Source organism: Grampus griseus (assembly GCF_964374135.1).
Source record: "Grampus griseus genome assembly, chromosome: 5".
NCBI lineage: Eukaryota > Metazoa > Chordata > Mammalia > Artiodactyla > Delphinidae > Grampus > Grampus griseus.
In genome coordinates this window covers 18,234,197-18,305,465 of record NC_138998.1, presented here as the reverse complement: position 1 = coordinate 18,305,465, position 71,269 = coordinate 18,234,197, and the positions used below count along the sequence as shown (strand labels likewise).

General features: G+C 41.1%; 2 protein-coding genes across 4 annotated transcripts; both read right to left on the bottom strand.

Moving 5' to 3' along the window:
* Positions 1-11,915: 11,915 nt before the first annotated feature.
* COMMD2 (COMM domain containing 2) lies at positions 11,916-22,002 on the bottom strand. 3 transcript variants are annotated; one of them, XM_082655653.1, is made up of 6 exons: positions 21,889-22,002; positions 21,716-21,793; positions 20,967-21,049; positions 17,671-17,844; positions 15,120-15,274; positions 13,117-13,223 (listed from the first exon to the last, which is right to left on the bottom strand). In XM_082655653.1, exons 1-5 carry the CDS (start codon positions 21,953-21,955, stop codon positions 15,155-15,157), a joined length of 522 nt encoding a protein of 173 aa, XP_082511779.1. In that variant the 5' UTR covers positions 21,956-22,002; the 3' UTR covers positions 13,117-13,223; positions 15,120-15,154. The 3 variants fall into 3 exon arrangements, with proteins under 3 accessions (XP_082511777.1, XP_082511779.1, XP_082511778.1); XM_082655652.1 differs by having other exon boundaries at positions 13,133-13,223; positions 15,114-15,274; XM_082655651.1 differs by lacking the exon at positions 15,120-15,274 and having other exon boundaries at positions 11,916-13,223.
* A 6,652-nt stretch (positions 22,003-28,654) lies between these two features.
* Positions 28,655-69,750, bottom strand: ANKUB1 (ankyrin repeat and ubiquitin domain containing 1; the record flags this gene model as incomplete). Its single annotated transcript, XM_082655604.1, is given in 7 exon segments — positions 28,655-28,784; positions 37,928-38,860; positions 42,052-42,166; positions 52,246-52,402; positions 52,404-52,463; positions 68,213-68,356; positions 69,661-69,750. Coding segments are annotated over 7 exon segments (1,629 nt in total).
* Between the last annotated feature and the right edge of the window lie 1,519 nt (positions 69,751-71,269).

The following is a 71,269-nucleotide window of genomic DNA, read 5'->3' as shown; positions in this document are numbered from 1 at the left end:
TGATAGAGATGTAGGAGGCAAAACAGGAGAGTGTTTGAAAAAAAACAGGGTGAAAAAGGGTATATTTTCTGTGTTTTTATTTTGGTTGTGCTGGGTCTTAGCTGCGGCAGGTGGGCTCCTTAGTTGTGGCATGTGAACTCTTAGTTGCAGCATGCACGTGGGCTTTATGTAGTTGTGGTGAGCAGGGGACTACCCTTCGTTGCGGTGCACGGGCTTCTCATTGTAGTGGCTTCTCTTACTGCGGAGCATGGACCCTAGAGCTCGTGGGCTTCAGTAGTTGTGGTGCACAGGCTCAGTAGTTGTGGCTATGGGCTTAGTTGCTCCACGGCATGTGGGATCTTCCTGGACCAGGGCTCGAACCCGTGTCCCCTGTCTTGGCAGGTGGATTCTTAACCACTGCACCACCAGGGAAGTCCTGGGTATATATATATATATTTTTTTTTTTTCCGGTACGCGGGTCTCTCACTGTTGTGGCCTCTCCCGTTGCGGAGCACAGGCTCCGGACGCGCAGGCCCAGCGGCCATGGCTCACGGGCCTAGCCGCTCCGCGGCAGGTGGGATCTTCCCGGACCGGGGCACGAACCCGTGTCCCCTGCATCGGCAGGTGGACCTTCAACCACTGTGCCACCACGGAAGCCCCCTGGGTATATTTTTTAGAAAGAGGGAGTCCAATGCTGTCAACCATGTCAAATGCTGATGTAAGATCTAGTAAGATGAGGATTGAAAAACGCACGTACATTGGATTTAGCAACATGGAAGTTCCTGGAAATGTTACCATGAGTGGCTTAAGAAGGGAAGGTAAAATTTTTCAGAAGTTGCTGAAATGGAGAAGAGACAGAGTGTATGGTAACTGGAGAGGGATGTGAGTCAAGGGATATTAAGATGAGATAGACTTGGACTCCCCTCGTGGCACAGGGGTTAAGAATCTGCCTGCCAATGTGGGGGATACAGGTTTGATCCCTGGTCCGGGAAGATCCCACATGCTACGGAGCAACTGAGTCCGCATGCCACAACTACTAAAGCCCACGCGCCTAGAGCCCGCACCCTGCAACAAGAGAAGCCACCGCAATAAGCCCGCACACCGCAACGAAGAGTAGCCCCCGCTCTCCGCAACTAGAGAAAAGCCCCCGCGCAGCAACGACAACCCAACGCAGCCAAAAATAAGACAAATTAAATAAATTAAAAAAAAGATGAGCTAGACTGGAAAATGCTTTTTTTTCTTTTTTTAATGGAAGGAAATCAGGAAAATGGATAAAGTGGAAAATACGAAAGTGTCAGGATACTGGAAGGAATGGGATCCAGACACGTGAGGGATGCCTTTTGGACTGGAATAGGAGAAACAGTATTGGTGTAGAGAGCAGCGAGGATTGTAGGCTTGTTGGCCAGAAGTGGAGAGAAATCCTGTCCGATCACTTCTATTTGTTCTCTGGAGGAGGAGGCAGTCATCAGCAGAGAATGAGAGGGGGCGGTGGGTGGGTGAGGGGTTTAAGGGGAGTGGAGACGTTTTGAAATCGTTGTTGAAAATGGGAGACGGCTAAGTAGGGAAACAGTAGGCTAGTCGGTCGGTGGCAAGGGCTTCACTGAGACTGATGACCATTAATGTACAACCGGGATAGCCTGTGTGCTTCAGCATGTTTCTTCCGTGGGTCTCAGCGGCCACGAACTAGCAGGAAGAAAGACGGACATCTGCATTCATATATGGCGGGCAAGATAGGTGCAATGGAAGGTGCAAAAGAAAGGATTTAGAATATTGGCAGTGATAGGTTGCTTGAAGTGATGGGTTGTGAATCAAGCTGGTGAGGGAGGGAAATACCAACAGGCAGAGGCTGTTAAGTGGAGAGGGTTAGGGTAAGAAAACTGAAGGTCTCTTTGAAGCTGAAGAACTGGGGTGCTGGAGGTAACTGACCAATGAGCGGGATCAGTTTCAGAGCTTGGGATGTTTGAGATTGTGATTTCAGAAATAGAACTGTTCCGGTGGAGACAAGGGCCAGGGTGTAGCAGTGGAAGCAAGTGGCTGAAAGAAACATGGAAGGCCTTAGGAAATGAGATCAAGGAAACAAGAAGCCAAGGTGTTGGATGGATCATCCACATACCCCAGTTTGATGGGAGGACTTCAGAACACTTGGAAGCTAAAGGCCCCGCATAATCTTGCCACTGCCCACTCCTCTGATCACTCCTATCCTTACTTAACTCCAGCCACACCACCCTCCTTGCACACTCTCAGATGTGTCAAGCTCATTCTCACCTCAGGGCATTTGCATATACTTTTCCTTCTGTCTTGAATACTCTTCTTCCAAATAGTCCACATTTTTTTTTCCCAATGTAGTTCACTTCTAAAACCGTAATCAAGCAATTTAATACTGTAAAATTATTTTCTATCACAGATGAGTGGTTTCTAAGAACTTGTTCTTGATAGCTGTTGTAAATCACGATGACTTATTTCACTAGGATTCACCGAAACATCCCTAAATCCAATCTGTAAATCTATAGAATACATTTTTCCTATTCAAAACTGTAGAGGTTCTTTACTGTTACTAAACACAGACAAACCTAAGTCACTTCCACAAAATGTGATTCATGCCAGAAAGCTCTGTGTGACGCCTTCCAGACCACAGTTCCCGTAGGTCAGTGAAGAGGGCAAGTCATTTCACCTTCTAATAAACAAACACTCTGGTGATTCCAGTTTCTGATACCTAGTGATCCTCACCCCTCATTTCATTCGGGTTTCTGCTCCAACATCACCTCTTCAGAACTTTCTCTAACCAGTCTACCTAAAATAGCAGCTCTCAGCCCCTCGTTCTTTTCTTTTCTTTTCTTTTTTTTGATTGAAAAGTAATTTTACTTTTTTTCAACTTTCTGGCCTGAGGAATATGGATCAGGACATTGTAATCCTTTTGATATCACCTTAGAGGGTTAAGATGCTCTTTGACATTTTTTTTTAAAACTTTTATTGGAGTATAGTTGATTTACAATGTTGTATTAGTTTCAGGTGTACAGCAAAGTGAATCAGCCATACATATACATATACCCACTCCTTTTTTAGAATTTTTTCTCACATAGGCCATTACAGAGTATTGAGTAGAGTTCCCTGTGCTATACAGTAGGTTCTTATTAGTTGTCTATTTTATATATAGTAGTGTGTGTAGGTCAATCCTAATCTCTCAATTTATCCCTCTGACCCCTCACTCTTTTTTTTTAAATAGATCTTTAAAATAGAATTTAAAAAAAAATTATTTATTTTATTTTTGGCTGCGTTGGGTCTTTGTTACTGCATGCGGGCTTTTTCTCTAGTTGCGGCGAGCGGGGGCTACTCTTCATTGCGGTGCATGGGTTTCTCATTGTGGTGGCTTCTCTTGTTGTGGAGTATGGGCTCTAGGTGTACCGGCTTCAGTAGTTGTGGCTCGCAGGCTCTAGAGCGCAGGCTCAGCCGTTGTGGCGCACGGGCTTAGTTGCTCCGCGGCATGTGAGATTTTCCCAGACCAGGGTTTGAACCCATGTCCCCTGCATTGACAGGTGGATTCTTAACCACTGCACCACCAGGGAAGCCCTGACCCCTCACTCTTAACCTCTAATCTTTTTTTAGTTTTCTTCAGAGCATTTAGCACCTGAAGTTATAGTACACATGTATTTTCTTAATTATCCATCGCCCCACCAGACTGAAAGTTCAATGAGGGCAGTGATTTTCTCTTGTCCCCACTGTATTCTCAGTATCTAAACAGATTCTGGAATACACTAGGTACGCAGTAAGTACTCGTTGCATGGAGAGATGAACAGAGAAGAGGAAGGATCAAGGAAGCACATGAAAGGCAGCTATAAATGATAAAGACGGCATGGCTGAACAGCATAAATTCTAATGAAGTAAGGCTTTTTCTTTTTCTTTTTTTTTCTTTTTTCCACACCACGCAGCCTGTGGGATTTTAGTTCCCTAACCAGGGATTGAACCCAGGCCCTGGGCAGTGAGAGCGTAGAGTCCTAACCGCTGGACCACCAGGGAATTCCCAGAAGTAGGGCTATGAAACAAGGGTGAAAGGAGAAAGTTTGAAAGACACATTCGGTAAATGACACTGGCAAACCCCTGCCCTGTCCCATTCCTGAAGATACCCAAGGCAACCCCACTCGAAAAGGCAAAAGGAAAATGAGGTCCTAAGGGGAGAAGGAGATCTAAGGTTGCAGTGACAGGGGCTCATCTTGCACAGGGGCCCACGAAAGCAGCAGCCACGGTCCACTCCATAGCTCCAGCTTATAAAAGTGCAGCTTCTGATTTTCTGCTTTTGTGCCTTTGTTCATCCTCATCTCCTGCTCAGAATGCCCACCTTGCTTGTCTATCTGCTCAAATCCTGTCCTTCTCTCAACAACTCAGAGTCAGTCTTCTTCTGACCACTCCAGGCTGAAATGCTTTTTCCCTACCCTCAAGTTCCACAGAGAATATAATATATACCATTCACTCATCACTCTTATTTACTCATTCATTTGTTCATTAATTTGTTTAACTACGATGTACCAGGTACTGCTTCATTTGACAATTACTGTTTTGTTATTATCTTTTTTTTTTTTTTTTTTTTTCCTGTATGCGGGCCTCTCACTGTTGCGGCCTCTCCTGTTGCAGAGCACAGCCTCCGGACACGCAGGCTCAGCGGCCATGGCTCACGAGCCTAGCCGCTCCACAGCCTGTGGGATCTTCCCAGACCGGGGCACGAACCCGTGTCCCCTGCATCGGCAGGCGGACTCTCAACCACTGTGGCACCAGGGAAGCCCTGTTATTATCTTTTTCGGGTTTTTTTTGACGGTGTCACCATGTGGCACATGGGATCTTAGTTCCCCAACCAGGGATTGAACCTGAGCCCCCTGCTTTGGGAGCACAGAGTCTTAACAACTGGACCACCAGGGAAGTCCCTGTTTTCATCTTATTTTCTACAAGCAAACTGTAATATACTAATAACTAAAATGATTACAGTGAAACCACAAGATTATTGCAAGTTCTAAGGAAATAGTTTATAGACACGACAGAGGAGATAGGGAAAGCAGATAAAAGGAAAACTACAGTGTTAGAAGGAAAATGGTTTTATGTTTTGAATCTTGTCTCTCTAATTAGACTGTGAGATCCTATATTGCAGTCAATCTATATCCTAAAATAATGCCTACGTTTTAGATGCATGACAATTTGAAGAGCTATTTTACAAAGATCCATTTTATGAAATAAAGTATGCAATTTTACAAAATGAATCTAATTTGTATCCTCTGTAGCATTTAGAATTATTAAGATGCCAACTGAAGCAGAGAATCAATTTATTGGAATTGTATTAGGCAGGCACCCTGCAGAATCAAGGGGCAGCTCTGACGCCAGGTCCTTAAAGAACAAGAACAGGAGCATCGGGCTTCCTGGTGGCGCAGTGGTTGAGAGTCCGCCTGCCGATGCAGGAGACACAAGTTCGTGCCCCGGTCCGGGAAGATCCCACATGCCGTGGAGCGGCTGGGTCCGTGAGCCATGGCTGCTGAGCCTGCGCGTCCGGAGCCTGTGCTCCGCAACGGGAGAGGCCCGCGTACCGCAAAAGAAGAAAAAAAAAAAAGAACAGGAGCATCTTTGTGAGGCCATGTAACAAGTCATCGAGCAACTGGCGGGGCTGCCACTAAAATGAACTTGCGCCAACCATTCTGAGTCCTCAGGTTGCAAAGTCCCAGGAGAGAGACTTACGGGCTCAGCATGAAGAGCGGAGGGCACATGGTCTCTTGTCTGACCGTCCCATCGAACTGTATTCAATTGGAAAGAAATTGTTCTCCAAATGTAAATTGGGGCACAATTGCCAAGACAGCAAAAAACGATCAAGGGGAGAAAAGTGCCTTCCTGATGCCCCTAGTAAGAATTACCGCCTCCCTCATTTATGTACGCACAGTTCCTCAATTGTTGTATCTTCTCCTATGCCTAATCACACTCTGATTGAATCGATGGTGTTTACATACCTTTTCCTTTCCTCCACTAGCTTACAAGCCCAGAAGGCAGTGGCTGCAGCAGCTGCATCACCCAGAAAATGCTGTCCTAGAGGCCCCCAGTGCTCTATTTCAAAATTAGTAAAAAAATATTCTGAGTGAACTTAAGTGAAAGTAAATGCCTTTTTCTCTATTCCATTATAGACAATTTTTATAAATTTTTAATAGTTTTACCTTTCTAATGTGAAAAAAATACAAAATGAATATGGAAAGACATAAATCCTCCTTAGTTGCTTTCCTATCTTCTCTAAATCTGTAAAATGCCCACAGAACATCCCTCATTTTAGTAGGAAATCTTCTAAATTACAATTAAGAAGGATATAATATGAATCTCATTTTCTTTGGAGCTGACTCGGCTGAGTCCCTTCAAGTTTGGCCAACTAGCTCCCTACCTGGTATAACTTTTTTTTTTTAAATCCACTGTCTTTTAAAAAAATATTTATTTATTTATTTATGGCCGCATTGGGTCTTCGTTGCTGTGTACAGGCTTTCTCTATTTCTCTAGCTGAGGTAAGCGGGGGCTACTCTTGGTTGCGGTGCATGGGCTTCTCATTGCGTTGGCTTCTCTTGTTGCGGAGCTCAGGTTCCAGGCACGTGGGTTCAGTAGTTGTGGCACACGGGCTCAATAGTTGTGGCTTGCAGTCTCTAGAGCGCAGGCTCAGTAGTTGTGGCACACGGGCTGAGTTCCTCCGCAGCATGTGGGATCTTCCCGGACCAGGGTTCAAACCCGTGTCCCTAGCACTGGCAGGCAGATTCATAACCACTGTGCCACCAGGGAAGCCCCCTGGTATAACTTTTGAATTAGGCTAGAAATAAAATGCTCAGTTCACTGGAGAATAACTCTACTAATAACTGGCTAGGAAGAAATTGCTCTCAAACTTTTCTAACTTGTACCTGGGAAGGTAATTTTAAAAAGCCATCATTGTAGAAAATACATTATTGAATCTGTCAGAGGTTCTTTTACAAACATTATAAAATAAAATGCAACAGATTAATTCCATAGGGAGACCAGGAATAGGACTCAATCAAATACCGGAAAAAGCAAGGGCGTATCCATACAATGAAATATTATTCAGTCATAAAAAATGCATCAAGTACTGATACATGCTACATACAACATGAACCTTGAAAACACTATGCTAAGTGAAAGAAGCCAGACACAAAAAGCCATATATTGTATAATTCGACTTATATGAAGTGTTCAGAAGAGGCAAATGCACAGAAAGGAGATGAGTGGTTGCCAGGGGCTGGAGGGAGGAGGAAAGGGAGAGGGACTGCTAATGGATATGGGTTTCTTTCTGAAGTGATGAAAACGTTCTGTCATCAGATACTGGTGACAGTTGCACAACTTTGTGAATATTCTAAAACCCACTGAATTGCATTTTGCAAGGGTGAATTTTATGTTATGTGAATTATTTCTCAAAAAAATTTTTTTTAAATGGGAGGGAGGAGGCTGAAGAGATTTGTTATGAAAAGAAATTGTTCTAAGGGCCTAAGAAAGGCACGGAATTTGGTTTTCATGTCTAAGCAAAGAGTGGAACAAAAAAGCATAGGAAAGAATACCCCATAATTACACCCTTAAGGGTCTAAACATTAAAAAAAAAACCTTTTAATTACATTGCTTATATTGTGAGACAAATCTTCTTCACCTTTTTGGGGAAGTATATGGTGACTCACTAATTTATTTTTTTTAGGTACTCAAAACATCGTCTACAAGCTTTTTTAGTTTAGTCTATGCATTGTCACAACAGCCTAGCTGCAAATCAAGTAATTTTATTATGTTGCAGCACTTACACTCACTTGAGCTTTGTAAGAACTTTTTATTTGGAATAAAAGCTTATGGTTTGCAGACCATGCCAGGAAACCACATCCTAACCATCTATACTTGTTCCAATGAAACTCAAAGACTTCCCTGGATTTTCTTTTCCTCATTCTCTGAATTTTAATCTGTGTTTTTAGCCTTTGAGTTAACTGAGAAGCCTTTTCGTTCTGTGAACTAAGCACATTCCTTCAAAACCACAGGCATCCACTTCTCATTGGATTTATGACAATCACAACATTGGCATGCAGGTATTAAAAAAACTCAATTTGCTTTTCCCATCACACCTCTGGTTACCTCAGGGAACCCCTCTTCAGTGGAAAAGGGGTAAAGATAATTTCTGTCATCTAAACCATGTCCAAGTACTCCACAGTATTCTGTAGCGATCTGTCCTTTCCTCTGTACATTTCTACAGCTCTAGCCATTGAATCATATTAAAAGTTTTGCTCTCCAGAAGAAGGTGGAGTTTCAAAGAAAAGTGGTTCCAACAGACAGCTTCCCTTCCCTTCTTCAGAATAGCCCCCTTAGGATACTCCTTTCTGCAGCCTGATGAGTTTATGAATTAAACTATTTTCAAGGATGGAATGGCCTGAGAGCATTCTAAACTTTAGGACTTCACCCTTTGTTCGACACACAACATGGGTTATTCTGAGTATTTAATAAATATTTAATGCAGTGGAGTCCGTACCTTTGTAAAAAAAAAAAAAAGAGCTAGAAAAGGTTTTAAAATTTGCTTTGTTTTCCTATCAGCACAATGTCATACATAAATGGGTGGATTATACCTCAAAGTAAAAGAGTAAAGAGTAAGAAAAATTAAGAAGAAAAGAGGTAGAAGCTCTCACGTGGTTTGTGAGAAAGGGCAAAAATCCTTTTCTTGGCGTTGCCTCTTTTTAGCTGATGGTTGCGCAGACTGTTCTGCAGAAGATATGGTAACTGCAGGACAGGAAAATGAAAATTGTAGTCTTTGCAACTAAAACATATCAATTTAGGTGCAAGTATAATAAAAGTGCATGGCCTCCCACTCTGATAGCCACATAATTAGCAATATTTCTAATGATAACATAATTTACACTATAATTATTAAAACATTTATCTTATAGAAAGTTAATTGGGTTTAAAATGGCAACAACCTGATAGAAGCCAAGTTTCAGAATACATTAATGCAGATATTTGTATTCCCGATGCTCCTTTTTACTTTAGGTCCATTAAGGAAATAAAATTACTTTTCCTATATTTCCCCATTATGGTAAGTAGGATCTTACGGACTCGTGGCTACCAAACATAATTAAGTCATTTTAGTTCCTGAGCAGAGAGGACTGGAGCTATACAAACATAAAACAAAGAGCCATTAGTATTCAGTGATTGAATCACTAAATATATATACTTTATTGCCATAAAGTACATCGTTTTCTCATCTCGAAGTAGTACATACTATTTTGCAAAGCTGAGAAATAATGGGTTTCTTCTGCTTTTATAATTAAAACATTGCTCTCGAAGTTTGTAAAGCTCACTGAAGTAACCACATTAATGGTGAAGCTGGGCTTCCTTGTTTTAAGGAAAGTATTTAGGTTTGAACATAACGGTCATGGTGGTTTTAAAATGAATATATTTAAACTAGAGGCAATGTAGTATGATACCATTTTTACCAAAATATTTTCTACCATTAATGAAAGAAAGGAAAAGGGATGACAGTAACCTATTACTATGGAAACTGTGGAAGGATAAGCTAAAGAGAGACTTAAATATATATATAAAAAAAAAAGTACAGAGAAGAGTGCATACATTATAGCAGGAAGATTTTATACAGCAGCTGACAGATCTTCCTGACCATGAAGGCTATGAGAAACTACAAAGAAGTATTATGTGTTTTCTCCTGGAGATTAAAAACAACTCCACTTAGATATAATATTACCTAGAAAAAGAGACCTGGCTTAGCTAGTATCTTGAGATTCCCATGCTTCTTTCACTGGTGTGGAGAAAAAAAGACGGAAAAAAGAGACTCTAGACCAAGCCTATAGGTAAAACCCTCAGCGTGTCTACCTGAGCCCTATGGGGACTAGGCAGTTTTGAATAGCTGAGTTTTCTGGAGAGTTATATGTATATCATTCTAAGAATTAAAATTTTCCATAAAGGTACTACTAAAAATGTACTTAAATTCCCTGATCTTTTTTCTTCTTCCTTTAGACTTCAAAAAAAATTTTTTGTTATTCAAACTCAGTATAGAAATCAGGTAACATTTTCTGTTTCTTAAATAGAGTATATGAGACAGAATTCAAGGCTACAAAATAGTGAGATCCTCAGTCTACACAAGTATTTTCTAAAGCCCAATACTATGCTAAACATTCTATATATGTGGTCTCACTTGGTCTCTACAAGCCAGTGAGATAGGTGTTATTACTCCTATTTTAAAGATGAAGAAAACAAGGCTTTGGGAATTTATCAAGGACCCCAAAGAAGCCACAGAGCCTAAAATTCAAACCCTTTTGTCCAGTTCCAAAGACTGACCTCTTAACCTTCTCATAGGGTTATATACTAAAGGGCCACACGCTGCTATAAATGTTAAGGGCTCCCACACGTGCATCCCTTACACACACTTAATGATTTTTCAAACCTTCCTTGGTATCCGGTTCTCACTTTTCAGTTTTCAAAGAAGTATATTTTCTTCTTATGGTATCCCCACCACTTTTCTAGTTTGCTGCTTTATATTTACCTAAGCCTGGAAATATCAATAACAAAACAAGCTCATGGAATTTTGTGAAACACAAAGGAGACTTCCAATGGGTGAAGTATCTGTAGAACTTTGTGATTATACATATTGATTATTTCCTACTCACCGCTCTGTTCTGAGAGATGAGATGTTACTATTCTGGCTTTGAGACATAAAAGCTATTACACTTGTCTAAACATGCATCAGCAAATCCTAAAAAATTAGCATACTCATAACCCAAAATGTTTTAACAAACATTTAGACAGTTACAGATGGAAAGGAACATCCCAGAGTCAAGAAACCTGGTCATATATAAGAGTAGAATAGTGACTGCATCTGCAGAAAATACGTTCATGTACAAGTTACAAAAAAAATCAAATGTGCCATAAAACAAACAAGGCAGAGGAATGCATAAGGGTGTGGAGTGTCCAAACAAGAAAAGGAAGAGGCTCATTAGATGGTCTGTAAAAAAAACGTGAGTCCCACATTCAAAAGGAAGTTAGGAGACTGCTCCCAACTCACTCTGGCCCAAAAAGGCAAAAAAGGCAGAACATCAGAAAGAATAACAAAGTACAGCCAAAGGAGACCGGGGGAGTTTGATACAAATAAAAAAAGACTAACATGTGCTTTGTTGTTTTGCTTGGGGTAGGAACAGTGGATACGAAGGAAGAAGAAAGGTTGCCCTAAGGAGACACAGGGATATTATTTCAGTCTTGGCTGGAGTCAGCCCTGCTTATCTCCCACCAAATGTGGACAAATAAGAAGCCTCACAGAGGCTATTTTCATCATATAAGCTGGGCAGGCATGTTGCTTTTAAACCTGATGACATATGCTACTATTTCATGTAATATATAAAGTTTCCTTTTGTTTGTGAGGTTGTTAATATGAAAGCTTGATTAATCAAGTTATCACTATAATTAAAAATTATCTGATTATAGTCTGCTAATATCTGATATTATAGTTATTTTACAACTGCAGAACATATATGTATGGGGTGACCCAGATGCCTGCAGGGGGATGATGGGTGGCAATGTCAATTGTGCTTTTCTTCCACTGGCCTCTGTTTCCAGCTGGGCTCTACTTTAACAGAAAGAAGAAACATGATGTCACTTTGACCTGAAAATCTCTAACTCTTAGAAGGCAAAGTATTGATAGAGCTTAGAGTACAGTTTAGAGTCTGACGTTTCTAAAGACCTTCCTGAGTTGCTGCATGGGATGAGATTCTCAGAATAAGGTCTTGGCTAGATATTTAAGACTGAACCCCAGTTTCTACCCTTCCATACGACTTTCTCCTTAAGTCTGTTACTCCTTAAGCCTCCTTGTGTCTCCTTAAGTTTCCCTGTGTCCCTGTACTCTATGAGGCTGACCTGACACATCAGCATCTGAATTTTTCAGGCTCACAGCTTACAGTTACCCACTAAAAAGCAAAACAAAACAAAAATCAAGTTTGTAAGGAAGAAGGGATATTTGCTTGGAATGTAGTAAACATGGCCTCTCTTTGCCCTCTATATACTTTATTCGAACAGAATTATAAAAAGTGACTATAATTTACATCCAGATAATTAAGAATTGATTACATTATGTCTGCATCCATTGTTTATAAATGTAAATGACGGTGTATCTCTTAGATGCTTTGGATAATAGGGAAAAAAAGCAGTCCTTAATAAAATGCAATATATTCACACAAATTTGAGTACTATTTAAGCTTATTATCCATGGCAACTTAAACTTAAGCAACATGGTAAATACTTACTATATTCACAGGCAAAGAAAAATGCAAGAACTGCCTAAATATAGCATTAAAAAAATTTATATTCACTTCCACCTATTCTGTGGCTGTTAACATCATGGGGTGCTTTTAAAGGTCACAAACATTAAACTGTCTAGGAATATTCTGAATAGTAATAGCATTACATTGTGAACCTTTCTGTCAAATTTAGGCCAATAAGGAGGAAAATAATAAAGTTAAGTAGTCAGAAAAGTATCAAAAAAAGTACAGTCATTTATATATACAGAGGATTTGAACAGTATAGATTCACTTCCAGTTGATTCAATCCTATTTACACATTTAAAATACAAAATACATCTCTTTTTTTTTTGCGGTACGCGGGCCTCTCACTGTCGTGGCCGTGGCCCCTCCCGCCGCGGAGCACAGGCTCCGGACTCGCTGGCTCAGCGGCCATGGCTCACGGGCCCAGCCGCTCCGCGGCATGTGGGATCTTCCCGGACCGGGGCATGAACCCATGTCCCCTGCGTCAGCAGGCGGACTCCCAACCACTGCGCCACCAGGGAAGCCCCAAAATACATCTTAATTGTCAAGAAGCTGACCACATTTAGCACCAGGAAAGGAAATTTACTTAGCCTTTGATCATGACCTCAGTATCTTCACACAGGAAAAGAAATGTTATGAAATCTCTATGTATTTATCACTATCAATTAAAAAATTTATTTTGAAAAGTAACTGCTGCATATCATCAATTCACAAGTGATTCTAAGGGAAGGAAACAAGTTGGGACTACTTGATATTGCGCACAACTCTCCTACAGTGGTTTGTTTTCATTTCTTCCAAGGCTTGTTCCAATTGCTGAACCAAATGAAGCAGGGTGGCTGGGTCTGTCTGCAGAACTTGGGTGTTGTGATCTCCGTTCTGATTAAGGTGCAGCTTTAGAGTCACTGATGGTTTCATCTGTTGCCTGAGGCTTCTGCTTGCAAGCTTGATTTCAAATGAAATAAGAGCATAAGGACTATTTAATAATCATGCTAAACATATAATAATTACATTATACCATACATAAAAATCTAATTTCAGATGAATCACAGACTTCAAAAAGAAGAGTAAACTTTAAAACCTTTGGAAAGAGGGACTTCCCTGGTGGCGTAGTGGTTAAGAATCCGCCTGCTGATACAGGGAACATGGGTTCGAGCCCTGGTCCAGGAAGATCCCACATGCCGCGGAGCAACTAAGCCCGTGCACCACAACTACTGAAGTCTGTGCGCCTAGAGCCCATGCTCTGCAACAAGAGAAGCCACCACATTGAGAAGCCCGTGCACCGCAATGAAGAGTAGCCCCCGCTCGCCACAACTAGAGAAAGCCCGTGCGCAGCAACAAAGACCCAAGGCAGCCAAAGATAAATAAATAAAATAAGTTTATATTAAAAAAAAAAAAAACCTTTGGGAAAAAAAAAAAAGAAAAAAAGAAACCAGAATGTATAGTCAATCAGGATGTATAGTCAGCATGGAAAGGTTTCTTAAACATGATATAAAAAAAAAACCCATAAAGAAAAAAACTGATACATTGAACAATCATTAAAATTTCTTCGAAGGATACCTAAAAATGGTAGAAAAACAAGCCACAAACTGAGAAAAGATATTTTGTAACACATACAACCAAAAAAACAAAAAAAACAAAAAAAAAACTTAGTATCAAGAATGTATGAAGGGGCTTTCCTGGTGGCGCAGTGGTTGAGAGTCCGCCTGCCAATGCAGGGGACACGGGTTTGTGCCCCGGTCCGGGAGGATCCCACATGCTGCGGAGCGGCTGGGCCCGTGGGCCATGGCCACTGGGCCTGCGCGTCCAGAGCCTGTGCTCTGCAACGGGAGAGGCCACAACAGTGAGAGGCCCACGTACTGCAAAAAAAAAAAAAGAATGTACGAAGAACTGCTCTGATTTAATACAAACCCCACAAAACCAAGAAAAAATTGTACAGAGACCTATCTAAGCACTCTGCAGAAGTAACACAAATAGATAAACATAGGAAATATGTTCAACTTTATTACAAATCAGTAAAATGGCCAATAAAATCGTAAGATACTGTTTATCTGACTTGCAAGAATTAGAAACCTGTCCATACAGAGCACTGTACGGTGATGGTAATGAAAACTCTCATCCACTGCTGGTGAGAGTGATGACAGAATCACTTTGGAAAACGTATACATGACCAGCAATTCCACTCCTAGGTATTTACCTTAAACTCTTACACATATACACATATTCATAATAGTATTTGCTTCCAAGAGTCCAAAACTAGACAAATCTCAAATATTCTTTAACAACAGAATGGATAAATTGAGAATATTCATACAGTGAAATGCTTACTAAATGACAGCAAAAGAAGTGAACTACAGCAACATGAATTGTCATGAATAAATCTAAAAAGAAAACGTTCAATCAAAAAAGCAAGTTGCAGGGCTTCCCTGGTGGCACAGTGGTTAAGAATCCACCTGCCAATGCAGGGGACACGGATTCAAGCCCTGGTCCGGGAAGATCCCACATGCCGCGGAGCAACTAAGCCCATGAGCCACATCTGGTGAGCCCGCATGCCGCAACTACTGAAGCCCGCGTGCCTGGAGCCCATGCTCCACAACAAGAGAAGCCGCCTGAGCACCGCAAGGAAGAGTAGACCCCACTCGCCGCAACTAGAGAAAGCCCGTGTGCAGCAACGAAGACCCCAACACAGCCAACAATAAAAAAAGACCAAAAAAAAAAAAAAAGCAAGTTGCAGAAGAATACATGAAAATCTAAAAACTATACAGTCTAGTGAAAATATATATATTAAAAAAACTATAAAGAAAAGATTAACAGAAAATTCAGGATAATAGTTACCCTTACGGGGCTCGGAGGGGGTTGTAATTTGGGGAGGTGATTCAAAGGTACTGAATGACAGTACTACAGGATAAAGAACAGTAGCCCACAAAGTTTTTCTTTCCACAAAGTTCTTGATATGGACTGATTTTTTTAATGGGGATGAAATTCTGTCCTTCTCCCTGTAAAAATAACAGCAGCAACTTTAAAAGGATCAGCCCTAAAGGTAACATGCTCCTGCACTGGTCTCAGATGCATTCAATTCACTGATGCTATTTAACAAGTGCTGGCAACTTATGAAGTATGGGAAATGCTTCTATTAGAAACTAACCTATGATGATTCATTTATTTCCCATCAGCAACTGCACAATAATTAGCTGGTAACTATCCATTTGCTACCAGTCTCCATGAGATGAGTCAGCTACTCAAAAATGAAAGGTTCTATATCCTGTTACTAGTTTCCTAGCAATTTATCTGGTCTTCATCTGACAAGACTTCTCTTCCTTCCTTCCTTGAGCTCAGTAAATCCATTAGTTCTCTGAGTAGCTTTTTCAGCCCTTAAATACACCTCACCACATGGCAATATTCATTCAATATACCCTCAACATTAAACTGTATTAGTCCTTGCAGTAACACAGCAATTCAAACTCATTTTACTGGGCAAATGAACTCTCTTGAGTCTAATTTTAGAAATTTCAATTGCCTAAGTTTCTAACTTCTAAAAATGTCTTAATAATGGAAAAACTCAAAGCAAATCAATAAAGCTGAAAAAAGAACCTCTAAGGGCTACTGGAACCCAAAAGTCAGAAGCTATCTCCACATAAGAGAGGGATACAAGATAAACTAGTGCTGAAGTTTATGAACATGACCATCCCCAAATCTCCTCCACCTGGTTATTATGAGAGGACATAAACATAAAGGCATAACCACAGTGATCTCTTCCTCCCCGTGAGCCCCACAGGAGCTGCTGCTTCTAAGGTCTCCAAGAGCATAAACTGTGTCAAGTTCTTTGCTGTAGCCACACCACTTGGCACATGATAGGTGTACAAGAAATATTTAATAAATAACACGGTTAAGAAGCTGCTGACCACCTCTCCGTATTTATATTCAGTACTGAATGCCTATTATGTGTCAGGCATTGTGTCGGAGACACAGTAGTGAACAAGACACAGCACTTACCGTCAAGGAGTCTATAATCTATTTATACTTTCTCCTGTGTTAATATATATTCAAGCACTCAACACACTGGGATATAACTGCTAAACTCTAATGGAATTTCTATAACCTATCTGGGCCATTCAAATGAGGAAGAATCCACTATTACAGCAGTTTACAAACTTTATTGCACATTAGAATTACCTGGGTGACAGGGGAGCTTTAAAAAATCCTGATACCCAGGCCAAACTCCACACCAATAAATCAGAACCTCTAGGGTAGAACGCAGACATCAGAATTTTTACAGTTCCCTGGGTTATTCCAGTGTGCAATCAGGTTTGGGAACTAGGGAGCTATCCCACATATTCATTTGTTCATTCCCATATCCACGTGGGCCTTTACAACTTATGCTGTCTCCTCTGTCAAGAATATTACGCTGGTTTTCTCTATCCATTCATTTTTCTGAAATTTCACCTCCTTTTCTTGAAGCTTTTCTGGATCATGCCAGTGTACACTGAACTACCTGAGCTATATAGCTTTTTTGAAATACTCAGCTGTACCTTCATTTATACAATTCTATTCTTTTTTTCCCCTCCAGAACCTTATTTCACAACTATCTTTAATTACTAGTTATTTTGAGAACACTAATATCCCTAACCAGATAACATCTTTTCCAGCTGAGAAAGTGTCTTACACTTCTTTTGTGTCCCAAAGCATTCAGAACAGCTCTGATTACAGCTGATTAGTGAGTGGATGGCATTCAGCAAACATCTATTAACTAACTTATCTGTCACTGCTTGAGAAAGGGCTTCACGTGATAGTCTGAAATATCCCTTTTGGTTATTTATGTGGCTTTAAAAACAACTCAATCTCACAAAAAGGCGGCAGACACAGAAGAATATTTATTGAATCATTCCATGTATAGAAAGTTAAAGAGCAGGAAAAAGTAATCTGTGCATCAGAAGTCCGGACGCTAGTTACCTTTGAAAAGAAGGATAGGGGAAGTAATTGGTAGGAGGCAAGGAGGATGCTTCTGAGGTGCTGGTCATGGGTAAGTGTTGGTTTCATGAGTGTTTTCACCACATAATCCATTGGGCTGTATATTGACCTGTGTACTTTTTTACATATGTGTTTTATTTAGACAGAAAGGTCTTAAAAAGCTAAGCACCACTTTAAAAATATGGATAGCCATCTGCTTTTGCAAATAACCTATTTCTTATAAACTTCACAAATTAAGCCAATGTGAACACATTAAAAATATAAGAAAATGAACTATTTGGGAAATGGTCTAAAAATGAACATTAAAAAACTAAAGTTTCAAACCAGAGTTTGGTTAAGATGGTAAAGAACACAAGAAGCCTCAGGACATAAACCTAAAATAAATCTTATATTCTATGTCAGGTTTAAAAAAAAATAGTCATACCTGTACATCTAGTCGCCACTCAAGGCTGTGGTAACTGGGAAGGTCTGGTGCCAGTTCACTCAAGATAGTTCTGATCTCTTTTCTGTTGTCCAGATAAAGCTGAAGCAACAATTTGTTCAGTTCCTCAGAGAATCCAAGAACAAAAACCGAGTCTTGGAAATCCAGTTCGGAAATCTAAAAGTGAATCGAGTTTAACAGAACATCAAAATTTATTTTTGTCTAGGAAATGCTGAAATACTGGATACATGCAAAAGAATATGAAATCCCTTAATTCTTTCTGTCTAATAAAAGAAATAACACTCCTTAGTAAAAGGCAACCCTTGCCCACTATTCCAAATTCCGAGTTTCTGATACATAAAAATAAGCAACAAAAACAAAAATAAACTAGTGGGACTATTTCAAATTAAAAAGCTTCTGGGGGCTTCCCTGGTGGCACAGTGAATAAGAATCTGCCTGCCAATGCAGGGGACACAGGTTCGATCCCTGGTCCGGGAAGACCCCACATGCTGCAGAGCAACCAAGCCCGTGCGCCACAACTACTGAGCCTGCCCTCTAGAGCCCACAAGCCACAACTACTGAAGCCTGCGTGCCTAGAGCCCGTGCTCCGCAACAAGAGAAGCCACCGCAATGAGAAGCCCGCACACCGCAATGAAGAGTAGCCCCCACTCACCACAACTAGAGAAAGCCCGCATGCAGCAATGAAGGCCCAACGCAGCCAAAAATAAATAAATAAATTTATAATAAAAAATTTAAAAAATAAAAAGCTTCTGCAGGGCAAAGGAAAGCATCAACAAAATAAAAAGGCAACCTACTGAATAAGAGAAAATATTTGCAAATTATATATCTGATAAAGGGTTCATATCCAAAAAATATGAAGAACTCATATAATTCAATAGCCAAAAAACCAAACAATTTGATTAAAAAATGGGCAGAAGATCTGAATACACATTTTCCAAAGAACACATACAGATGGCCAACAGGTACATGAAAAGATGCTCAACATCATTAATCATCAGGGAAATGCAAGTCAAAATCACAATGAGATGTCACCTCACACCTGTTGGAATGGCTCTTATCAGAAAGACAAGAGGTAAGTGTTGGCGAGGATGTGGAGAAAAGGGAACCCTCGTGCACTGCTGGTGGGAATGTAAATTGGTGCAGCCACCATGGAGAACAGTATGGAGGGTCCTCAAAAAATTAAAAATCGAACTGCCACATGATCCAGCAATTCTACTTCTGGGTATTTATCCAAGAAAACAAAAACACTAACTTGAACAGATACATGTGCCACCATGTTCACTGCATCACTATTTACAATAGCTAAGATAAGGAAACAAACTCATTGTCCATCAATGGAAGAATGGATAAAGAAATTGTAGCATATATACACAATGGAATATTATCCACCATAAGAAAAAATGAAAGAATAAAATCTTGCCGTTTGCAACAACATGGATGGAACTCAAGGGCATTATGCTAAGTGAATTAAGTCAGACAAAGGAATACTGTATGAGCTCTCTTACATGTCAAATCTTAAAAAACAAAACCAAAAAACCCACCAAGGTCATAGATACTGAGAACAGATTGGTGGTTGCCAGAGGCAGGGAGTAGGAGGTGGGATGGGAGAAATAGGTGGAATGGTGTCAAAAGGCTTTTTTAAAAAAAAAGGCTTAGTGAGAGAATGAGGGCTCCTGGTTTGGGTAAGTCCTAGTGGGATACTCAGATGCTGACTGGACACAAAGAAATCATATATTTGACCAGGAAAGGGAGCTGGGAGAGAAGGGCATGGAGACACAGTTTTGCTGTCCAATGGTTCAGCATTACTGGGGACCAATCCTAATACTGGCACTGACCCTCAACAGGATATAAGGAAGCTGCCAACAGCAGCCTTACTTTTACTCCCTTATTGGATGATTGAAGTGAGGAGGGGATAGAAAGGTAGAGAAAAGGTAGAGAAAGCACAGTCTTTCTCTTTGCTCCTCTTCCTTTCGTTGTATTCACCTCAGTCACTTTAACTCTACTTTCCTTGCTCTTTTCCAATTTCTGCATGCCACCCTTTCTTTTTCAGGTTTGTTAATGTCATTAGACTTGTTTCTGTTTATAATAGCATAGGCTTGTGTATTTTATCCCTTCAACAAATATTTTCTGAGATCCTACTGTGGGATAGGTCTTGTGCTACGAAGACAGAGCTTAACAAAACAAACAGGCTCATTGCCTTTGTGGAGGAGATTATAGTCCTTGGGGCCGGGCAGGTTGGGTTAGCTGACCAATCACACCAGGTGGTCTGTCAGAAGATTCAGTTTGACTACACAGAAGAGCAAGAAGCTAGAGATCTATTCTCAGGAGGAGAGCAGCCAGGAAAGCTCTGGATAGGGCCAGAAAGGATTGCTTAGGGCAGCAAAAATGAGTTCCCCATATCAATTAATGGAACATGGATTTATGGGACAGGGCATTTGCTGTGGACCACCTGTAAGTGTAATATTTTAGAAAGTCTGACAAAAGGGATCTATGAAATAAATTTTTTATGTAGTTGCTCATAACCACTCAAATAATCTAACTGTTAGGGTGAAAACAACTCAAGTAAGCCACACTGCATCTTTTATCACTTCCAGCATTAGGATTCACTATCAAAATGTTGAGCCCCTACTGTAGTTTCCCAAATTCGCCTGATCTTAAGAATCACTTGAAGCACCTTGGGAAAAGATTAATTCTCAAGTTGCTCCTCTGGAAAGCCTGATTCAATAGGTTTGAGGTAGGAACCGGGAATCTGCTTAACAAGGGTCACGCGTGATTCTTACAGAAAGGTAAATCTGAGACAGAGTAGAATGGATAATATGTAAATTAAGCCCCATGCAGCCACTTGTAATTTTTCAAATATTTTTCTCTATTATGAGCATGAAGAAACAAATACTGGTACAAGATCCCTCAGCTAGTATTAAGGAAGGGGAAACTAACACTTAAAAAAAAATGGAAAAATGTTCTCAATTCTCCAATAAGCTATATACTGCTAATATGCAAAAAATTATATCATTTCATTCTCCCTCCTCTTGGGATACATACTATAGTATATGGTTTAAAAACATGCAGAATTAGAGGCAATTCTAATTTATACTGACAAGAGGTGTTCATGCCAGCGGATCACATTATAGTCAGATTGCTTAGGCATGGCTTCACTAAATCCATTATAAACCAGTAACAACATTACTGAAATGAGCAGATCCTGCCAGGACTGATGTAGAGTATACTGAACCTCCTTAAGGTCCTGCTAATACAAAACAGTCCACAAAAGCCCTTACCATGAGCTTTGAACTTTCAGTGAGGAGGTGTATTAATCCTTCCACACCATGTTGGACAGTGTCACTACTCACGCTGAGTTTTCCTGAAAAAAGAGGAAAAATGAGCAAATAAATTATGTGGTATTTATTCTTTTATTCAAACTCTAAAGGGTAAATGTTATCTATTATTCCATGTTTTCAAACACTGCAATTATTATAAAAAATAATTACTTGGTAATAGCCTCCGGTTCATTCTCCACTCCCAGCCAAATGCCTTCAGTATTTCCCACCATGTAACCTTTACAAAAACAGACCCGTGGAGACAATACCAGGCGCACAGTCCTTCTCTTGAGTGCGCCGCTACTTCACGCCTGGCAGAAGGGACAATAATAGATACCGTCCCTTCTCCATCGGGGTAAAAATCCTTCAGCAAAAGTAGATGTCTGAACAACTAATAATAACCAAACACTTGTATATTTATGGTTCACCCAGCTATTCCACACACTTGGATGCAGGTAAGCATCACAGCATTCTGGCAGATGGTATTATGTCCATTAACACGTCAGGAAATCGACTTAATACAGGCTTTTAAAAACTCACAATACTTAGGGGACGGGCAGGATTTGCACCCTGACTGAAGAGCCCTTCTGCTTTTATTCTGCCACAATGGGAATAAGACCTTTAGAGTCCCAATAACCCCTTCCCCTCCAGGGGGACAGAGAACGCACTTCTCCGCGCAGTTTTCAGTGCTGTGCCTCCCCCCTGCTTACTCGCAGCGCCTTCGTAGATCTTGGGGTTAGAGCCACGCCTCAGGAACTCCACCGCAATTCGCCCAAACTCAGCGACCACTGCAACGGAAGCCAGGAGACCCTTAGCACCGGGCGCTCCCACCGATCCCCTCCCAGACCGCAGAGCACCACCCTCCGCCGCCGGGCCCCCTGACCCGCGCTGTCCACTTGCGGCAGGAAGGCCAGGTGCTCCTTGTGCTCCTCCGACAGGTCCAGCAGCATCTTCTCTGGCTAGCCGATTTCACCCCGCAGCGCTAACCCCGCCCTCGCCACTTCCGGGCCCTGAGTCCAAGCGTAAAAAGACTCCGGCGTCTCAGCGTCTCGAGCTTTCGGGTCCGACTTACCGCCGTCCTACACTCAAATGCCTTCCGCGGCGCAGACTGGGATGAGAAGATTCTTCCGTTCGCCAGTCAGTTGTAGCCTGCCGGGTGTAGAATGCTATACTCTGAGGAAGATGAAAAGAAGTTTAAAATTCGACACGCCCCCCCCCCCCCCGTGGAGCTTACATTAATAATATCAATAGCTAACATTTATTAAGCACTATGTCAGGAACTGTTCATACAGTGAACTTATTTAGAGTTCACAAGAACCTTATGAGGTAGGTACCATTATTGTTCCCATTAGAGACAATGAAACTGAGAGACAGGTCAAGCAGTTGAAAGTAACTTTTATAGAGGTATTAGTTTGTACAGAGCTGTTGTATATGTTATCTTACTTGATTTATCTTATTTAATATGCTCAATAGCCATGACATCATTTGTACGGTGCGGGCCATCGTTTGTACAGATGAAGAATCCAAGCTCCAAAGACTATGTCATAAGCCAGTGACAGAGCTGGAAGGAGAAGGTCAGAGCCCTTGATCACCTGCTCCAAAACCCATCATTCTGCACAGGAGGCTGAAAGCTGAAGGTTGGTAACAAGTTCTGTGAGTGATTATAAATTAGGATAAAGACAATGAGGACGAGGAAGACGACGACTACGCTTGTCTTTATTTTTATGTGTTGGGGGCAGTGTGAGAATTTGGTTCCTTTACCAACTCACTCTTCTCACCTGTTGTGGTGCAAATATAAGAGACTACAGAATGGCTAATTGATAGTCTTCAAATCTCACTGTCTTGGTGGGGGAAAGCATGGGGGAAAAGAGAGAGAGAGACGGAGAGAGACTTCACATCTACAGTTGTTATATCTAGGGATATAGATAGAAAGCTGTCTGTCTATACGTCAAGCTCTCTATACTCCATGTCTCCTGGGCAGAAGCGAAAACTGGAAGAGTTTTTCAGCTGTGCTCTCTGTGTCTACCTCATCCCTTGCATCTGACTGAAACTGAAATTGTTTCCCATACTGGGGCACAGAAAGGCAGGTTTTTAAACTTGTTAGTTAGGTCTTGAAGCAGCATTTGCAGAGAGAGCCCAATTCTTACTTAGACTATGTTGCAGATCAGCAAAAATGGCATTTTCTGAAGAAGGTTTTATACATACATTATTGAGAAAATGTCCATTATATATAGGGAATAAGGAATGCCGAAATGAATTTACAAATAGGTGTAATATTATGCCAATATAAAATAGCATTTCTTCCCTGTGATCTCAGGGACTGAAGTGGGAGTGAAGGTGGGGGCGGGGCAGGGTTGAAGGTAGGAAATAAGGATTAACAGAATGGGGTGGTCAAGGAACGTGGTCAAAAAGTCAAGTTATAGCTGGGGGAACCAGCCTGGGAGTTAAAACTTCCTACGATGAGGTACAGAGTGACTTTCTGTTACCAAATGTTATGTAGTTGTTTAGAGGTAATTACCTGAGTGAAAAGTCAAAAGTCTAGGTTCCAGATCTGGCTCTGACTCTCACTACCTGTAGGGCCTCCAACAAGTTATTCATATATGTTATAAATGTAACCTCTTCATTTGTAAAATGGGTATTTTAGTGATGACTGTCCTTCTGTGTCATGCAGGGCTGCTGTGATGCTCAGATGAATTAATAAATTCATATTAAGAAATTGATTTTGATGATCAACTTAAACAATAAATTAGCATTAACAAATGATTTGTTAACTGAAACATTTATATTTTATAGGAGCAGATTTTGTGTACACAGGTCATTGGGAATTCCATGAGCATGATCATGCTAAAATCCATTCATTTAATATAGCAAATATTTATAGAGCAATGACTCAAAGCTCAAGCATATGCTATGCCTTGGCAACTTAGAGATGAGTAAAACACTGTCCTTGCCTTCTAGGAGGTGATAGTAAAGTAAAGGAGACAGTCAAGTAATCTGAATACAGTGTGATGAGTGGTAGTACCCGAGGAAGGAACAAAATGACCTGGAGCAAAGAGAAGGTGACACTTAACTTTGATTTAAATAAGATTCAGGTTTAGAATAAATGTCCCATGGTATCCTGTCTATGCTAATAATAATGCTTTACAACTGTATAATATTATAAGAAAATGAGCTCTTAATGTCACTTCATGCTATCTTACTAGGGCTAAAGTGAAGAAAGGATAAATACTCTGTAATTTTTCAGTTGATTCTGGCAAGGAACAAGGCTTCATATCAATTGTCCTCTCACATTTTCTCCTTATCATCCTCCACCTCCTTTTTTTCCTCTCATATTTCCCCATATTTCTTTCTTCTTCATAGAAACTCCTGCCCCAGCATCTTTGCACCAGGCACCTCCTTGGTTGTGTTTTCAATGATACATAAAATAGTATCCTCTCTTGAAAGGAATCTCAGTTCAATTCAGCACGCTGTAAAGGGGAAGGAAGCATGGTGACACACATCACTCACATGAATTGCCCTCTCATGAGTCTGAGGCTGCCGTCAAATGCATGAATTAGCTTCTGAATTTTTTTTCATTATTTTAGTTAACTTTTTCAACTGGATGATAAAATGCATACAGAAAAGGATACAGATTCTTAAAAAGTACTTCTTGTTGAATTTTCTCAAATTGAACACATCTGTTAACCCAGATCAAGAAATAGAATGTGGGTTTCCCTGGTGGCGCAGTGGTTGAGAGTCCGCCTGCCGATGCAGGGGACACGGGTTCGTGCCCGGGTCCGGGAAGATCCCACATGCCGCGGAGCGGCTGGGCCCGAGAGCCATGGCCGCTGAGCCTGCGCGTCCGGAGCCTGTGCTCCGCAACGGGAGAGGCTACGACAGTGAGAGGCCCGCGTACCGCAAAAAAAAAAAAAAAAAAAGAAAGAAATAGAATGTTACCAGTACCCCAGAACATTTGCTGTGCCCTGTTCCACTCACTGTCCCCTCTTGCTGTCTCTACTATGAACTAATACCTATATACATGCTGCCTTACAACATCTCTTTGGTATCATCTTTGTATTTTCTTTTGTATTAACCTTCTATGTGCCCCAACCCCATAATATCAAACTAGAAACCTAAAGTTATTTTTTTAAATGAGATTTAGATTTTAGGTGCTTCTGACTATTGTAACAGAATCTATCTTAAAAATGTTCCTAGCAAATAGCATCAAAAATATGCAATATTTAAGAAAACAATAAGTGATTTGTAAGACCTCTACACTAAAAACTAAAAATCATTGATGAGAGAAATCATGGAAGACTTAAATGGGGACGTATACTATGGATAGAGAAATATATCGTGGGCTGTAATATTCACTATTATTAAGATGTCAGTTGTGACCAATCAGAATCCCAACAGGCTTTTTTATAGAGACCGACAGGTTTATTTTCAAAATCTACTTGGAAGTTCAAAGGACTGAGAATAGCCAAAACAAAGTAGGAAAAAGGACAAAGTTATTCATACTACCTGATTTCAAGGCCCACAGTAAAGCTATAGTAATTAAGACAGTGTGGTTTTAGTATAAGGAAAAATAAGTAGGCCAATGGAATGGAATAGAGAGTCTGGAAATAGATCCATACATATATTGTAAATTGATTTTTGACAAAAGTACCAAGGTATTCAATGAGGGGAAAGAACTTTCAACAACTTGTACTAGAACAATTTGATAAACTTATGGAAAAGAATTGACTCTCACCTCACATCACACACACAAAAATAATTAAGGATGGATTATAGACCTAACATAAGAGCTAAAATGGTGAAACTTCTAGAAGAAAACAAGAATATCTTCATGAATTTGGGGTAGGCAGAGATTTCTTAGAGAGGAAGCAGAAAGCATGAACCATAAAAGAAAAAAATGATAAATTGTACTTCATTAGAGTTAAAAACTTTCATTATCAAAAGACACCATTAATAAAATGAAAAAGAGAGCCACAGATTGGGAAAATATATTTGCAATACATGTATCTGACAAAGAACTTGCGGGACTTCCCCAGTGGTGCAGTGGTTAAGAATCCGCCTGCCAATACAGGGGACACTGATTTGATCCCTGGTCCAGGAAGATCCCACATGCTGCGGAGCAACTAAGCCCGTGCGCCACAACTACTGAAGCCCGCACTCTAGAATCCAACTACTGAGCCCAAGTGCAGCCAAAAATAAACCAACTTGTATCATGAGTATATTGGAATCTCTGATAAACCAATAATTAAAAGATAAACAACACAATTTTTAAAAATTTATTTATTTATTTTTGGCTGCGTTGGGTCTTCCTTGCTGCTCATGGCTTTCTCTAGTTGGGGTGAGCGGGGGCCACTCTTCGTTTTGTTGCATGGGCTTCTCATTGCGGTGGCGTCTCTTGTTGCAGACCACGGGCTCTAGGCACATGGGCTTCAGCTAATACTAATTAGTAATAACACCAAATTTTGGTGGATCTGTGAAGCAGCCAGAATACTTGTATACTGTTAGTGGAAGTGTAAAACAGTAATACCACTTTGGAGAACTGTTAGGTAGTTTCTTATAATGTTAAATGTACATTTACTCTATTACCTAACAATTCCACACCTAGGTGCTTGCCCAAAAGAAAGGAAAGCATATGACCAGAAAAAGACCTTTACAGTAATGTTTAAAGCAGCTTTATTCACAATATCACAAAACTGAAGCAACCCAAAGGTACACACATTTGAATAAATTATGGTGTGCCTACACAATGGAATACTACTCAATAGTAAAAAAAGATCTACGGAAGACTCGTATGGAGGAAGTACAGATATTGGAGTTATTAGACCTGTACTCTAAAATAACTATGAATAATATGTCCAGAACATTAGATGACAGATAAAGTATTTAATCAGAGAAGTAGAAACTGTCAAGAAATTAACAAATTAGAAAGCAAATATACAACGTAAAGAATAAACAAAAGATTCATTGTAGAAAACTAGTAAAATTGACAAAATCATTACAAGACTGACTATTCATGACAAAAATAAAATAGAGAGGGCAAAAGATACAAATATCAGGAATGAAAAAAGGGATATTACTACATAGAGAAAAAGGAAAACAATATACTACTAATACATACAACAATGTAAATGAGTCTCAAAAGATTAAGTTGAGCAAAATAACCCAGACATAAAAGTAAACAACTATATGATTCCTTTAATTGGGAAATGTTATGCATGGAGGTAGAAATCAGAATAGCAGGAATTCCTGGTGGCGCAGTGGTTATGAATCCGCCTGCCAATACAGGGGACATGGGTTCGAGCCCTGGTCCAGGAAGATCCCACATGCTGCAGAGCAACTAAGCCCGTGCACCGCAAGTACTGAGCCTGTGCTCTAGAGACCGTGAGCCACAACTACTGAGCTCACGTGCCACAACTACTGAAGACCGCACGCCTAGAGCCTGTGCTCCACAACAAGAGAAGGCACTGTGATGAGAAGCCCGTGCACCACAACGAAGAGTAGCCCCTGCTCGCCGCAACTAGAGAAAGGCCGTGCGCAGCAACGAAGACCCAATGCAGCCAAAAATAAATAAATAAAATAAATAAATTTATTAAAAAAAAAGAAATCAGAATAGCAGGTGTCTATATGGATTAAGATAGACTTAGATAGGAGCCTGAAGGAACTTTCTGGGGTAATAGAAGTGTTCACATCTTGATTGCTGTTAGTTACACAGATGTATATATTAGTTAAAGCCATTGATTTAAGATCTTTGCAATTTACTGTATGAAAACTCTACCTCAATTTTTTTAAATAAATTTATTTTTTTAATTTATTTTTATTTTTGGCTGCATTGTGTCTTTGTTGCTGTGCATAGTCTTTCTGTAGTTGTGGCATGCAGGCTTCTTGTTGCGGTGGCTTCTCTTGTTGTGGGAGCACAGGCTCTAGGCACACAGGCTTCAGTAGTTGCAGCACACGGGCTCAGTAGTTGTGGCTCATGGGCTCTAGAGCACAGGCTCAGCGGCCATGGCGCACGGGCTTAGTTGCTCCGCAGCATGTGGGATCTTCCCGGACCAGGGCTCGAACCCGTGACCCCTGCATTGGCAGGCGGATTCTTAACCACTGTGCCACCAGGGAAGCCCTCTACCTCAATTTTTAAAAATTAATAGTAAGCAGTGTTTTAGCAGAAATTCAAAAGATGTCTGAGACCAGTATTAGACTTAGATGGTATTTATAACTCTCCTAGGGACTTGCCCTATATAGAATTTTTTTAAGTTAATTTTTTACTATGTTCTACATTCATATGGTTTAAGAAACAAAAAGTATTTTTAAAAATCCCAGGAAAGCAAAAATAAGAGAAAGTAAACATTCTTGCTCATGTCCTCGTTTCCCACCTTCCCAGTTGCCCTACCCTGTTGGCAACTACTACTACTCTTAGTTTCTTATGAATTCTTCCTCAGACTCTTTATGCAAAAACAAATGCCCTAAATTTTCACTTTGCATGATGGAGTCCAAGGAAACATGGTGTTAAACATTAAATAACCTGTTGATAGTCATGTAGTGTCAGAACTGTTATTAGAAATTCCAACATTAGAACTGTTATTAGAAATGTTAGCATTAGAACTAGAAGTTCTATTTGACCAGGTCTTCACCCAATCTGGGATTGTCATGGCTTTTCAAAGCAAAATTTCCGGAGGATTTTCACACGCTGTCAGGCCTCCTTGGGTAGTCAGGTTAGAAATGCTCTTTTTCGCTGGGACTCTTGCTATTCCTAACAGCTGAAGCCGTCGTTTCTCTTTAAAGGCACTGTAAGAAAACAGAACATGATTTATAAGGAGGTCCATTCTTGTCCCCATTTATAGCTAAAATGATGGAAATCTTTAGGTTGATTTTGTAGCTGTGGCTAATTTATCTTGTCATATGAGGAAGTAAAATAGGAAAGAGGAATCTTTCTAAATCCAGTTCCTTGTGAAGCAGTGGGAATGATATTTCCCCAAGGCAATACCGGAAACTTAGCACGCACAGCTAGAAATAGAAAGCCACTCAATGTCATAGAATTCTCTGGGTTGAAACTTTTTTTTTTGGCTGCGCTGCACACCTTGTGAGATCTTAGTTCCCCGACCAGGGATTGAACCCTGGCCACAGTAGTGAAAGCCCAGAATCCTAACCACTAGGCCATCAGGAAACTCCCAAACCTTTTTCTAACTATTTCCCCAGGCATCCCTATACATACTGACCTATTCTCTCTCTCCTTCTTTCCCACCACAAATACATTTTTTCATGGGTAAGATATTAGGTATTTTGATAGCCTTTAACTGAAATGCAATGCAACAACGTTTTGTGATAGTTATTCTCTGGCTGTATGCTAACAAAAACATAAATGTGAATATGATTGCTCCTACTTTGTAGGATGCGAATGTGATTTACTACAGAGGGGTTTTGCATTTCCTTGAATGTTGGGGTCCTCTGAGATCTTATCCTTTGTCCTCCTCTCTCTCTGCACCCTCACCAGGAGGCTTTATTTACTAATTGCTTCAACTCCCATATTCATGACTCCCAAATCACAACCTTTCCAAAAAGATGCATATCTCCAATTATCAAATAAAATCATTTGATAATTGGACGTCCCCCACACTTCCAATTTACATGTCTTTTATCTTCTTCCTAAACTTGTCCCTTTCAGTATCCTTGTTCTAACACAGTGATGTTACTCTTTTCACCATCTCCAAAGCCAGAAACAAAACTCATTCCTCCTCTGTCCACCACTGAGCCCAATTAGCGATGACATTTTGTAGATTATTCCTCAGAAATATCTGTCATATTTGGCCTTTCCCTCTTCCCTAATTACTGCTGTTCCAGTCCAGGTCTTTATTGCCTCTTGTTTCTCTTATTGCGGAGTCTCCTAACCCGATTGTAGCCCTTCCACACCCTTAGTGTTACTTATTTCCAGTGACTCTTCTACACATCTCCACCAGATTTGTCTTCAAAAATAAACAAGAACTGATTATGTGATTTGTTTGATAAAAAAGAACTTCTGTGATCTTCCTACCTACTTCCTCCCCATGGAAAAATATAAGAAGCAAACTGTCCATTTGGACCCACAAAATGCCTCTCACTGTAGGTGTAATTTACCTTGCCAGTCTCATCTCCAGCCACTTCCTCCCTAACCCCTCAAATGCCTTTTGCAAATCCACTTACTTTCCTGAAAACTAAATTTCTTTCTTACCCTTTCACAAAACAGTGTCTTAGACCATGTAGCCACCTTTACCTGGCTCCTTTTTCTGACCACCACCCCTTTCGTGTGGAAAGTCTCATAGATGTAAAGGGCTTTCACTCAATCTATTAGGAGCAACCTTGCGTAAAAGTACCTTAGTGTTTCAAACGTTTGAACTAGATCCAAGTCTGGCTGATTCATCTTTAATCTTCTGGATTAACTCTTTGCTTTACCTCAATGACTGTGTCTCCTTGGGCCCTCTAAATGGGGTTAACTCATCAACGCTGTCCATATGTTCAAGTCCTATGCCATAAGGAAATCACTCAGACACCTTTAGCCTTTCTCCGTATCCCACCCGAATTGATTTAAAGTCCTCTCTGTCTCTTTCCGTTGCATATCTAGCTCCTCTCTAAGCTTAGTGCTTGTCTTGATTCTCTCCCTGGCATTTGAACTCTGGCTTTTCTGTGTTTATTCAAAAACTGTTTATTGAGCACTTACTATATGTTGTTAAAAAACAAAATTCAACTGAGTAAATTTCAAGATATAACTTGCTTTATTCAACGATTCGTGAGTCAGGCAGCATCCCATGTGGGAAACAGAAAGGAGCTCCGAAGAGCTGAATAATATGGGAGACTTTTATAGGTAGAAGGGGTCAGGGACAAGGAAAGAGCCATTACCTCATCTTGCTTTGGGGGATGGCAGGGTTTTATCAGATAGATTACCTTACTACTGCTGACCAGGAAGTTCCAGACTGACTATTTTAAGACTAGGAGAGAGGTTGACATTGCCATTAGTTTAGGTATTAAGTCTTGGTGTGCTGATGTGGGGCTTAGCACAAGGGACTCCATTTTGGGCCTATTGTCTCTTTTTTTTAACTATACCAAGCACTGTTCTATGTGCTGAAGAAACAAAGAGTGAACAAAACACACAAGGTCCCTGCCTTCATAGAACTTAGATTCTAGTGGGGAGGCAAATACACAAATAGAAGGCTAATATAATACTGTAATGGCTCCGTGAATAAAAACAAGACAGAGTTGGCAGAAGGGGGTACAGGCCGGCACCTCCCAGGTCAGTTTTTTCTCTAACAGCCTCTGCCTCTTTGCCAGCCCAGACTGGCAAAATGTGTGAAAGTGGCCTAACTTAGGCATTTTGTCCTTGAGTCATCATTTTCTGGGTTCCTGGAACGTACCCAGGAAAGCCAAATATGGTTACATCAGTCTGGCATGCAAAGAAAACAAGCATACTCATCAACAGGGTTGCCTTGCTACAGCATCATTTTGCTTCCATCAACTGGGCTCTCGCTTGGACTCTGTGATCACTAGGCCCTGCTGCAAATATGTCTGTAAGCTCCTGGGAAGACCTGGGATTTCCTATAGCTGCCCATATCTCTCTAAAGAGCACTATGGACAGTGCTGCTTCAGCAGTGGCTGGGAGTCTCTGTGAGCCCAGAACCTCACCCCTGCTTTGATTATCTCCAAAGACAAGAGTCCTTCCATCCACCCTGCCCCTCATTCCTTATCATATGCAATCTACCACCACATCCTATCAATTTCTTTCTTATATTTGTCTCCAACCCATTTACTTCTCTCCATGACTCCTACAATGCAGTCTCCCACCATCTCTGCCCTGGACTCCTATCTGGACTTCCAGAATCCATTCTTGTTCTCCTACACTGAAGCCAAAGTGGTCTTAAAAAATCCAAAGCTGATCAGGTCAAACCATTCAATGCTCTCTCCTTGTTTTTAGGGTAAAATAGCCCAGGTCTTCTTATGGAGCCCTGCCTACCTCTCCATGTTTGTCTTGTACCTCTCTTCTCTCCCTTTGCTCTAGCAGATCTTCCCATTTCATAACTTCCCCATAAGCTCCAGCCACAAGGCCTTTGCACAAGCTCTTTCCTCTACCTGGAGCACTGCATTCTTCCTTCCCATCCTTCAGATCTCAGCTCAGACATTTTCTTAGGGAGGTCAAGGTCTATGTCAGACTTCCATAGAACCTCTCTCTCCAAGTTCCTCTCCTTCATAGCACTTTCCCCAGTTAGCCTGGGTGATAATGCCCATCACACCAACTAAACGGTTTGCCTCACAAAGAGCAGGACTGTATCTGTATTTGCTCTTGACTGTATAGGGTGACCAACTGTCCTGATTTGCCCAGGCCTGAGGGATTTCTCAGGAAACAGAACTTTCAGTGCTAAAACTAGGCAAGTTACCACCGTACCTCCAGCTCAATAAATGTTGGTTGAATGAATAACCATTAGTAACCACTAACTGGGCCATCAGCCCAACCACCTAACTGAATCTCAGTGTTTCTTTTCAGCATAGAAGTCCCAGCTTACGGAGGAAAGAATGGTATAACTATATCCACCTCTCCCTGGCTTCTATGCATCCATTAAACACCTATTTATTGAGCCCTTACTGTATGCCGGGCGCTGTGCTAAAGATATAAAAGTGAATAGAGGAAACAAGGTTCTTGCCCACCTGAATGGGTCACGGATTCAGGGTCCTCAACTGGAGGGCAAGGCCTGGGCATGCAGCATTGGACAAGCTAGGCTGGGCAGCTGAACCCTCAGGTTTCAGTCAACTCTGTGACTCATGTAAGCTGAAGGTCCAGCTCATGTCTCCCTTTGCTGTTCTTGTGGGCTCTCTCATCAAAGCAGAACTGAGGAGATGATGTGATGCAACTGGTCTCCTAAACCCAGTGCTAAGGAATGCACAAGAACGGTGCCCTGCTCAGTGCCTGTGCTTTCCTAGGGCTCACGTGCTCCTCTATGCAAAATGGCAAGCTTGCCAGTAAAGGGAGGTCAGCAGAGCCTTAGCCCCTGCTTCCACTGTACCCCAGTACCTTATGCAGAGGTGGGGTTGGGGGAGAGACAGGGAGAGGGAGAGGGTAGTTTATATCCCGGAGGAATCAAAGAGAGAAAATACCTGCCCCATACCCATTGCAAGGTAAACTTGGAAAGTACAGGGCAGACCTTTCTCTACAAGGGCCAGCAACTGAATTGTACCGAACTGTTCTTGGGGGCAGGGGTACTACTGGCAGTTTCTTCTCAGGGAAGGGTGATTTATAACACAGTAGCACAGAAGCTGACCCTTAGAGACTTTGTCAGGTCCTCTTCTTCACTCCTTCACTACAACTCCCTCTGAGCCTTGGCCCCTCCTAGCTGTAGATATGTAATTCACTCAAAAGTAGCCTCTCATACTGTATAGATGGGTACAATTTGCTACAACCTTTCAGGAAGTTAACTTAGTATGTATATGTCCTTTGAATAAGCAATTTCACTTCAGTGAAAGTGTCCTGTAGAAATACTTCCATAAATGATTAAGTATTACACATAAAAGGATATATTGCACCACTGTTATCATGGTGAAAAATGGAAACAACTTGAATGTAAATCAAGAGAGGACTGGTTAAATAACTTATTATACATGGATGCAGTGGAATACTAGGCAGCCATTAAAAAGGACAAGGTAGTTCCTTCTCCCTAGCATAGAAAGATTTGATGGTTATGTCTAAGAGATATATATTTGGGAACATAAATGCAGTAAAATCCCTTTTAGGATGAAAAGGGCATGCACACATACATATCTCACATACATATATTCAGATACATGGAAAAGTTCTAGGAGACTACAAATAGTAATAATGATGCCTTCTGGGGAGTTGGATGGGATTCATTAGAGGAGAGAGGAGTGGGGCTGGAGGATGGATGGAGACTTTCATGTTTACTTTATACATTCCCATGTTGTTCGGATGCTTCCCAGAAAGCACATATTACTGTATTTTCTAATTAAAATTCTTTTAAAAAATATATTTATTTATTTGGTTGCATGGGGTCTTAGTTGTGGCAGGTGGGCTCCTTAGTTGCAGCACCTGGGCTCCTTAGTTGTGGCAGGTGGGCTCCTTACTTGTGGCTCACCTGCTCCTTAGTTGTGGCTCACAGGCTCCTTAGTTGTGGCATGTGAACTCTTAGTTGTGGCATGCATGTGGGATCTAGATCCCCAACTAGGGATCAAACCTGGGCACCCTGCATTGGGAGTGTGGAGTCTCATCCACTACGCCACCAGGGAAGTCCCTTAAAATTCTTTTTTTAAGGGAAAATATTACATTGCCCAGCTTTCTGCTCTGCACCAACACTGCCTTCAGGCCAAACAGACTTCTTCTCTGCCTCCTCATTTGTTTTCATCTCCCCTCAGACTCTCTTTTGCTCCTACAATCCCCAACAAATAGAGCGCTTATCAAAAGGAGTTTGGGGAGGAGTTACTCCTGTATCAAGAGTGAGGTTGGGGGCATGACCAGGCCAAGCAGGTTTATTCCCTGTATTCACCTTCCAAGGCTGAGGCAAACACCCTCATCAACCACAGTGGTTTAAACTTGTGGCAAGGGTCCCCTGCCCCATCCTTGGTACTTTTCATCAAAGCGAAACAAAACAAAACAACACAGAGAGCTCTACTTTTATCAGGAGCGTGGGAGCCCATCAGAGTCACCACTGGGGACTGTCACCTATTCTCAGTGCACTCAGGACACTGAACCTTCTGGACCAATCCTCCATATCTGAATCTTTACTAAGCTGGACTTCCAAGTTGCATCAGCCTCACTGGAATCAGACAATAAGCAGTAAGAAAGACAGTTTTCTAGACACACCTTGTAAATATTCTTTGATCTGTATAAAGCTGACACCATCTTCTGGGGAATGAGACTCAATCTGGCCTGAGTTACTATCATTTCCACACCAGCCACATGCACCAACCCAGCACTGGATCTGAGCTAACTGCAGCAATACTCTCTTTGAGTCAACCCTCACAGGTATATTTTCGTGAATCTAAAGGTGGAGTTCCAGCAAGTGCTCTCACATGACACCAGATGAGATGTCTGGGGTCCTGGTTTGTGAGGTCACCCTTCCCACACAACCAGCAGCATCCGATGGATCCACCCTGACCCAATTCCCCCAGGTTAGCACCAGGAAGGATTAGTTAGGTCCTTCCCCATCTCCTGGCTATGATACTACCTTGATGATGGTGGACCCAGCCTTCAAGATAGCGCATGTCCGCTCCTTACGTTTTGGCACAAGAGCTGTACTGGTCCTTTAGTGGTAAGTGCTCAGACCACCTAGCTGCCTGGCTTGACTGATGACTTCAGGTGGACATGGGTGCTTTCATGACTCCTTTGAGGGGACAATGAGCCAGGTCAGAAAGAGCCCTGCAGGCGCATGAGGCGTGCAGGTCCCCCCATCCCTCCACAGCCCACCAGTAGAGGGATGTGGGACAGATCCTGGGATAGATGCAGTGGAAAGGGGAGAAAACAGATGGGAAGGCAGTAGAGAATACAAATAGAGGGAAGAGAAAAGCACTGGGAAAAGAGAAACAATATAGTTGGAAAGATTTGCTAGGAGTAACTTTGCAAAGGAGGAAGTGAACAATCAGACTGACCACCCCTCCTCCTATGAGCAAACCCTTGCCCGCTACAGTGGAAGCATGGAGTCCTAACCACTGGACCGCCAGAGAATTCCCTGCACTAACCTCTTTGTTGAATGAAATGTTTTCCCCACCAAGTCCCTTCTCAACCTTGAAATTGCTTCCCCTTGATAACTCCAATACTTATGAAGTGTACCTGCAAAAACAGCACACTAGTGTAACCTTTTGGGAAAACTGTGTGGAAGTGTTTACTAAAGCTAACCCTATGACCTAACAATTCCATTCCTATAGAGTCAAGTGAAATGAATGCAAATGTCCACCAAACTTATATACAAGAATAATCATAGAGTGTTATTCAAAATAGCCCCAAATTAGTTACAACTTAAATGCCCCTCAATAGGAGATTGGATAGAGATGTGGAATACTACATAGAAATGGAATGCTACACAGAAATAAGAAGAATCAATACATGCAAAAACATGAATGAATCTCATAGACAATTTGTTGCACAAAAAAGCCAGACATGAAAGATACATAACATATGGTGCCCTTTATATGAAAGTCAAGAAGGGGCAAAACTAATCTCATTGATAGATATCAGAATAATGGTTATATCGGGAGGGGTCATTGACTGGCAAGGAGCATGAAGGAACTTTTTTGGGGTGCTAGAAATATTTTGCAATTGATCTGAGTGGTTGTTACAAGCATGTATGCAAATATAAAAATTCAGGGACTTCCCTGGTGGAGCAGTGGTTAAGACTCCATGCTCCCAATGCAGGTGGCCCAGGCTCGATCCCAGGTCTGGGAACTAGATCTCACACGCGTGCTGCAACTAAGAGTTTGCGTGTCACAACTAAGGAGCCCACGTGCCCAACTACGGAGCTGGCGAGCCACAACTAAGGAGCCTGTGAGCCACAACTACAGAGTCAGCCTGAGCAACTAAGACCTGACACAGCCAAATAAATAAAAAATAAATAAATTAAAAAAATAAAATTCAAAAAGCCATACATGTGAGATTAGTGCTTTTTATGCATTTAACTCTATATATCACAACTCAGTTCCTCCCCAAGAAAGCACCACACACAATAGACACTGGCAGCCTTTCACCCAAAACCACATACATGGCCACCTTAACCACAGATACTTTTGCACATTTCCATTGTGCCTAGCACTGCACTGGGCCATAATAAGCATTTTTTTGGACGTTTAAAAAATAAAATCATTTTGAATGTGCATCTTTTGATAAAACTGATCAGTATTTCCTTACGTTTACAGGCTGATTTTAAGATGGATTATATAATTTTTTCAATTAATAATTTTCTGGTCTTTTTCTATAATTTTAGATTATCTTTTTATACATTCTAGTCAGAGATATCTCATAAATTACAAAGATTGAAGCTGTTAAGCAGTTTCTTCATCTTTTCTCAACCTCATCATGCTGTATGCTGAAGTTTGCGTTTTATAGCTCACCACCATGGCAATTATTCTCACCACTAGGTGGCAGCAACCTAGCTGAAATAAAGTAGATCTGAAATAAAGACCAATACATAAAGGCAACTAAAACAATCTAGCTTTATTTTTTCTTTCCTTCTCATTATATCGAGTAAGCGGAAAAACCGTTCATAAATCTATATTTTCACTGTAATGCTGGCACCCAATAATACCTCATAAGTATTTATCTTGAGATCTAATCAGAGTAGTGTTTTCAGTGAAATCTGATGACCAATATATAAAATTTTATTTTATGAAATGAATGTGCCCAAAAAGTCCACTTCCAACACACTTGTTTATATCTTTAAATGTGATAATAGATTACTTTTTAAACTTACCTTAAATATTAATATCAATTCTATCACCCTATCCAATACAGCTCTCCCCTGGCCTGTATTTCTTGTCTATAAATCAACTGAAGTTTTTTTGATTCAGTTTGTCATTAAATTGTTCTTTTCTTTCCTTCCACTTTCATTACCATCCAGGCTTCCATGACACTTTGGATGTCTCCCAGATTTCAAGTTTCCCCCTTATCCCTTTAATTATAATTAACAATTTCTTTTACTTTTTTTTTTAAAAAAACAAGTGACCTTGTTAATTGATACAACTCCTTTCTTCCTGAAAATTTGACAAGTAGAATACTACATGGATTGGCCAATAAAATCAGTTCATTTTGTCCTAGGACAAGGCTAGGTCCTTGAAGCTGGGTACTGATGCACAGGAAAAACCTGTGTTATACTACATGGCATGGTAGTGTAATGGCTTCATAGACCATTCCTCCCCTAGACCTGCCCTATTAAAGGTTTATCCTTGTTTGTTTGATGAGAAAACCTTACCTGGCCACGGCTAAGTAGTAGATGGCATTCTCCCTTGGAGTCCTTCCACTGTGCTCTGAGAAAGATGCAAAGGAGGATCTGAGTAAAAAGTTGGCACTGGGTGTTGCATAGTAAAAAGATGGGTGTGAATAGCTCACTCTTGAAACTGGAGGGAGGGGGACTTGGGGGAGATATGTATTTTTTATGAGCTTTTCTTTTTTCCTAGCTGTGGCAGTAATTTTTTTCCGATTTTGTTGTTTTTGTAATTCAAAGAACGTATTTGCATCTACCAGCGGAGGAAATTTGAGTGTTTGTTCTCTTGTGTCCTGCTGTGAAGTTGCCACAGGATTGACACGTTTCCTGCTTACAGTTTGCTCCCTGAGAGGCGGTAGTTTGCCCACAGTGCCTTGTGAGTCCTTGTTCTCAGCCTTATGCCAGCTCTTGGAGGTCATTTTGGGTTTGGTGAAACCATCCACCATCACAACGTCTCCAACTTTTGCTCCAAAGACCCTTGCTCCGCAAAGCTGGCTTTTATTAAGGTTGTGACTCTGAGCTCTGAGTACCCATTGTTTTAATTTAATATAAATCCTCATGGGTACTGAGATTTTCAGAAAAGAAACAGTGGACCACATTTTACTCAGTAAATATAATACGCAGTCTTCATGCTTGTGTTTGAACGCAATGGTAAGGGGAGTCTGTCCCGCTGCGTTTTTGCATTCCAGGCACAGCACGCTGCAGTTGACAAAAGCCTTCAGAATCAACAGTTGGCCCGCTTCTGCGGCTGCATGAATGGGGCATTTAGAGACATCTGCGTGAAGGGCTTCATGGCACCAAGCTCGGTAGGGGTGCACGCCGACCATCTCGTGGGGCCGCACACCCTGCTTCAGGGCCCATTCAGTGAGCTCAGTGTGCCTGTAAAAGGCGGCGATGTACAGGGCAACCCTTTTCTGATACCTGAATGAATGAAACAAGCGAGAATGGGGCTGTTTAGTAAGTCAGCAAACAGGCAAAGGTAGTTACACTAAATACCCACAAAACATTCTAGTTAAAATATTTATTTCTTCCTTACTTTTACCTTCCTAACTTTAAAAAATATTTTCAGAAAAGGTCTATAGTAATACACAGGTTAAACTGCACAGGTCCTGCTTATACACATTGTCCTGTTGTGTACATATAAATAATTCAAACTGGTTTCCTTGGAGCAGTGTTTTCCTTACGAAAATCTAATGCTCAAGATAAATATCAAGCTTTATATTCACTGGGGAAGCACAGGAAGGAATTCAGTACATTTTAGAAATTTGAATGCTTTGTAAGTTTGTTTGCTTCGTCTTTTCTAACACCTCCTCTTATCCCCCTACGGGCTTTTCCTCATGCAGTGCTAAGCAGTCTTTTCATTCCATATGTTGGAGGTGGCCTATGCTCTCTTCCAAACCCTCTAGTAGCTTCCGGCTGTAATTGAAATTCTAACTCCTCATCTAGGCCTTCAGGGCACCTGTCACCTGGACCCTGCCCCAGCTTCTGCCTCACTTCCTACCACTCCCCTTCTCTTTCACTGAACTATAGCCACACTGGCCTTCCTGCCATCCCCATCCTTCCAATTCCCCATCAGGCACAAATTGAATGATGGGTGAAGACTATTCAGAGAAATAAGAATTAGGGAGGCAAAGCTAGACAGGGTTCCATCAGGTTTCGTCCAGGATTTACTTGGGCAAGGCTCTCTGTGACCCCATGGTAGAGATGGAGGCCAGCTAGCTGGTATTGTCCAAAATCTGCGTATAACTAACTCTCCCGTCTCTGACTGCGTGCTCACCACACCATAACTTTCAGGTGTATGTGGCATCCCATGTAATTTTCCTGTATAAGAGAGATGGTCTGCCCAGGACATGTGGGTTTCTAGGACCCTCTGACAGATTATAACTAATTAGAGTTATACATTAATATGCTGGCCTTTTGGTTCACATATCAATTTCGTCTGAAATTCACTAGTGCAGATCAGCAACTCTGAATTTGATTTGGGGAGAAGAGCCCCTCCTGCGTGGACTAACTGGACTTTGCTTTCATCCTCAACACGCATGTTGTGGGAACTAGAGCACTCTTGTTACCAAGACTGGTTGATTCTGCCTCCTAAGTGATCTTTTCCCAGTCTGTCCTCTTAGCCCCACCTCTCCTGTCATAAACCTAGCTCAGGCTCCCTTTTGCTTTGGACTATTTTCCTGTCTCCCTGTCAGCCTCTATTCCCCACATTGCAGTCAGAGCCAATATTCTAAAATGCAGATCTCATCATGCCCTTCAATGTCTTCCCAACATTTAAACGATAAAATCCAAATCCTTCACATTCCTACAGGGGCCTGCATGAGCTGGCCTCTTCTTATCTTTCCAGCCCCTGGCCACTAGCTTCCTCTTACTCTATCATCTACCATGTGGAACTTCTTTCAGTTCTTTGAATCCATTCTCTTGCCCCCTGGGTCTTTGTACGTGTGGTTCCATCTGTTTTGAGACATTTTTATTCTTCTCCCTACTGTTTACCTGAGTATCAGCCCTTCAAGTCCCTTTCTCGGGGTGCTTTACCTGATCCCCTACAGTTGTCCGTACTACACATTCCCATATCTTCTTGCACAATGCCCATGTCATAACAAGTTTCACACTGAATGGTAACAGCGACACCTAACATTTGTATCCTCCTTACCATGTGCCAGGTGGCCCTCTAAGTTCCTTATAATACTAGCTCATTTAATCTCTAACGTAGTTCTATGAGATAGGTACTATTATTTCCCCCACTTTATAGAAGAGGAAGCGGAGGTACAGGATGACTACTTGCTTAAGTTTACACGACTAAACACTGAGGGGGTGGGGCTTTGAACCTAGGTAGACGAGCACTGGAGTTTGTACTCCCAGACATTTTGCAGTTCTGTTTCTCCAGGAATCGGTTACTTGTTTTCTGTTTCCCCTACTGGACTATAAATTTGCTAAAGGCAGGGACCATATCTTGTTTATCGCTTTCATAGTACATAGTACATACATTGTTGATTGGGTGGAGGAATAAAAGGAGCTTTTCAGTCTGATCGTATGCATATCGTGTTTATATTCTCTGAGCTCTTAGATTTTATTTAAAGATTAAGTGGAAATAGTTAAGTACATGAGCACTAGAGTTTATTAAATGGTGGGGATCTAAAACCCAGTTGTGTCCTTGCTAGCTGTGTGACATTGGGCAGATTTCCTAAGTCAGTTTCCTTATCTGTAAAATAAGATAAAATAGTATTCATCTCATAAAAGTGTTATAAGTATAAAATTAGTTAATAAATATAACACAATGCTACAAAGTACTCAGTAAGTATGCACTATTAAAAGTAACAATGCAACAGCTATTTCTTTGGATTCAGAGCAAAGAAAGAAAAGAGAGAATTATAATTATCCCCCAATATAAATTAATTTTAAATGTTTAAATATTTTATAAAATTGCAAAAGCTGGTTTTCCAATCTGTCACTTCACAGAGCCCTTAGAGCTCCTGCTGAGCGTGTGTGCTTCTGTAAAGTATGACTAAATCACCACAAGGGGGCACTGTTCTAAATACCACTGAATTAAAACCTAAAGGGTAATGCAGTTTATGCACCTGGGAAGCTGCTGGCTGCAGAGATATTTTAAAATGTCCACCTGCTTCTCTGAGCCTACCCTCCTCCACTGCCCCAGCAGCATGTGTTACACTTCATGTATGGCAAACGTATGAATGTGTGAATTAGATGGGATTTGAAAAGTTACATGATAGCTTAGGAAGAGGTAGGCAATGTTTTCAGCCAATCAATAAGCAATTAGGGCTTTTTAGAATAATTGAATGTGAGAGTGGCAAGGCACTTATTCTGATATCCTTTAAAAACTGCCGATAAAAGTCTAATATCCAAACCAAACTGAAGTCGTGCATTTAGATAGTGTTTCCTGATGAAAGTCTACCTGAATTACAGTACATCACCAAAGGCTGTCAGCCCTGGTGTCATCCCTGCTATCTTATTTGAGCAAATATCTCAGTAAAAATGTCTCAGGGGAACTCCCTTGGAGCAGCACCCCAGCTAGAGTGAATTGCAGACTCAAGTTCCTATGAAAGTTTAGCAAAAATTACTTTAATTAGTTTAGCATTTGCTTTATCTCATACTTGAGTACTGGTCCTTCATTTGATAAATAGCGTTGGACTTTAAGTTTTTGTCCGAGGAGACAGCCCATCAGAAATTCCTTCCATTCATCCCAGACATCCAAGCGAAGTGTCGTGCCTGTGGATAAAGAGAGGTGGCGATGCTTCCAGCCCATCCCTGGGGTTTGGTGGTCCAAAAACTTCTAATGATAGCTTTCTCCCAACAGACATGAGCTAGGTGCCAAATGAAAAGTAGCCTTTGAATAAGGAGACAGGGATGCTGAGAGCGAGGGCGAGAGCGAGAGCGAGAGCGAGAGAGGGAGAGAGAGAGAGAGAGGGGGAGAGAGAGAGAGAGAGAGAGAGAGAGAGAGAGGGGCGGGGCAGGGATGCTATCTTGATCTTAGGCCTATATTGACTTGGAAAAGCCTTTTAGCTTCTGTGCACTTGCATTTTCTCATCTGCACAGTGAAAGCATACAATGCTGAACTACTTTCTGCAGCTATCTTAAAACATTTCTGTGGACATCGATTCCATGCTGATCTACACATCACCAGGTAAACAAAAGCTGTTATGTTGGAAGAGAAACTCAAGAAACTGTGGCAGGACATATGCATTTCTCAGGCCTTTAGCTTACAAGTGGGCTGTGGGTGAAGTTGAATGATCCTTTCATTCCATTCTTCACAAAGCAGGAGCCGTTCTGTGTTATGAACATAAAAGGGATATATTCATTGCTGCTGGAGGATTTCTCACTTGCTCCTCAAAAGCCTACCCTCTCCTGGTTTTGTGACTACATTCCCTTCGTCCTTCAGGCTGGTGTTTCCCAGGAATCTTTCCTCAGGCTTCTGCTCTTCTAACTCTACACATTCCCTCAGGATAAAACCCAGTCTTCTCCCCATGTGGCCCACCCTGACCTCTGTCCCTCCAGCCTGCCTCACTCACTCTGTTCTGGCCACTCTGACCTTTCACCTGTCCTTCAGCCACACCCATCTGAACATAATTTCTTTTGCTTCAAAGGGTCTTTATCCAGAGTTCACAGGGCAGTGTCCTTCTTACTCGGCTTTCCCTTCAAGCATCGTGTCCCCACAGAGGACCTTCTTGGCCACCAGGGCTGAAGCAATCTCTGCCACCACCCCCTCCTCCCCTCCAATACTCTTTATGCCGTGACCTTATTTTAATTTCTTCACAGCCCCTATCATCAGTACTTGAAATCATTTTACTTGTTTGGAGACTGTTGTTCACGACCCACTACAAACGACGCTCCTTCAGGACTTGCCACACTGCTGCCGTTTGCCGAGTGCTCACTACATACTTGTTGGCGGACTGACAGGCAGCCTCAGTGCAGCTGATGGCTTCATTGATCACCCATGGGCCAGTCACTCCTGAGTCCACATTCCAGCCAGGCCTCTGCTCCAGCTCTGGATTCCCCAGCTGGGGACACCACAATCTAAGGGATCATGCTAGGGCCCCACTGTTCTGAAGGACAACCTGTCACCTTTCATCCCCAGCCTGCTTTTCCTCCTGTATTCTGTGTCTCAGGTTGTGTCACCACTACCTTCCTTGCTACCTGAGTTAGAAATCTGGGAGTTGTTCTTCATCCCTTCCTTTCTCTCATGCCCCCAACATCTGTACAATCGCTGAGGCCTGACAAGTTTATTTCCCAGATGTTGAAGAACTCTGCTTCTTCACCTCCGTCCTAACCAGCGCCGCCCTATTTCAGGCCTAGATAATCTCTCACCGAAAGCTACCTCGAGAAGCTCCCCACAGCCTCCCCCTGTCTTTATTCACGTCTCTGTTCAGATGCCATCTCCTCTTCTGGCCAGCCATCTGCAATAGCCTTTCCCCACCTCATCACATCCCTCTCTATTCCCTTATCCTGCTTTATTTTACTTCATATTCCTTAATTTTATTTAAAATTAGATATTTTCCTGTTTATGGGATGATGCTTGCCTTACCCACTGAAATGCAAGCTTCAAGAGGGTGGGGACCTTGCTACCCTTGCTCACAGCTCTATGCTTGCTTTCCCCAATGGTGCCTGGCTCACAGTAGGTGCTCAGTAAATACTTGTTAAATGAAGTTCTAAGCCACTCCTCAAACCTGTTCTGGCCATGTGTTGCCCTCCTAACCCTTAGTAGCCCAGCAGGCTGGCCTGGACTTCTGTGTGTACCCCAGGCTGTTTCTGGATTTGGGGCATCTTCTTTTACTATCCCTTCTGTCTGAATTCTTCTGACTTCCCCATCCTCCTACCAATAGTTTATGATGCAATCCTGGCATCACCTCCCCTAGGAAGCCCTCCTTGACAACACCATCCTCTCACCTCCCCAGATAGGGTAAATGACTGCTCAACTGGTTTCAAAGTATACTTTGAAAGTCTTTATTATTGAACATACATTTCTGCTTTGGGATTGCCAGTTGACAAACACTAAAAGAACTCTTTGAGCCCAAGCATTATGTCTCATTCAGTCTATGGGCTCTGTTTTAGTTATGCTCTTGGATTGCAAGGAGACCCTCAAGAAAATGGGGCTTATTATACTGAGACAATGACCACGTCTAGCATGCATTAGGTACCAAGACAGCTCTCAAGATGGACCACTGCCCATCTCTCCCATGGGCCCCAGGTTCTCTCACTCTCTCTCACGCCCTTTAGGTCTCTTTGTGTGTCTTCTCCCTTTCTCTACTGACAGGCTGCCCTGCTTACTTACAGCTTCTGTCCTATGACAACTTTGGCATGCATGCAACATGCGTTTGCCGTGACCCAACCTTATTTCTTGACACTCTTCATTTTCCAACCCTACTGATAACCAATTTTGTCTCTCTACATTTCCCAATTTGAATTCACAAGACTAATAATTAATAATAATAACAGTAATATATTGAATATGAATAGCTAATATTCATTGAGTGCTTACTATATGCTCTAGATTATTCTAAGTCCATGAACAATTTAATAATTTAAAATTCACAACAACCCTAAGTGATGGGTTATATTATTTTTTCCATTTGACATCTGAGGAAACTGAGGCACTGTAAGACGAAGTAACTTCCCCAGCTTCTACATAACCAGTAAATAGTGGAACCAGGAGTTGGACCTGGACAATCTGGCTGCCGGGCCCATGTGCCTGTCCTCTGTGTTATACTTCTCTCCAAGCAAGACTCTAATTGTCTCAGCTAGGAGAGATGATGTCACTGGACAGCTTGTGGATTGGCTGCCTTTGAAGCAATATGGCGGCCCCAGAGGTTGCATGCCAAAGCTGTGATGGGACAGTGTGTGACTTGGCTTATCCACACCTATCCTCAGGCTCAGACAGGTTCATCATAAATACCTGCAAGTGAGAAGGAAGGAAGGATAACATAACAGCAGTAATCTTAGAGTCACAGAATGCTGAAGATAAAAAGATCCTAAAAGACCAGCCCACTCCATTGTCTCCTTTTATAGACTAGGAAGCTGAGGCCCGTGGGGAATTGCCTGAAGCTACTCAGCAAGCTGGGAGTAGAATTTGGCTTGGAATTTTTGTCTCTAGAATTCTCTCTAGTGCTTCAGAAGCCTCCTCTTTTCCGCTGCCTTTCTCTTGCTTTCCTTTCTGCTTCCCAGCTCTTGCCCTTCTTCTTTTTTTTTTTAAAATTTATTTATTTATATTTTTGGATGCATTGAGCCTTCGTTTCTGCACGCGGGCTTTCTCTAGTTTCGGCGAGCAGGGGCTACTCTTCGATGCAGTGCGCGAGCTTCTCATTGCGGTGGCTTCTCTTGTTGCGGAGCACGGGCTCTAGGCGCCCAGGCTTCAGTAGTTGTGGCGTGTGGGTTCAGTTGCTCCGTGGCATGTGGGATCTTCCCAGACAAGGGCTCGAACCTGTGTCCCCTGCATTGGCAGGCAGATTCTTAACCAATGCACCACCAGGGAAGCCCTCTTGCCCTTCTTGCATCCACTTCACAGGCAGACACACATCCAAGTATATGTTCTTTCTGCTGATCCCTCCCTTTTTGGACATCCTACGTTACAACCTGTAATCTTGAAATGGAGCTCTTCTTCCCTTACTCTTGACTCTGGTTTGGGATTTCTTGACCTTGGCCTCACTGTCCTTCGTGGGTTGATTCCTAGTTGCTGTGCCTGTTTACCCACAGAGCCTGACCTGCATTAATGCCATCAAGGCCCTAACCTACCTTAACTCTCACAAGTCTGGCCTCAGCTAGGAGAATTCACTCTTTTTGCTGGAGAATTACGGAGTTATTCTGTAGAGACCAAGTAGCAGTTCTGCAAATACACTCTAGAAACGCCTAGATAAACATCTTCCAGAATGTGGATCATCCATGACATAGTAGATTTAGTTTCTCTAAAACTTCTTGTTGTACTTAAACTTTCTTGTAAAATATTTGATTTCTATGAAATAGCACTGGAAACAAAAGACTTCAAACAGTGCTCCAAGTGCATTTATTTCATCTCCTGCCTAAAGTGACTTACTATGTTTTTAGTTTATTATGAAAATCACTCAGAGATGAGCGTTGGAAAGCTTTAGCCTGGCACTATACTCCAGCCTCCCTGGTCCTCCACAGCTGAGACCGCATAGCCTCCATTTGAATGACCAGAGCAGTCTTAGGCCCACGGAACAGTCTTTTTTTTTTTTTTTTTTTTTAATGCTGATACTTGCTTGAGCCCCCTCCCAAACCAGTTAAGTCAGAATTGCTAGGAGTGGGTCTAGGCATCAGTATCTTTTTTGTTTTGTTTTTTTTTGCAGTACGCGGGCCTCTCACTGTTGTTGCCTCTCCCGTTGCGGAGCACAGGCTCCGGACGCATAGGCTCAGAGGCCATGGCTCACGGGCCCAGCCGCTCCGCGGTATGTGGGATCTTCCCGGACCGGGGCACGAACCCGTGTCCCCTGCATCGGCAGGCGGACTCTCAGCCACTGCGCCACCAGGGAAGCCCCCGCGGAACAGTCTTAATTTCAGTTGTAGGGGATTTGTTAAGAGTCCAGGCCAGCTGCTCAGAAGTTTGATGGGAAGTTGCTCTTCCTGTTCAGCCCGCTCAGGTGTTTTCCTGTTCTAGTAACTTGCCTTATTCCTCCAGGAATAAGAGACCAAGCCCGCACCTTGTGCCTCATAGCACAAGCCTCAGTATCCTACTCTACCTTTTGGGTTTCATAACTGAGGCCCCATCTCTGTTCTCCGAGCCTGGAACTCAGAGAGTTCCCATTCCGAACCCCAGTCTCTGGGGTTAGATTCCTGTTACATGTTGACAGAGGCTCCTGTGTCAGCAACCAGCTTGTCTCATTTCCCACCTTTTATGTCATTCGTTCATTGATTCATTCACTACCTTGATGCTCAGATGCTATGGTTCACCTGCCGGGTCCCTGCTGGATCTCCCTGGATCACACTCTGCCTTCCTCCATCTTACCAACTGCTAATGCAGACTGACCTGCCTGTTCCAGGACCCCCACCAGCAGGACCTATTTAAGGCTAACCTCCTTTTGCTAGATGTCTATGGGTGGGGTCTTCCTGGCCCATCTGCACTTCCCTAGGTGGTTGCCTAGGCTCAGGGTCTCAGCTCTCCCTAGCTCAACCTGTCCACTACTGATGAGCCCTGAAAACTAGAGAATACTATGTGATTTAAATTCTTATCAGTTAGGGCACCTCCAACAAGCCCTGTATTTTATGTGAACAAATGTTACAGGTGTTATAACTATCAATTTCAGTTTTCTGCAATGAAGCAGTCTTAATTTCTCAAAGATCGAAGGCAACAATGGATGGCTTTTCTCTTAATGCTCAACTTTTGAATATCCAGAGAATTTCTAAGTGAGTTAACCAGCACCATTTATTGGATAATCCTTCCATTCCAATTGCTTTGTAATGCCTCCTTTGTCACACATTACATTCCTTCATAAGCTTAGGCATTCTGCTAGAAAATAGAAACTTATTTTAAAAATGCTATGTTGTTCCAGAAAATACAACTAAAAATCTATAACTGAAATGAAAGTAAAATTAATGAGAATTATGCTTCAAGACCTCTTTCTATATGAACTTTCTAATTCTTTATTCTTAATTGTTTAAAGTGGACTCCCCAAATTGTATATATCTACAGAACCTGGATTCACCCACTCTCTACTTACAAATCCACCTACCATGCCCAAGCTGTGCAGGAAAGCAGGTGCAAGCTACAGTGCCTATTCTAGGGAATCGTCTCCAACCTCTCCTGCTGTGGTCCCCCTATCCCAAGTTTCTGGATTCCTCATGCATACTCTGGGATCAATATCTGCCTATCTGATTTGGACTTTTTCTTTCTGAATGTGGAAACCATTTGTCTGGTTTGGGTTTCCCCTAGTGGGAATCAAAACAAGATATTGATCAGTACTTAGAGAGCATCAGTAAAAATAGGTATCAGTAAAGACACACTGGGCTGGCAGTATAAGTTGTTGGAAAGAACCCAATCCTGCGTGTAGGATGACTAATTATTACCAGTATGACCTTGACCAAGTCACTTAACTTCTCTGAGCCTCAGTTTTCTCATTTATAAAAGGAATTAAAGTGGCACAGTAGGTCTCTAAGGGGCCTGAGGGCTGGTGGGGGACCCTGGAGCCCGCCTAGATCTCAGGATCTGATCTGACCGACGCCCTTGGCCCTTGACATGTCCCTCTCTGTATTTACTGTCTAAGGAAAGCACCTCTCACCGTGCTGTACCCCCAACTCCATGGGCAGGACGCCTACAGCAATATCTGCTAACCCAACCCATCACTCAAGCCCTAGCTCCATATTTGTCATGGCGTAGAATTAGAAGAACTCAGTTGTACTTACAGCTTTGCCACTAACTAGCTGAGTAATTTTCAGGAAAAAAAAAATGTACTCTCTGAGTTTCCTTATATCTAAAGTTGAAGACCCAAAGCATAAGCTCCTTTTCCCAATTTCACCATTGCTGTCCTAGCGTCAGAGCCTTGGCATTTCCCTCTTCTTAGATGTGACCCAGCATGATGCTCTGTCTCTCTCTCATGAATTTCTCAGATTTGCCTCTTCCATTCCTAGTGGAATTAATTAATACTGGGATTATCAAAAGCTCCAGTTAGCATATCACTCTCCTTCCAGGCTCTCCTCACTCCTTTCTATATTTCATGCTGCCTGCCACCAGATTAAACTTCTATTGAAACACTCCTGTTCCAGAATGTACATGGCTCTGTTTGCAAGCACATGAAACCTGTGCTCTGTTGCCTCACCTCTAAGACCCTCCTCAATATGACCTCAGCTGTGAGATTCCCATTGGTCTCCACGAGGCCCCTCCACTCTTTAGAACAGTCTCCTGCTTTCTGTCTTCCCTGGATTAAGCCCACATTCTTTTTTTTTTTTTTTTATTTTTAAAAAATTTTATTAGAGTATAGTTGATTTACAATGTTGTGTTAGTTTCTACTGTACAGCAAAGGGTATCAGTTATACATAAACATAAATCCCTCCTTTTTTAGATTCTTTTCCCATATAGGTCATTACAGAGTATTGAGCAGAGTTCCCTGAGCTATACAGTAGGTCCTTATTAGTTATCTATTTTATATATACTAGTGTGTATATATCAGTCCCAGTCTCCCAATTTATCCCTCTCCCCACCCCCACTTCCCCCCGGTAACCATAAGTTTGTTTTCTATGTCTGTGATTCTATTTCTGTTTTGTAAATAAGTTCACTTGTACCGTTTTTTAAGATCCCACATATAAGTGATACCATATGATGTTTGTCTTTCTCCGTCTGACTTGCTTCACTCAGTATGACATGCTTCACTCAGTATGGCAATCTCTAGGTCCATCCATGCTGCTGCACATGTAAGCCCATGTTCTTGATCCTGTGGCTCATGCTTTTCTCCTGGCCTAGAAGCCTGGAATGTTTTCCCTTCCTCCTCTCAGATGATGCATATTTCTCGCATCTTTGTGTGCTCAAGTCCAACATTCTCCAAAAAGCCTTCCCTTGAGCCCTTCAGCCTACAAGGATCTGGCTTATTGGATTATAACTGAGGAAATGTGCATGCTTCATTTCTACCACTTTACTATAAATGCCCAGAGTGCAGAGGCAGTTTTATATATTATTGTATGAGCTAGTATGTGCAGGGACTAATTGAGCTACTTAAATCTTTGATTTTCTTTGACTGCTTCTCCAAAACCTTCTGACTTTCCACTGCCTTTGGAAAGGGGTCAAGGTTCAGCTCCTGACAGCATCGGGGGTGACACATTGACTGGAAAGAGGAGAATCTGGAAGAGAGGTGGATCAAAGATTCCCTTACCCTGTAGTTTAAAAAGGTGGGCTGGCTACTTAAAGACTGCTAGGGGTACTTCCCTGGTGGTCCAGTGGTTAAAAATCTGCCTTCCAATGCAGGGGACATGGGTTCGATCCCTGGTCAGGGAACTAAGATCCCACATGCCGTGGGGCAACTAAGCCCATGCACCACAGCTACTGAGCCTGTGTGCCGCAAACTACAGAGTCCACGCACTCTGGAGCCCATGTGTCACAACTAGAGAGAAGCCCAAAACTAGAGAGAAGCCCACGCGCCACAAGGAAAGATCCCGTATGCCGCAACTAAGATGCCGCAGCCGAAAATAAAATAAATCAGTAAATTAAAAAAATAAAATAAAATAAAATGTTTACAAGGATTAAATTAAAAAAAAAAAGACTGCTAGGAGTGTTTTAGGCAAAGGTGTGAAGCAGGTCAAAGGCTCTTCCTCCTTTTCCTTGGAGTTCCCTCTTTCCTTGCCCCTCCTCCCATGCCATATGTTCTTATGGTGACCAAAGCCATCTACCCAGGTCATGCTGGAGCCTCTAAACTTACATCTGAAAAACCTCCTTCCTAGAGGGTCATTTTAAGGGGCATTATCCTTGACACACCCTGAGCAAGTCATTTAACCATTCAGAACCTTTTTGCTGTCTTTATATCTGTAGAAATTAGGGGTTGGGGGACTTCCCTGGCAGTCCAGTGGTTAGGACTCCACACTTCCACTGCAGGGGGCATGGGTTCCACTCTGGTGGGGGAGCTAAGATCCCGCATGGCGTGCGCACGACCAAAAACGAAAATTAGATGTTGGGCCAAGCCATTTCTAAATTCTCTTCGTGCTCTAAAATGTCACATCATGATCTGAGCAGCACAGGCCTGAAGAACAGTCACCTTCGTTTTCTCATTTATCCTTTGGCATTTCATTAAATAACTAGGTCATAAGTTGCTCGAAGACAAATGCCACTTGTGTACCCTTACTTAAATCAGCCGCCACCATGTTCTGTGCAGGGCTGATCCCTCAGCAAGCACACAGAGCAGATATGTGTTTACAGTAAGATACTCTGAGGACGACTGCTAGAACATCACTTCCTCTGATCAAAAACAGGGATGGTAATTGATGTCAAAGTTTTGAGAGCCTCAGTTAAAAATAACAGGAAAGAATAAGCAAACATAATAGTCAGGAAAGTAACAATAAATGCAAATTTAGCAGTTATAAAAAGCAAAACTGCTTAATTCATGGATGTCTACAGGCCCGATTATAAGTTGGGAGAAATCAAATTCCACTGCAGCAAATGTTATAGCACAATGTTGCCTAATGATGTGCTGTCAGCAAAAACTTATTCACCTCAAGCAAGAATCTCTATAAAGTTTGAACCATTTGCCAATATGGTTAAAACAAATCTGACAGTCCTTTGAGTTTGGCTTAATAATGTATGGCTGCAGCAGACATGACTGAAGTACAGTATTTAAAGAGAGCTTGTAATCTGTCCATCAGGGATGAAGGGTGCTCACTGAGGCACCTGTTTGGCCTGCACAGTATTGGCTTCATACTGTTTAATTAAAAGATTGTTTAATATAACTGACAATATTTCAAAATGAGTTCGCATAAAGCAAGGTTCAAACAATATGTATCATATGCTACCACTTGCATTAAAAAGAGGAAAAAGAATATCTACTAGAACTTGCTTCTATATATGCTTGAAATATATTTTGAAAGAGAAAAATATAAACAGATCTGAGTCCTGGTCTTCTATCCTGAGGATATTAACAAGTCCTCTTGCTTTGAGCAGAGAGAACAAGACATGGCAGGGGTATGTGACCATTCTTATTTCTTAGCCTACAGACCCAGACACCAAAGAGGGGTTTTGATAATTTACATCCACACTGCGCCTACAGAGGTTTTAGTTTAGAAACAACTCCTCCTTCTGTTGTGAGTCTGGTATCAAAGAACCTGAGTGCTGAGTAGTAGCTGCTATCACATATAGTGGGAGGTACCGAGGTCTGTCTGGTAGTCCCTGAGCGTGTTGCAGTCGTACATCTCCAGTCCCTCTGGGGTCCGAAGACAGAAGACACTCACAGGGAATCCACATCTCAGAGCTATCAGTGTTCTCAGATCAGACACTTTTTTACCAAGAAGGGAAATGCTCTCCATTAATGGGCATTGTCTCTTGGGTCACAGCATTGAACAGGCAGAGAGTGGGCTTTTCTTCTTCCTAAGGGAAGAGAAAAGAAGGGAACTCAGAAATAAGCACTGTCTGGGGGTTGGGACAAGGGACAAACATCTTGGAACGTGGCTCTGAGTGCCTCTAGCTCCCACAACATGGGTGCTAAGGATGAAAGCAAAGGCCAGTTAAGTTCTCTGACTTCTGGTCTGAGTCTCACGCTTCTGTCCTGAGGAAATTTATGAGTCTTCCTTCTTTGAGAAAAGTGAGGGAGACATGGCAGGGCTTTGAGTCCCTTCTTACTTCTTAGTCTACGGACCCAGATACACAAGAGGAGTGGGGAGAATTTATATCCACACTGTGCTTACGGAGGTGTTAGTTTAGAAACAACTCCTCCATCATGCTGCACTTTAATTTGGCAATACTGTGGATTCTAAACCTCAGTCAACTGAAAAAATTATTTCTATGAGGTTATCTCTGGGGAGTGGAACTGAGCTCAGGGTGGGAGGAGAGTTTTGCTTATCATTTTATGGTCTTCCTTGTCTGTATGGTTTGACTTTTTTCTTTTTTTTTTTTAATAACCATGTGTATTTACTTTTACTATTTAAAAAGGGAAGTACTAGATGTAAGTGAAAAAAGGTTCCTTTGTTCCTTTTGTTTTGGAATCTAAATAAGAAAGCAGGTGGAACTGAGATATCTGGAAGAGTTAAGAAGAAAAGTTTGGGAAAGTATTTTTTCTTTTGTTAACAGTTAAAGCAATCAAACTAAAACCAAAAACACAGCAAAGGGGGAGAATGGGAAGGGAGGGAAGGTTATTAAAATTTTCAATTTTCTAACAACAACAACAAAAAAGAAACTGGCTTTACTTCCTCTTTAGTGGACTCAGGACGATCATGTTTTTCTTTAGTGCGCTGCTGGTGTGGCAGATGTGAGCGCCGAGAGCTGCCACCGAGGGCTCCGGTAAGAGTAACGTGGGACCTTGAGCAAAACTGAGAAGCAGAGCCCTGGCCTCCAGGTTCCTCCAGGGGACTCCAGCCAGTCACGGCTCCCTTGTCCCGCCCGTTACCCTCCCCTTTTCTCCCATCAAATTCGTCTAGGGTTTCTGCAGGGACCCCTCCCTGCTTCAAGTTTATAATACATTAAATTCATCCCCCACCTACCAGATAACACATTACCAGAATGTGATCAACATGCGGATCTCTTTGAAAGAGCTTTGAAGGAGTACGTAGTGTTATTGATGAAACTGCAGTGCTCTGACCTGGGGTCCATTTCAGTGACTCAGGTCACTGGGAGAGGTTCCGATATCTTCTGCTGAGCTGCTGGCTGAATTTAAAGTGCTTAGGACAGTTTTCCTCAACAGCTTCTCATAAATCCACTCAATAAAAATTGAAAGGACATGAGGACTCACCCTTTCCCTTTCACCATGCTCATGTTTTCCTGTGGCTCCATTAAGGCAGGTATCTGCCTGACCTAATCCATGGGGTATATATGGGCAGGAAGAAATTGCTATGAAAGGTGAATAAAAAGATAGTGAGGACGAGAGAAAAATTATATTTTATGTAATAGTTGCTCCTTATTTCTGTTATGATTACTCTGATTTCCCTAAAGTTAGCCCTTGGTATAGGTTCTAATTTATATTTAGAATTAAATGTGTAACATGCAATCAAAGCAGCAAAGGCTCAAGTCACCCTTAACAGTTAACTAACTACTATTTGATGTTAGAAAAATAAGTTGAAAAGATGCTTCCCAGAATATGAATAAACGTTTGCCGCCTTCATTCTAATCCGTGTTATTGTGGAAGCTATTGCTTGAGTTTTGTTCATTGTTGTCACCCAGTGCCTAGAATAGTACCTGGTACAGAGCAGACTGTCCATAAATATGTATCGAATAAATAATTCATAACATATCTGGAACATAGTTCTCATTGTACTATTTTAACGCTATATATTCATCATTTTATAAACCTTGTTTTTGTGGGAAACCCATTTTAAGTTCTAGTGTGGCACACCAGTTGGTGACACTTCTTCCTGTTGCTTATACAGAGAATGAGCAGATAGCTGTTGATTACCAGCAACTTGCTAACTCACCTTATCTATTTAAAAAAAGGCATCTATCTATGTGATACCCCTCCCCAAATGTTCTGAATGAGGGAACACTGGTAGTTATACCCAAGACAGTCAGATGCTATTAAATAAGCAATCCCATAAACAAATCATTGTTGGACAAATGTAAAATTAGATTTTCTGCTTTACAAACAAACCAAGACACCATGGTAGGAGATACATACAAAGTTTCTGACTTTTCAATTAAAAAAAAATACATAGATCTATTGCATGGTAATAATTCCACTTTTGTTTTCAAAAAATAAATGCAGGGGGCTTCCAATACATAGATCTATTGCATGGTAATAATTCCACTTTTGTTTTCAAAAAATAAATGCAGGGGGCTTCCCTGCTGGTCCAGTGGCTAAGGCACCCCACTCCCAAATCAGAGAGCCTGGATTTGATCCCTGGTCAGGGAACCAAATCCCACATGTCGCAACTAAAAAGATCCTGCATGCCACAATGAAGATCCTGCGGGCTGCAACTAAGACCCGACACAGCCAAATAAAATAATTAAAACAAACAAAACAAAAAATAAATGCAAACTCACTGTAAATACATACGTGTGCATTAAATAGGAAAAATTAAGGAGACATAAAAGAGAAGGTAATGCAAGTTTTGAAAACCACAGTATCTTTCACAAATGCTTTTTTTAAAATTTTTATTATTTTATTATACAGTAGGTCCTTATTAGTCATCAATTTTATACACAGCAGTGTATACCTGTCAATCCCAAACGCCCAATTCATCACACCACCACCACCACCACCCCCGCCACTTTCCCCCCTTGGTGTCCATACGTTTGTTCTCTGCATCTGTGTCTCAACTTCTGCCCTGTAAACTGGTTGATCTGTACCATTTTTCTAGGTTCCACATATATGCGTTAATATACGATATTTGTTTTTCTCTTTCTGACTGACTTCACTCTGTATGACGGTCTCTAGATCCATCCACGTCTCTACAAATGACCCAATTTCGTTCCTTTTTATGGCTGAGTAATATTCCGTTGTATATATGTACCTCATCTTCTTTATCCATTTGTCTGTCGATGGGCATTTCGGTTGCTTCCATGACCTGGCTATTGTAAACAGTGCTGCAATGAACATTGGGGTGCATGTGTCTCTTTGAATTATGGTTTTCTCTGTGTACATGCCCAGTAGTGGGATTGCTGGATCATATGGTAATTCTATTTTTAGTTTTCTAAGGAACCTCCATACTGTTCTCCATAGTGCCTGTATCAATTTACATTCCCACCAACAGTGCAAGAGGGTTCTGTTTTCTCCACACCCTCTCCAGCATTTGTTGTTGTAGATTTTCTGATGATGCCCATTCTAACCGGTGTGAGATGATACCCCATTGTAGATTTGATATGCATTTCTCTAATAATTAGTGATGTTGAGCAGCTTTTCATGTGCTTCTTGGCCATCTGTATATCTTCTTTGGAGAAATGCCTATTTAGGTTTTCTGCCCATTTTTGGATTGGATTGTTTGTTTTTTTAATATTGAGCTGCATGAGCTGTTTATATATTTTGGAGATTAATCCTTTGTCCGTTGGCAAATATTTTCTCCCATTCTGAGGGTTGTCTTTTCGTCTTGTTTATGGTTTCCTTTGCTGTGCAAAAACTTTGAAGTTTCATTAGGTCCCATTTATTTATTTTTGTTTTCATTTTCATTTCTCTAGGAGATGGGTCAAAAAAGATCTTGCTGGGCTTCCCTGGTGGCACAGTGGTTGAAGGTCCACCTGCCAATGCAGGGGACACGGGTTCGTGCCCCGGTCCGTGAGGATCCCACATGCCGCTGAGCGGCTGGGCCCGTGAGCCATGGCTGCTGAGCCTGCACGTCTGGAGCCTGTGCTCCACAATGGGAGAGGCCACAACAGTGAGAGGCCCATGTACCACAAAAAAAAATTAAAAAAAAAAAGATCTTGCTGTGATTAATGTCAAAGAGTGTTCTTCCTATGTTTTCCTCTAAGAGTTTTATAGTGTCCAGTCTTACATTTAGGTCTCTAATCCATTTTGAGTTTTTTTTGTGTATGGTGTTAAGGAGTGTTCCAATTTCATTCATTTACGTGTAGCTGTCCAGTTTTCCCAGCACCACTTATTGAAGAGACTGTCTTTTCTCCGTTGTATATCTTTGCCTCCTTTGTCATAGATTAGTTGACCCTAGGTGCGTGGGTTTATCTCTGGGCTTTCTCTCTTGTTCCCTTGATCTATGTTTCTGTTTTTGTGTCAGTACCATATTGTCTTGATTACTGTAGCTTTGTAGTATAGTCTGAAGTCAGGGAGTCTGATTCCTCCAGCTCCGTTTTTTTCCCTCAAGACTGCTTTGGCTATTCGAGGTCTTTTGTATCTCCATACAAATTTTAAGATTTTTTGTTCTAAATCTGTAAAAAATGCCATTCGTAATTTGATAGGGATTGCATTGAATCTGTAGATTGCTTTGGGTACTATAGTCATTTTCACAATATTGATTCTTCCAACCAAGAACTTGGTATATCTTTCCATCTGTTGGTATCATCTTTAATTTCTTTCATCAGTGTCTTATAGTTATCTGCATACAGGTCCTTTGACGCCCTAGGTAGGTTTATTCCTAAGTATTTTATTCTTTTTTTGCAATGGTAAATGGGAGTGTTTCCGTAATTTCTCTTTCAGATTTTTCATCATTAGTGTATAGGAATGCAAGAGTTTTCTGTGCATTAATTTTGTATCCTGCAACTTTACCAAATTCATTGATTAGCTCTGGTAGTTTTCTGGTGGCATCTTTAGGATTCTCTATGTATAGTATGATGTCATCTGCAAAAAGTGGCAATTTTACTACTTCTTTTCCAATTTGTATTCCTTTTATTTCTTTTTCTTCTCTGATTGCCGTGGCTAGGACTTCCAAAACTATGTTGAATAATAAGGGTGAGAGTGGACATCCTTGTCTTGTTCCTGATCTTAGAGGAAATGCTTTCAGGTTTTCACCATTGAGGCTGAGGTTTGCTGTGGGTTTGTTGTATATGGCCTTTATTATATTGAGGTAGGCTCACTCTATGCCCACTTTCTGGAGAGTTTTTATCATAAATGGGTGTTGAATTTGGTCAGAAGATTTTTCTGCATCTATTGAGATGATCATATGGTTTTTATTCTTCAATTTTTTAATATGCTGTATCACATTGATTGATTTATGTATATTGAAGAATCTTTGCATCCCTGGGATAAATCCCACTTTATCATGGTGTATGATCCTTTTAATGTGTTGTTGGATTCTGTTTGCTAGTATTTTGTTGAGGATTTTTGCATCTATATTCATGAGTGATACTGGTCTGTAGTTATCTTTTTTTGTAGTATCTTTGTCTGGTATTGGTATCAGGGTGATGGTGGCCTCATAGAATGAGTTTGGGAGTGTTCCTTCCTCTGCAATTTTTTGGAAGAGTTTGAGAAGGATGGGTGTTAGCTCTTCTCTAAATGTTTGATAGAATTCACCTGTGAAACCATCTGGTCCTGGACTTTTGTTTGTTGGAAGATTTTTAATCACAGTTTCAATTTCATTACTTGTGACTGGTCTGTTCATATTTTCTCTTTCTTCCTGGTTCATTCTTGGAAGGTTATACCTTTCTAAGAATTTGTCTATTTCTTCCGAGTTGTCCATTTTATTGGCATAGAGTTGCTTGTAGTAGTCTCGTAGGATGCTTTGTATTTCTGCAGTGTCTGTTGTAACTTCTCCTTTTTTATTTCTAATTTTATTGATTTGAGTCCTCTCCCTCTTTTTCTTGATGAGTCTGGCCAATGGTTTATCAATTTTGTTTATCTTCTCAAAGAACCAGCTTTTAGTTTTATTGAATTTTGCTATTGTTTTCTTTGTTTCTATTTCATTTATTTCTGCTCTGGTCTTTATGATTTCTTTCCTACTGCTAACTTTGGGTTTTGTTTGTTTTTCTTTCTCTAGTTCCTTTAGGTGTAAGTTTAGATTGTTTATTTGAGATTTTTCTTGTTTCTTGAGGTAGGCTTGCATAGCTATAAACTTCCCTCTTAGAACTGCTTTTGTTGCATCCCATAGGTTTTGGATCATCGTGTTTTCACTGTCATTTGTCTCTAGGTATTTTTTGATTTCCTCTTTGATTTCTTCAGTGATCTCTTGGTTATTTAGTAATGTATTGTTTAGCCTCCATGTGTTTGTGTTTTTTACGTTTTTCTCCCTGTACACATTTGTAATCTCATAACGTTGTGGTCAGAAAAGATGCTTGATATGATTTCAATTTTCTTAAATTTACTGAGGCTTGATTTGTGACCCAAGATGTGATCTATCCTGGAGAATGTTCCGTGTGCAGTTGAAAAGAAAATGTAATCTGCTGTTTTTGGATGGAATGTCCTATAAATATCAATTAAACCTATCTGGTCTATTGTGTCATTTAAAGCTTGTGTTTCCTTATTAATTTTCATTTTAATGATCTGTCCATTGTTGTGAGTGAGGTGTTAAAGTCCCCCACTATTACTGTGTTACTGTCGATTTCCTCTTTTAGAGCTATTAGCAGTTGCCTTATGTATTGAGATTCTCCTATGTTAGGTGCATATATATTTATAATTGTTATATCTTCTTCTTGGATTGATCCCTTGATCATTATGTAGTGTCCTTCCTTGTCTCTTGTAACATTCTTTATTTTCAAGTCTATTTTATCTTATATGAGTATTGCTACTCCATCTTTCTTTTGATTTCTATTTTCATTGAATATCTTTTTCATCCCCTCACTTTAAGTCTGTATGTGTCCCTATGTCTGAAGTGGGTCTCTTGTATACAGCATATAGATGGGTCTTGTTTTTGTATCCATTCAGCAAGCCTGTGTCTCTTGGTTGGAGCATTTAATCCATTCACGTTTAAGATAATTATCGCTATGTATGTTCCTGTGACCATTTTCTTAATTGTTTTGGGTTTGTTTTTGTAAGTCCTTTTCTTCTTTTGTGTTTCCCACTTAGAGAAGTTCCTTTAGCATTTGTTGTAGAGCTGATTTGGTGGTGCTGAATTCTCTTAGCTTTTGCTTGTCTGTAAAGCTTTTGATTTCTCCATCGAACCTGAATGAGGTCCTTGCTGGGTAGAGTAATCTTGGTTGTAGGTTCTTCCCTTTCATCACTTTAAGTATATCATGCCACTCCCTTCTGGCTTGTAGAGTTTCTGCTGAGAAATCCGCCGTTAACCTTATGGTTTTCCCTTGTATGTTATTTTTCGTATTTCCCTTGGCTGCTTTCAATAATTTTTCTTTGTCTTTAATTTTTGCCAGTTTGATTACTATGTGTCTCGGCATGTTTCTCCTTGGGTTTATCCTGTATGGGACTCTCTGTGCTTCCTGGACTTGGGTGCTATTTCCTTTCCCATGTTAGGGAAGTTTTTGACTATAATCTCTTCAAATATTTTCTCTGGTCCTTTCTCTCTCCCTTCTCCTTCTGGGACCCCTATAATGTGAATGTTGTTGCGTTTAATGTTGTCCCAGAGGTCTCTTAGGCTGTCTTCTTTTCTTTTCATTCTGTTTTCTTTATTCTGTTCCACAGCAGTGAATTCCACCAGTCTGTCTTCCAGGTCACTTATCTGTTCTTCTGCCTCAGTTATTCTGCTATTGATTCCTTCTAGTGTAGTTTTCATTTCAGTTATTGTATTGTTCATCTCTGTTTGTTTGTTTTTTAATTGTTCTAGGTCTTTGTTAAACATTTCTTGCATCTTCTCGATCTTTGCCTCCATTCTTTTTCCGAGGTCCTCGATCATCTTCACTATCATTCTTCTGAATTCTTTTTCTGGAAGGTTGCCTATCTCCACTTCATTTAGTTGTTTTTGTGGGGTTTTATCTTGTTCCTTCATCTGGTACATAGCCTGCTGCCTTTTCATGTTGTCTGTCTTTCTGTGAATGTGGTTTTTGTTACACAGGCTGCAGGATTGTAGTTCTTCTTGCTTCTGCTGTCTGCCCTCTGGTGGATGAGGCTATCTGTGAGGCTTGTGCAAGTCTCCTGTTGGGAGGGACTGGTGGTGGGTAGAGCTGACTGTTGCTCTGGTAGGCAGAACTCAGTAAAACTTTAATCCACTTGACTGCTGGCTGGCTTCCCTCCCTGTTGGTTGTTTGGCCTGAGGCAACCCAACACTGGAGCCCAACTGGGCTCTTTGGTGGGGCTAGTGGCAGACACTGGGAGGGCTCACACCAAGAAGTACTTCCCAGAACTTCTGCTGCCAGTGTCCTTGTCCCCCCGGTCAGCCACAGCCACTGTCCGCCACTGCAGGAGACCCTCCAACCCTAGCAGGTAGGTGTGGTTCAGTCTTCCCCGGGGTCACTGCTCCTTCTGCTGGGTCCTGATGTGCACACTACTTTGTGTGTGCCCTCCAAGAGTGCAGTCTCTGTTTCCCCCTGTCCTGTCGAAGTTCCACTAGCCTTCAAAGTCTGATTCTCTAGGAATTCCTCCTCCCGTTGCCGGAACGCCAGATTGGGAAGCCTGATATGGGGCTCAGAACCTTCACTCCGGTGGGTGGACTTCTGTGGTATAAGTGTTCTGCAGTCTGTGAGTTACCCATCCAGCAGTTTTGGGATTTGATTTTACTGTGATTGCACCCCTCCTACCGTCTCATTGTGGCTTCTCCTTTGTCTTTGGATGTGGGGTATCTTTTTTGGTGAGTTCCAGTGTGTTCCTGTCGATGATTGTCCAGCAGCTAGTTGTGATTCTGGTGTTCTCGCAAGAGGGAGTGAGAACACGTTCTTCTAGTCCGCCATCTTGGTTCCTCTTTTTTTTTTTTCCAATATATTTTGCTATTTTGGAGTTGCTGCACCAAATAAGCAGAAACATGTCCCAACTGTTCCAGAATAGACCAAAAGGGGAAATAATGTTTGTTTTTGTTAAACTGCAAGTTGAGATGTCTTCATAAACATCTTAGCCTCATGAACTTCTCCTTTTGTATGATTGTCATTCTGGAGAAGTTATACTTGGAGTCTAGGACAGTGAATTGAAACAACTTTCCTCAACAAATTCTTTTTTTTTTCACCCCCAGCCATGCCTCATGACTTGCAGGATCTTAGCTCCCCACAGGTTCTGACCAGGGATTGAACCCCGGCCCTCATCAGTAAGAGCATGGAGTCCTAACCACTGGACTGCCAGGGAATTCTCCACCAAATTCTTTATATACTATTCTTTAAGGCTTTAAGTTTAGAAAAAAATAGACATTTTATTTAGAAACATGTTTTTAGTTGTAAATTACACATTTTAAGGAGCATGTTTATACATGTTTTTGTGTTTAAATTGTGTTTAAAATCTAAGTTCACATATGCATCTCATAGATTTTGGTGTTTTATTTTTTTATAAATTTATTTATTTGGCTGCGTTGGGTCTTCGGTGCTGTGTGCAGACTTTCTTTAGTTGCAGCAAGTGGGGGCTACTCTTTACTGTGGTGCCTGGGCTTCTCATTGCGGTGGTTTCTCCTGTTGCGGAGCACGGGCTGTAGGCACGCCGGCTTCAGTTGTTGTGGCGTGTGGGCTCAGTAGTTGTGGCTCGTGGGCTCTAGAGCACAAGCTCAGTAGTTGTGGCTCTTGGGCTTAGTTGTTCTGCAGCATGTGGGATCTTCCCGGACCAGGGTTCGAACCCGTGTCCTCATTGGCAGTTGGATTCTTAACAACTGCACCACCAGGGACATCCCTAGATTTTGGTGTTTTAAAAGTGCCTTTTGAAAGCTAAAATGTATATGATTTTGAATCAATTTTAGACCTACTAGTATAGTTCAAACTTCTCCAATTTGTCTGATAGACCTCTACTCAGTGGTGCCACAAATAACACACTCTTTCACCATAAAACAACTTTCCAAGGATGCCAGAAAGAATTGACTAAGTTTTAACCACAGCCCTTGGTTGGTGGAAGTATTGTGATAGAAGGAGGCAGGGAAGCCATAAAGAGTGTTAGGGAGGGAGTTCCCTGGTGGCCTAGTGGTTAGGATTTCGGGCTTTCACTGCTGTGGCCCAGGTTCAATCCCTGGTGAGATCCCATAAGCCATGCAGTGCGGTGAAAAAAAACAACAACAGTGTTAGGGAGACTGAGTCTTCCTCACACTTTAGAAGACACAACCTGCCAGATGGTTGCTTCTCAGCCCCCTTTGCTGTGCGACCCAGATGTGTGACCAGGGTGCTGCCCAGTCAAGCCACCCCATCCACCTCCACTTTGAATTCGGAGCCAGGAAGGCAAAGAAGCAGCAGACACAGGGACTCTTCCCTGGCAGTAGCAGATCTGAAGCACTGCTGGCCTGGCAACAGGGCTGGCAGCTGCATCCAGTGTCTGCTTTGAGGGCTCTAGGGCGGCTGCAGCGGGGGCCTTCCTGGACTAGTTGTGGGTCATGATTTAGAAATTATTTCTGGCAGCATAATCTCTGAGCCCAATTCTCTAATCTTCCTGTCAAGACTGTGAACTACGCAATAGCCTTTCTTATATGTTTGTTTTCCTCCTTAATTGTCCAGGTTCCTTTCTGCTGCTTGCAGCCTAAGAACCCTGGTGCTGGATAGGGAAAAGCACTAAGACTGGAGCACTTTGACTCGAAGGTAGAAGGGGAGGAGAGATGTCACAGCAAGGGAGGGAACCCAAACCCTGAAATGCATCTCAATACCTATGACGTTTCTCACAACAATCATATACCTTCTTGTTTATTTTCCTACTTTATCCCTCAAGCCTTCATCAACTCATTTACTCAACACATATTTATGGAGAGCCTACTGTGTGCCAGGTATTATTCTATGCACTGGTGACAACAATGAACAAAACTCAAGCAATAGTTTCCACAGTTACACAGGTTAGGATGAAGGAGGTAAATGGCGATAGCACCTCTGCATGCCACACAGTGACCCAGGCCTTTGCAATGCCTCACGTGTGGTTTACAGGAACACTGCAACAGCATCAGCAATGAATGGGAAGGGCTGAAACCTGTGCTAATAGAACATGGCGATACATGCCAGAGAAAATATTTCTTGTGGTTTCTGTAGGAGTTCTTTTCCAAGGAAAGAAAAATTAAGGCAATGTTCTTTCCCTACTATTCTTATGTCATCCCCCATTCACTTTTCCAAATGTGTCTACATTACCATTAAAGGAGAAAGTGTAATTAGCAGAGAAACTGGAAAACCCATTGACTATTTAGAATAGAACACCTCCATTTATCTAACATCTTTCCCGCTTTTCACACAAGCGAAACCTTGTAATCCATACAAAAATATAAGTGCAATTAAGAAACCAAATAGTCTGGATTGATTTCATGACACATGGTATCTACTTACATCTTTTTAAAAAGAAAAAATTGCTTACTTGCCAAGTTTTTGGTTTATATCATGCTATTTCTAACTTGTACCAAAATAAATTGAGACTCTAGCTTTCCTAGATTCTCAGAAAATGGAACTAATTGCATGAAGTAACATAGTTAGATAGGAAAAGTACTACTTAAGTTTGTATGCATCTAATTATGCAATAAAGCAATAATATGACTCGGAAGGTAGTCTTTGGTTACCTAAGATAGATCAAACAGTATAGAGTTGATATGACTTCATTCTTTGAAGCAAGGGACATTTTCATAAAGTATTTTTGTTGTTACAAACCCAGTTTGGACGTTATCATACATAAACAGTGAATAGTGTGGACTTTTGAAATAGACCTGTTATATCATCTAATTTAACAGGAACTGAGTTAGGATGGAAACCAGTATTTATGGCTTTGCAGGTAATTCTCTTCCTTCAGATTCAAGATATTATTTTCCTTCCCAAAACTAGTGATAAGAAATTCACTAAATGTGATTCTGCCAGAGAAGGTGAAGATGAAGATCAGTAAAAATTCCATGGAACTTGAGAGTTTTTAATTAAACCCTTCATGTTGGCCAGCCCTGTGACTCATAATTATATTCTGCCTGGGCTTTCTGGAATAGTCTTTTACGTCTACATTCTGTTCTTGTCATTAGCAGTTTAGAACTCCAGGGAAAGGTTAGAGTTCAGTGCAAAGGCAGCTTGCATCACTGTGACAGATGATGCTTAATTGGCAGAAGTTATGAAATATTTTTGTAAGTAAAACTATGAACACAGGTTACTTTGGGGAGGAAGATTGGGGGCCAGAGGTAGGAGAGAGACTTTTTACTGTGTATCCTGCTGTACCACTGGAATTGAGCACCATGTGACTGTACTACCTGCTCAAAAATAAATTAAAAAAATTTTAAATAATAAAATAAAGTCAGTGCTTAGTTGAGTAAAAGTATTCTATTCATACTCTTAACACACTTTGTCTACATCCCTGAATAGCTATGGTTCAATTAGATTCCTCTAGCTATTTCAAGTATTAGTATTGGGGCTTCCCTGGTGGCGCAGTGGTTGAGAATCTGCCTGCTAATGCAGGGGACATGGGTTCGAGCCCTGGTCTGGGAAGATCCCATATGCCATGGAGCAACTAGGCCCGTTAGCCACAACTACTGAGCCTGCGCATCTGGAGCCTGTGCTCCGCAACAAGAGAGGCCGCTATAGTGAAGAGGCCCGCACACCATGATGAAGAGTGGCCCCCGCTTCCCGCAACTAGAGAAAGCCCTCACACAGAAACGAAGACCCAACACAGCCAAAAATAAATATAAAAATAAATAAATAAATAAAAGATTACTATTAATTAAAAAAAAACCAAAAAAGCCAAATATTAGTATTGATCTTATACTACTATCTCCAAGTAAGCAAGCAACAAAAATGTCTTGAACATCATTATTGGTGTTGGAGAATTCCAGGAAATTTTAGAGGGTTTATACTGTACAGTAACAAAAACACAGTATGTATATACATATTTAAAGACATGAGACATTTAAGAAATGACATAGAATTTAGGTCTGCTTAAAAAAGTATTATACTACAATTTTCTGAGTATCAGAGAGAGAAAAGCAGAAGAAATTAGAATTGTTTTTATTTCCTTTTTTGATAACTAGACATTTTTCAGGAACCTAAAAATAATACCTCTAAAATCAGGAACAAGACAAGGATGCCCACGCTTGCCACTCTTATTCAACATATTGGGAAGTTCCAGCCAGAGCAATTAAGCAAGAAAAAGAAAGGAAAGGCATTCAAATTGGAAAGGAAGATGTAAAGCTGTCACTATTTATGGATGACATGATTTTATATAGAGAAAACCCTAAAGACTCCACCAAAAAACTATTAGAAATAATAAACAAAATTGCAGGGTACAAAATCAACCTTCAAAAATCTGTTGCATTTCTAGATGGTAACAATGAGCTAGCAGAAAGAGAAATTAAGAAAACAATCCCATTTACAATCACAACACAAAGAATAAAATACCTAGGAATAAATTTAACCAAGGAGGTGAAAGACCTGTACACTGAAAACTATAAGACATTGTTGAATGAAACTGAAGAAGGCACAAAGAAATGGAAAGATATGCCATGCTTATTGACTGTAAGAAGCAACATTGTTAAAATGTCCATAAAAACAATCTACAGATTCAATGCAATCCTTATCAAGATCCCAAGGACATTTTTCACAGAAATAGAACAAAAAAACCCTAAAATTTATATGGAACCACAGAAGACCCTGAATAGCCAAAGCAATTTTGAGAAAAAAGAACAAAGCTGAAGGTATCACACACTCTGATTTCAAACTATATTACAAAGCCATAGTAATAAAAATGGCATGGTATTGGCAGAACAACAGATATATAGATTAATGGAACAGAATTGAGAGCTCCAAAATAAACCCACACATACATGGACAATTAACTTAGAACAAAGGAGCAAAGAACATACAATGGAGAAAGGATAGTCTCTTCAATAAATGTTGCTGAGAAAACTGGATAGCCACATTTAAAAAAAAGAAAGAAAAAGGAAAGACACTAAATCAATATCTCATACCATACACAAAAATCAACTCAAAATAGATTAAAGACTTAAATGTAAGACCTGAAACCATAAAATGCAATAGAAGAGAACATAGGCAGTATGCATTTTGACATTGGTCTTAGCAATATGTTTCTAGATATGTCTCCTCAGGCAAGGAAAACAAATGGTACTACAACAAACTAAAAAGATTCCACAGAGCAAAACAGTAATTCAAAAAGATATATGCACCCCTATGTTCACTGCAGCATCATTTACCATAGCCAAGATATGGAAACAACATAAATGCCCATCAATGAACAAATAGATAAAGAAGATGTGGTGTGTATGTGTATGTATATATACACACACAAGGTATATATATATATATATATACACACAACGGAACTAGTCAGGCTTAAAAATGATTAAATCTTGCCATTTGCGACAACATAATGAACCTAGAGGAATTTATGCTAAGTGAAATAAGTTAGATGGAGAAAGACAAATACCATATGATTTCATTCATACGTGGAATATAAAAAACAAGTAAACTAACACAAAAAATTGAACAAACCAAACCAAAACATAGATATAGAGAACAGAGTAGTGGTTAGCAGAGGGGAAGGGGTGGTGGGAGGAGGACAAGATGGGTAAAGGGGATCAACTGTATGGAGATGGTTGGAAACTAAATTTCTAGTGGTGAGCATGTTGTAGAGTATAAAGAAGTAGAAATATAATACTGTACACATGAAAGATATGTAATGTAGTGTTATAAACCAATGTTATCCCAATAAAAAATAAACTTTAAAAATTTATCTAAAAAAGCATAATAAAAAGATTTAAAAAATACATGAATAAATGCTTATAAGACATTAAAAACATGTATAAAATATGGCCTTTTTATTTACATAAATGGGATCATACAATGTTTTTTTTTCTGTGACTTATCTTTACTACTTAATAATAAATATTTTAGAAAATTCTTTTAAAAAATAGACTTCCCACTTAGTCAATCAGTAAAATATATGAAAAGAAAAAGAGTTAGCTTTAGCTACCATAAACTTTTTTTAACGCTAACCATGAGAAAATAAGTGTCCCATTTAGCAGAAAATATGTACTTTACTAAGTTCCTTGAGGCTCATGTTTTCATATGGGGTAGAGAACCAGTACTGAATACTATTTCTATCCTAGAGAACAGCTCTTAATACTCTTTAGGCTACCTGTCTCTTTGAGAAATTGTCAAAAGTTAAGGATCCTTCACCCAGAAAGTCTCCAGGTACATAATTTTGCATATTTTGCAGTTTTAGGGTTTTGTTCTTAAAGCCAGCCATGGACCCCAAATTAAGCACCCCTGATTAAGGACAGTATAAATGGAAAATGCTGTCTCTGTTATATGTACACATAATTCATGAATGGCTGCATTGTAGGATTTGAATGTAGATCCTGCCATTTCATTCTTATTGTTACTGAGAATTTCTTCCCTTTCCTCATTCCCGTAATCCATTGTAAGGCCATGGAAGTGACCTAATCTTCTTTCTCCCACATCAGTGTTCCAGATCAGCCCCTTGGCCTTGATCCTATATTGGTTTATAGGTTGCTCTGCGATGACTGTTTTGGGGCAGGCAACAAGGGGGATAGAGGAGGGAAGGGAGAGAAAGAGTAAACAAAGGGAGCTCTATCCAGTCTCCATGCCTTATTTCCCCTTACAGCACAAATTGTGCCTAAGTCTAGTTATGCAAGTGGAAGAGAGGGGAAGGCAAGAAGAGAAAACCTCTTCCTACATTGTGAACTACTTTGGTTGAATTCTTCATAACTTTTTCTGAAATGAGGTAGACATCTTGGACAAATTGTTACTCTGATCATCTGTCATACCTTAACAAAGCATTTGAGAGTTGAACAAAAAGATATTCCAACATCAGTAAGACTCCAGCTGTCCTTTAGGGCTGCTCCAGCGTACATCAGCTCCAGATACCTCCTGCCTTGTTCATCTTCAGAGAGAGGAATGTGGAAATAATCCTTAAAAATCAATAGCATATTATGAAAACAGCATATCTCTACATTACTAGACCAGCAATGTAATCTCTTATCTTTTACATTTTCCACTGAGTATTATAAAATTGGGACAGAAGGAGGAAGTATTAGACAGGAGTTCTTAATCTGAAGTCTTTAGACATCCCCAAAAGTTGATGGTTAGAACTTAGGTGGCAAAAAACTACATTTGGTTTTTATTAACTTCAAATAAAATGGGGATTTTTCTTATGTATATAGACAACAAGCTAAAGTAGCAGTAATTGACTGTTCCTGTGACTTTGTCACCAATAGAAATCACAGATATTTTCATATCCCATCATTGTTGTTGCAGATACAAAATATTATTTATACTGATCTCCTTTGAAATTGTAATAGTTATGAGACACACTGCAAACACTTGTTAATGTGTTAATAAGGAAACCCACATGTCACAATATCACAATTTGTTTTTTAATTTTTTTAAATTGTATTTCAGTATAACTGGTTTCCTTTTTTGGGGGTATGTATTTTATTTTATGCATTTAAAGACATTCTGAGAAGGAGTCCATAGGCTTCACCAGACTGCCAAAGGGATCCATGATACATAAAGATTAAGAGCTTCTGTGTTAGAAGATCTAGATTTTAGGGATCATAGTAATTTACTATATATCATGTAACTATGATTCAGTAAATGATCCTTAGTAAATGGGAATAAATTATCTCCAAGTTAAATACCATTTGATGGTCAGTTCCTAAATATTTGTCTTAATTTTCCATTTTATAGTGAGTATTTATAAGAAATTTGTAAGAAAAGTACTGCACCCAAATTATTTTTTATTCTGGCTCTGTGATCCTAGGTTAAATGGTCAATCTATCTGAGCTTCAGTTTTCCCTGAATGCAAAATGAGGCTGTAGCCCAGAAGTCCTCTCCACCTCCAAAATCCTTTGGTTCTTTATAGTTGCTTGCTCACCACACAGGCCATCTATCTGACAACTGTATGCTCCACTTACCTGGCCTAGAGTTAGTGTCTTATTTTTCTCCTTTTGTGAAGAATTTCAGTAATACTATCTGGCCAATACACAATCTACAAATATCATAAAGATAAGCTAAACTTTTTTTCCTCTGAGAATTTTCCTGTCTAACACCTCCAGAGTTAATATCTTCTAACAAACGATTATGTAAGCAAACAATGATACTTTCAAATAGTTTTAGTCCCCTGTTTGCTGAAAATGCACCCACGTACAGTTTAAACTTCACTGCATACTTAAAATTAATGCACATCTTAGGGGCTCAGGGACAAAGTATGTACCTTTATCATCAGCTTGACAGCATCCACAGTTTCATCTGCTGAAACATCAAATGGTTCAAAAGATCCCTCAAAAGCTATGAAAATCCTCATTTTGTCAAAAAAAGAAAGAAAGAAGCTGTTTTCAAAGATCCTATTGGATAGCTGGGAGAATCCAGTTCACAGTTAAGGACAAAAATGATGGCCAGAGGCAGCTGTCACTGTCTAGCCTCAAAGGCGAGTTGAGAGAACGTGGAGAGAGAAGTCCCGCAGTACCACAGTATCCGGTGAAACTGACAGCAGCTACATTGGAGGAAATGTTTCTCTGCCAGTGGCATTAGTCAACAGCCACCTGTTGCTCTATTATGGAAACCAGAAAACTTGACAATGGTTGAGGCAAGTGTGAACAAGCGTCAAGCATGTAATACAAAACTGCCACACATAAATTATACTTTGTAATGTGACCACCATCCATTGATACTTGAATCCATATTCATCCAAGTACAGCTGATGGAAGGACCCTTAGAACTATGTATTTGAATTGGGATGCACTGGCACAGAGTGAAGCAAAACAGAGTTGATTTTATTGAATGCAATCATCCTGGAAGTTCTCTGTAAATAACTCTGAGCTGAAGCATTCTGGTTTCCATAGCAACTTTGTGTACTTGTTCCCTGGCGGTATTTCTAATCCTGCCACGGGGTACAGAACAATATCCACTTGCACTAGGGAGAGGAATGTGTAGGCAAATGACTCTGTGGTTTTCCCTTCCCATCTCTGCATAATGGAATCTACCCAATAACAACACAGTATAGTTGGTATTTCTTTTAGTCCTTGCCCTTATGTTATTTAGAACAATTTACCATTGTTATTTCCTTCAACTTCCCTTAGTGTTGGTGGAAAATATTTCAAACCACCCTCAAAAAATGAGCAAAGATATTAATCACCATTATGCAAGCTTATATTTTACTGGAACTTAATTCTAAGACTCTCCTCTGAAATCCCCAGTATTATACACTTGTTCTAATGCTATTATGTCTGATCATTTTTTTTTTTTTTTTTTTTTTTTTTTTTGCAGTACGCGGGCCTCTCACTGCTGTGGCCTCTCCCGCTGCGGAGCACAGGCTCCGGACGCGCAGGCTCAGCGGCCATGGCTCACGGGCCCAGCCGCTCCGCAGCATGTGGGATCCTCCCAGACCGGGGCACGAACCCGCGTCCCCTGCATCGGCAGGCGAACTCTCAACCACTGCGCCACCAGCGAAGCCCATGTCTGATCATTTTTAAAAATTAATTTATTTTATTTTTGGCCGCATTGGGTCTTCATTGTTGTGTGCGGGCTTTCTCTAGTTGTGGCGAGCGGGGGCTACTCTTCGTTGTGGTGCGTGAGTTTCTCATTGTGGTGGCTTCTCTTGTTGCGGAGCACGGGCTCTAGGCGCGCGAGCTTCAGTAGTTGTGGATCGCGGGCTCCAGAGCTCAGGCTCAATAGTTGTGGTGCATGGGCTTAGTTGCTCTGCAGCATGTGGGATCTTCCTGGACCAGGGCTCAAACCCATGTCCGGGAAGATTGGCAGGCGGAGTCTTAACCACTGCACCACCAGGGAAGCCCTGATCATTTTTTTAGTGTTTGTAAATCTTG

What these genes read in the sequence shown, in the direction of transcription:
- COMMD2 (XM_082655651.1), bottom strand. Translation starts at nt 21,955, where the DNA reads ATGCTGCTGGACCTGTCGGAGGAGCACAAGGAGCACCTGGCCTTCCTG. An exon ending in GCCGCAAGTGGACAGCGCGG is followed by an intron (nt 21,794 to 21,888) that starts GTCAGGGGGCCC and finishes CTTCCGTTGCAG; the next exon opens with TGGTCGCTGAGTTTGGGCGA. An exon ending in AGTGGCGACTAGATGTACAG is followed by an intron (nt 13,224 to 17,670) that starts GTATGACTATTT and finishes TTTGAAATCAAG; the next exon opens with CTTGCAAGCAGAAGCCTCAG.